This window comes from Pelobates fuscus, chromosome 1, assembly GCF_036172605.1.
Source record: "Pelobates fuscus isolate aPelFus1 chromosome 1, aPelFus1.pri, whole genome shotgun sequence".
NCBI lineage: Eukaryota > Metazoa > Chordata > Amphibia > Anura > Pelobatidae > Pelobates > Pelobates fuscus.
In genome coordinates, this window is record NC_086317.1 from 166,734,407 (window position 1) to 166,806,495 (window position 72,089).

At 41.9% G+C, this 72,089-nt stretch overlaps 1 protein-coding gene across 3 annotated transcripts; it reads left to right on the forward strand.

The window, feature by feature from the left end:
• The first annotated feature begins 27,354 nt into the window (after nt 1-27,354).
• On the forward strand, nt 27,355-47,283 carry LOC134608815 (uncharacterized). 3 transcript variants are annotated; one of them, XM_063451941.1, is made up of 10 exons: nt 27,355-27,791; nt 31,789-31,896; nt 39,388-39,450; nt 40,212-40,394; nt 41,511-41,679; nt 42,226-42,615; nt 43,429-43,556; nt 45,232-45,287; nt 45,697-45,739; nt 46,039-47,283. In XM_063451941.1, exons 1-9 carry the CDS (start codon nt 27,756-27,758, stop codon nt 45,734-45,736), a joined length of 1,173 nt encoding a protein of 390 aa, XP_063308011.1. In that variant the 5' UTR covers nt 27,355-27,755; the 3' UTR covers nt 45,737-45,739; nt 46,039-47,283. The 3 variants fall into 3 exon arrangements, with proteins under 3 accessions (XP_063308011.1, XP_063308002.1, XP_063308022.1); XM_063451932.1 differs by having other exon boundaries at nt 42,226-43,556; XM_063451952.1 differs by lacking the exon at nt 42,226-42,615.
• The last annotated feature ends 24,806 nt before the right edge of the window (nt 47,284-72,089 follow it).

Here is a 72,089-nt window from a genome sequence, read left to right on the forward strand (position 1 = left end):
AAGGAGAACGACCTGTACTGGGTGTCCACGCTACTAGACCCCCGGTATAAGCAGAAAGTGCCTGAAATGTTACCGAATTACCGCAAGTCGGAAAGGATGCAGCAGTTCCAAAATAAATTAAAAAGTATGCTTTACACAGCATATAAGGGTGATGTCACAGCACAACGGGAATCTAACAGGGGAAGAGGTGAAAGTAATCATCCTCCTCCCACGACCACGCCGGCAAGGACAGGACGCTTTACAGACGTGTTGTTGATGGAGGACATGCAGAGCTTTTTAAGTCCTACGCATCGCCACAGCCCTTCGGGGTTCACCCTCAGAGAAGGACTCGACCGACAGGTAGCAGACTACCTTGCCTTAACTGCAGATATTGACACTCTGAGGAGCGATGAACCCCTTGACTACTGGGTGTGAAGGCTTGACCTGTGGCCTGAGCTATCCCAATTTGCGATAGAACTTCTGGCCTGCCCCTTTTCAAGTGTCCTGTCAGAAAGGACCTTCAGTGCAGCAGGAGGTATTGTCACTGAGAAGAGAAGTCGCCTAGGTCAAAAAAGTCTAGATTACCTCACCTTTATTAAGATGAATGAGGGATGGATCCCGAAGGGACTGACAGTGGGCGATACATTCGACTAAAAAAGGCCTGATGAGGGGGACGTAACAGGGATTAAACTGATAAGAATAGTACTATCTGGTGGCACAATAGATTACACGCACAGTGCCCCAAATTTGAAGTAGGTAAGAATAGTACTACTTAACACACCACTCCTATCTGGTGGCACATTAGATTGCACGCCCAGTGCCCCAAATTTGAAGTAGGAGGACCGACCAAGCATCTTTTTCCATCTCCCGGTTCCTAAAATCGATGCCATATACACGTCCCCTGATAGGGGACGTAACAGGGATTAAACTGATAGGAATAGTACTACTTAACACACCTTATAATAACGCAGAGAGAGGCAACGCAGAGAGAGGAGTCTGAAGAAGAGGAGTCAGAGGAAGGTGGCTTTGAGGAGGTGGAAGACCAAACACAGCAGGCATCCCAGGGGGCTTGTTGTCACCTTTCGGGGACCCTTGGTGTTGTACGTGGCTGGGTGGAGGAAGAGACCTTCAATGACATCAGTGAGGACAAGGCTAGCTTGGTATCCAACCTTGTGCAAATGGGGAGTTTGCGGTTGTGCAAATGGACTGTTTGCGGTTGTTTGTGCTGCGTTAAACGGGGAGTTTGGTCTGTCACTGTGAAGCGGGCGTAACCCTTACACTACCTGATCGATACAACATCATACCTGATGTTTTAAAGCACGTTATTCCAAACAATTTAGGAATGTTAGGTGATTTATGCCCTTTATGGATTAAAAACAGACTCTGCATCAACTATGTAATTTTCCATGGGAGTTTTGCCATGGATCCCCCTCCGGCATGCCACAGTCCAGGTGTTAGTCCCCTTGAAACAACTTGTCCATCACTATTGTGGCCAGAAAGAGTCCCTGTGGGTTTTAAAATTCGCCTGCCTATTGAAGTCTATGGCAGTTCGCCCGGTTCGCCTGTTCGCGAACATTTGCGGAAATTAGCGTTCGCCATTCACGAACGGAAAATTTTATGTTCGCGACATCTCTAGTTCACAATCCTTGCCTGGAAATTATAGACCTGTGAGCTTAACTTCTGTGACTGGGAAAGTATTTGAAGGGCTATTAAGGGATAATATTCAGGAATTCATTGGGGAGAACTTTGTTATTAGCAATAACCAACATGTTTTTTTGAAACATAAGTCATGTCAAACTAACCTAATTGCATTCTACGAAAAAGTAAGTAGAAGTATAGAGTGTTGCAGTGGATGTGATCTATTTGGATTTTGCCAAGGCATTTGATACGGTTTCTCACAATAGGTTAGTCTTCAAACTAAAAGAAATTGGTCTAGATGAATATTGTTGTTCTTGGTAGAACATTGGCTTAAGGATAGAGTACAATGAGTTGTCATTAATGGAACATTTTCAAGCTAGACAAAAGTTGTAAGTGGTGTCCCTCAGGGTTCTGTTTTGGGACTGCTTCTATTTAACATATTTATAAATGATCTTGAAATAGGCATTGAAAGCCATGTTTTAGTTTTTGCAGATGACACAAAACTTTGTAAAGTGATAAAATGTTTGCAGGATATTGCTTTGCTGCAGAGGGATTTAGATAGATTGGGGGGACTGGGCACTAAAATGGCAGATAAAATTTAATGTAGAGAAATGCAAAGTTATGCACTTCGGGGTAAAGAATGCACAAGCAACTTACCCCCTAAATGGTAGTGAATTAGAAATAACAACACACGAGAAGGATTTCGGAATTGCTATAAACACCAAATTAGGCTGTAATATGCCATGTCAATCAGCAGTGGCTAAGGTTAGTAAGGTTTTGTCATGTATAAATAGGGGCATAAATTCTCGGGATGAAAATATTATTTTGCCACTTTATAAATCGCTGGTAAGACCACACCTTGAACATGCTGTGCAATTTGGGCAAATTGATCAGAGGAATGGAGCATTTTAGTTATGAAGACAGGTTAAACAATTTTAATCTCTTTAGTTTGGAAAAATGGCACTTCAGATGGGATATGATAACATTATACAAATATATTCGAGTCCAGTACAAACCATTATCTGGAAATCTATTCATAAACAGGACTATACGTAGGACACGAGTGTCAGGATCGGGACAGGGATCCAACACGCAGAGTACAAACAGTAGCCAGATACGTATACCGGACCTTAGAATGGCCGGACTAACGTAAGTAGTACAGTATAGAATGGTCAAAGACAAGCCGAGGTCGAGGGTAACAGAAGACAGGTAAGCGAGAGACAAGCCGAATCAAGGGTAACAGAGATAAGCAGAGTAAGGTAAACAAGCCGGGTCAAAACCAAAAGGGATAATAGAATACACAAGCACTGAGTGACTAGAACAAGCTAGAACCACGACAGGGCAATGAGCTAATGAAAGAAGCTCTGTTAAATACCCTGTTCAGAGCAGTAACCACGCCCCCAAGGCGTCCTGATTGGTCCTGCAGCCATTGACTGACAGGTTGTTCTGGGGGAGTGTCCTGATGACTACTTCCTGCCTAGATGCTGTAAAAGGCAGTCACTCCCTCGCGGCCGGCCTAGCATGACCGGATAGACCGCGGGGAAGTGAGCCATCAGACCGTCTGGATGGAGGAACAGCTAAGTCTCTACCTCTTTCGGAGGTAGAGACCACAGGTACCCTGACAGTACCCCCCCTCTCAGATACGCCCACCGGGCGGAATGAACCGGGACGAGATGGGAAGCGAGAGTGATACGCCCTGCGGAGACGGGGAGCATGAACATCCTCCTGAGGTACCCAACTCCTCTCCTCAGGACCATATCCCTTCCAATCAACCAGATATTGTACTCTCCCCCGGGAGATTCGAGAATCAATAATAGAGTTAACCTCATACTCCTCCTGACCCTCCACCTGAACGGGGCGAGGAGGGGCTATTGTGGAGGAAAATCTGTTACATATGAGTGGTTTCAGCAATGAAACGTGAAACGAGTTCGGGATGCGTAAGGTATTAGGAAGAGCTAAACGATACGCAACTGGATTGATACGGGTCAGCACCCTGTAGGGTCCAATATAACGAGGAGCGAACTTCATGGAGGGCACTTTTAAACGGATGTTCCTCGTGCTCAGCCATACCCTATCACCTGGAACAAAGACCGGAGCCGCCCTTCTACGTTTATCAGCGTGTTTCTTGACCAACATAGAGTTGTGCACAAGGATTTGTCGAGTTTGATCCCACAACTTCCTCAAATTGGCAACATGAACATCAACCGACGGCACCCCCTGGGAAGGGGAATCCGAAGGAAGAATAGACGGATGAAAACCATAATTCATGAAGAAGGGGCTTGAATGAGTAGAATCGCAAACGAGATTGTTGTGTGCAAACTCCGCCCAAGGAATCAAACCGACCCAATCATCCTGGTGTTCAGAAACAAAGCATCGTAAATATTGTTCAATTTTCTGGTTGGTACGTTCAGCAGCTCCGTTAGACTGAGGATGATAGGCAGAAGAAAAGTTTAATTTAATACCAAGTTGAGAGCAGAAGGACCTCCAAAAGCGGGAAACAAATTGGGAGCCTCTGTCCGATACAATTTGAGAGGGTATCCCATGTAGGCGAAAAATCTCCTTAGCGAATATCTCTGCCAATTCGGGAGAAGACGGGAGTTTAGGCAGGGGAATGAAGTGTGCCATCTTAGTAAACCTGTCAACCACGGTGAGGATAACAGTCTGTCTTTTAGAGATAGGTAGATCGACAATAAAGTCCATGGCCAAACAGGACCATGGTTTTTCTGGAACCTCCAAGGGTTGCAGGAATCCACATGGAAGCGTATGGGGTTGTTTGGTTTTAGTACAAACTTCACATGCAGCGATGAACTCCTCAATATCCCTCCGTAAAGCAGGCCACCAGAAGTCCTTAGAGATCAACGCGTAAGTTTTGCGAATACCAGGATGTCCCGCCATCTTGCTATTATGTAAACACTGTAAAAGTTCCAGTTGAAGAGCAGGAGGAACGAAATGACGGCCCGCAGGAGTCTGTTTAGGTGCTAGATGTTGCAACTTAATGATCTCGGCCAGTAATGGAGAATGAATCCTGAGATTCGTATTAGCAATGATATTGCATTTCGGAACTATAGAAGAAAGAACTGGTTCAGGTACAGTAGAAGGTTCATATTGGCGAGATAATGCATCGGCTTTAGAGTTTTTAGAACCAGGTCTGTAAGTCAGTACATAATTGAAGTGAGTCAGGAATAAGGACCAACGAGCTTGTCTAGAGGATAAGCGCTTAGCCTCCCCAATATAGGACAAGTTTTTGTGGTCCGTCAAAATCGTAATAGGGTGTAGGGTCCCCTCCAACAAATGTCTCCACTCCTTTAAGGCTTTAATGACTGCTAACAGTTCCCTTTCCCCGATGTCATATCTGCTCTCAGGCCCAGAAAATTTCTTAGAGAAGAAACCACAAGGGTGTAACGGTTTATCCACCCCTAACCTTTGAGACAGAACAGCCCCAACTGCTGTCTCAGAGGCATCGACCTCGAGCAAGAAAGGCAGAGTCGTATCAGGATGGACTAGAATGGGAGCCGAGGCAAAAAGTTCCTTGAGAGTCTTGAAAGCACCCAGAGCTTCCTTAGACCAGAACTTAGTATCAGCCCCTTGTTTGGTCATATTGGTAATAGGCGCAATGATAGAGGAGTATCCTTTAATGAAGCGCCTATAGTAGTTGGAAAAACCAATAAACCTTTGGATAGCCTTGAGTCCTTTGGGCAAGGGCCAGTCTTAAATAGATTGGAGTTTTACAGGATCCATTTTAAAACCCTCCCCAGAAATCACGTATCCAAGAAAGTCTACCTGAGACTGATCAAAACTGCACTTCTCCAATTTGCAATATAGACCATGTTGCAGCAGCTTGTGTAATACCTTTCTGACCTGTCTATGGTGAGTCTCAATCTCCTTAGAGTGTATTAGTATGTCGTCCAGGTAAACAATAACACAATCATGCTGAAACTCCCTAAGTACCTCATTAATCAAATCTTGAAATACTGCAGGAGCATTGCATAGTCCAAATGGCATAACAGTGTATTCGTAATGGCCATACCGGGTATTGAATGCCGTCATCCACTCGTGACCTTGCTGGATTCTCACCAAATTGTAAGCCCCTCTGAGATCTAACTTGGTGAAGATTTTGGAGCCCTTAAGACGATCAAATAACTCGGTAATCAGTGGGATAGGATAGGCATTTCTGACAGTTATTTTATTCAAGCCTCGGTAATCGATACAAGGTCTCAGCGTGCCATCCTTCTTCTTAATGAAAAAGAACCCAGCCCCGGCCGGAGAAGAAGACCTCCTGATGAATCCCTTTTCTAAATTCTCCCGAATATACTCCTCTAGAACCGAGTTTTCCTGAACAGACAAAGGATATACATGGCCCCTCGGAGGCATAGTGCCGGGTAGAAGCTTAATCTTACAGTCAAATGACCTGTGTGGAGGCAAAGAATCGGCATTCTTCTTGTCAAACACTGCCCTTAAGTCTAGGTAAAGGTCTGGTATTTGTCTTTCTGTGGACTGAGTAGGATTCTCCGGTATGTTAATATTAGCTAATGGAGAAACCTTGCACAAACACCGATCCTGGCAGCCCTGGCCCCACGAGAGTATCTCTCCTAACTCCCAATCGATAATAGGGTTATGTTTTTTCAACCATGGGTACCCCAGAACTATGGGAACGGAAGGAGACGAAATGAGCAGAAGAGATAAATTCTCCACGTGTAGGATACCCACATTTAAATTAATGGGTATGGTCTCACGAAAGATAACAGGGTCTAGCAGTGGTCTACCATCTATGGCCTCAACGGCCAAAGGTGTCTCCCTTAGCTGGGATGGGAAATTGTTCTTACTAGCAAAGGCTTGGTCGATAAAATTCTCAGCAGCACCGGAATCTATCAATGCCATAGCCCTTACTACTTCCTTCCCCCAAGTTAAGGAAACTGGTAGCAGAAGCCTGTGATCTTTATAATCAGGAGTAGAGGACAAAATAGAAACACCCAAGGCCTGTCCTCTAGAGAGACTTAGGTGCGAGCGTTTCCCGGGCGGTTAGAACAGTTCGAGAGTAAATGACCCTTGGCTCCACAATACATACACAAACCCTCTCTTCTCCTGTGCTGTCTTTCCTCCTCAGAGAGGCGGGTATACCCTTTCTGCATAGGTTCAGTAAGCAAAGATATCGTGGAGTCAGGACTTGGAACAGCGGGAGCTAACCTAAAAGAAGGTCTCTGGTTCCCCTCTCGAGTGTTCTGTCTCTCTCTTAGACGTTCATCTATACGAGAGATGAACGAAATTAAATCCTCTAAATTCTCAGGGAGTTCTCTGGTAGCAACCTCATCAAGGATTACATCAGATAGGCCATTCAAAAATACATCCATATACGCCTGCTCATTCCACTTGATTTCTGCCGCCAGAGACCTGAACTCTAGTGCATAATCCACCAGTGTTCGGTTCTCCTGTCTCAGGCGCAACAGTAATCTGGCTGCATTAACCTTTCTACCTGGAGGGTCAAATGTTCTTCTAAAAGCAGCTACAAATGCGTTATAGTTATAAACTAATGGATTATCGTTCTCCCATAGTGGGTTGGCCCATCTCAGAGCTTTCTCAATGAGTAGGGTGATAATAAATCCTACTTTTGCCCTATCTGTAGGATAAGAGCGAGGTTGCAATTCAAAGTGGATACTAATTTGGTTTAAAAAACCACAACACTTCTCAGGAGCCCCACCATAGCGTACTGGGGGGGTAATGTGAGAAGAAGCACCCACTGTGGCTACCTCTAGACCTGAACCGACAGGAGAAACAGGGGTATTACGTATCTCCTCTGGTGGTTTATTGGCACAAGCTAATAGAGCCTGTAGCGCAAGCGCCATCTGATCCATTCTGTGATCCATGGCTTCAAACCTAGGATCAGGAGCAGCCAGCTGACTGTTTGTACTTGCAGGATCCATTGGCCCTGTCGTAATGTCAGGATCGGGACAGGGATCCAACACGCAGAGTACAAACAGTAGCCAGATACGTATACCGGACCTTAGAATGGCCGGACTAACGTAAGTAGTACAGTATAGAATGGTCAAAGACAAGCCGAGGTCGAGGGTAACAGAAGACAGGTAAGCGAGAGACAAGCCGAATCAAGGGTAACAGAGATAAGCAGAGTAAGGTAAACAAGCCGGGTCAAAACCAAAAGGGATAATAGAATACACAAGCACTGAGTGACTAGAACAAGCTAGAACCACGACAGGGCAATGAGCTAATGAAAGAAGCTCTGTTAAATACCCTGTTCAGAGCAGTAACCACGCCCCCAAGGCGTCCTGATTGGTCCTGCAGCCATTGACTGACAGGTTGTTCTGGGGGAGTGTCCTGATGACTACTTCCTGCCTAGATGCTGTAAAAGGCAGTCACTCCCTCGCGGCCGGCCTAGCATGACCGGATAGACCGCGGGGAAGGGAGCCATCAGACCGTCTGGATGGAGGAACAGCTAAGTCTCTACCTCTTTCGGAGGTAGAGACCACAGGTACCCTGACAACGAGGTCACACATTTAGACTGGAAGAAAGAAGATTTAGTCTAAGGCAAAGAAAATTTTTGTTTTTTTACAGTAAGAACTAGAAGGATGTGGAATTCTCTGCCTAAAGATGTGGTTTTATCAGAGTCTGTACAGATGTTTAAACTGCAATCGGATACATATTTGCAAAAACATAACATACAGGGATACAATTTCTAATTAGTGGGGTATTAGCTGCTTGATCCAAGGAGATATCTGATTGCCATTTTGAGGTTAAGAAGGATTTTATTTCCTAGATTGTTGCAAAATTGGAAGCGCATCAGACTGGGTTTTTTGCCTCCTTTTGGATCAACAGCAAAAACATATGTGAGGAAGGCTGAACTTGATGGACGCAAGTCTCTTTTCAGCTATATAACTATGTAACTATGTGTCTGTGTATCTGAATGTGTGTCAGGGTATGTATCTGTGTGTCAGAGTGTGTATCTCTGTGTCAGTGTGTGCATCTGTGTATCAGGGTATGTAATTGTGTGTATCTGTGTGTCAGGGTATGTATCTGTGTAGCAGGATAAGTATCTGTCCGTGAGAATGTGAATCTGTGTGTCAGTGTCTGTATCTGTGTGTCAATGTGTGTATCTGTATGTGTGTCAGCGTATGTATATATGTCTTTGTCTTTGTATCTGCATGTTTGTCAGTATATGTATTGGTGTGTCAGTGTTTGTATCTCTTTGCCAGTGTGCGTGCCTCTGTGTATCTGCATGTGTGTCAGAGTGTGTATCTGTGTGTCAGTGTGTCTGTGTGTCTAGGTGTGTATCTGTATGTGTGTCAGGGTATGTGTCTGTATGTGTGTCAGTGTATATATCTATGTGTCTGTGTATCTGCATGTGTATCAGGGTATGTATATGTGTGTCAGTGTGTATCTGTGTATCAGGGTGTGTATTTGTGTGTCAGGGTATGTATGTCAGGGTATGTATCTGTATGTGTGTCAGTGTATGTTTTTCTGTGTCAGTGTGTGTGTCTCTGTGTATCTGCATGTGTCTCTGTGTATCTACATGTGTGTCTGTGTATCTACATGTGTGTCTGTGTATCTACATGTGTGTCAGAGTATCTGCATGTGTGTCAGAGTGTGTATCTGTGAGTCAGTGTGTCTACCTGTGTGTCAGTGTGTGTATCAGGGTATGTGTCTGTATGTGTGTCAGTGTGTGTAAGGGCATGTACCTGTGTGCCAAGATGTGTATCTGTGTGTCAGGGTATGTATCCTTACGTGTATCAGTGATTGTATCCATGTGTCTGTGTTTCTGCATGTGTGTCAGGGTAATGTGACAGAGTCTATGGGAGGGTAATAGAAGGAAGGTATCTAGGACCCAGAATCCTCCATAGTCTATACTCATTCACCTGCCCAATTAGCAACTGCTGAGGCTTTAATTAGCAGGTCTCAGAGCAGAGAGGAGAGAGATACAATCTGACCTGCAGAGAGAGAGCTGGTCTGTGCAGAGCAGCATCTAAACAATGTGCTAAAGGTTGGTGAAACCAATGCTTATTTTTGATTTGTGTAGTTTATTACCCTGGTGAGTAAGGGACATTTCTTTATGTTTAGTTAGTGCTCAAATTTGAGCTAGGATTTATTTTGTAGATTTTCCTTTCTGTTGTGCTGCAGTTTTGAACAAACTGATTGCTGTATGGATTTTGTGCACGTTAAAAATAAACCACAACATTTTTGCACCAGAGACTGTTGTTCTATGCCTGTTACCCTAGAGGACTGTGTTGCTTTGCCCATAAAGGTCACAGTAAGCATATGTGTGTCAGTATGTGTCTGTGTTTCAGTGTGTGTCTCTCTGTGTCAGTGTGTGTATCTCTGTGTATCTGCATGTGTGTGTCTGTCTACCTGTATGTATGTCTGTGTATCTGTGTATCAGGGTATGTATCTGTGTGTATTTTTGTGTGTCAGGGTATGTATCTGTGTGTCAGGATAAGTATATGTGTATCTGTGTATCTGTATGTGTGTCAAGGTATATATCCTTAAGTGTGTCATTGTATGTATATATGTGTCTCTGTATGTGCATGTTTGTGAGTATATGTATGTCTGTGTGTTTATCTCTGTGTCCGTTTGTGTGTCTCTGTGTATCTGCATGTGTGCCAGTGCTTGCATCTGCGTCTGCAGGTGTGTCTGTGTATCTGTATCTATATGTGTGTATGTATTTGTTTGAATGTGTAACAGATTGTGTGTCTGGGGCAGAGGAGTAGCAGGGGGAGCTTGGGGCAGAGGAGAAACAGGAAGAGCCTGGGTCAGAGGAGAGTCAGGGAGAGTCTTGGGCAGGGGGAGCATAGGGAGGGGAAAAATGGGAGATGGGACAGAGGAAAATGTATACATTTAAAATAAATGCAACTATAATTATTACTAACATTTTGCTAATGTGAGGGGTACAATTTATGGAAATGGTATGCCAAAGGGTACTCAAGTGAAAAAATGTTGGGAACCACTGGTCTAGGGTGATCTCTAATCCAGAGTCCATTGTTTGCCGTCAAAGGTCGCTACGACCGATGGGTCTAAGCTGGTGGGGGGGGATATGTGACAGAGTCTATGGGAGGGTAATAGAAGGAAGGTATCTAGGACCCAGAATCCTCCATAGTCTATACTCATTCACCTGCCCAATTAGCAACTGCTGAGGCTTTAATTAGCAGGTCTCAGAGCAGAGAGGAGAGAGATACAATCTGACCTGCAGAGAGAGAGCTGGTCTGTGCAGAGCAGCATCTAAACAATGTGCTAAAGGTTGGTGAAACCAATGCTTATTTTTGATTTGTGTAGTTTATTACCCTGGTGAGTAAGGGACATTTCTTTATGTTTAGTTAGTGCTCAAATTTGAGCTAGGATTTATTTTGTAGATTTTCCTTTCTGTTGTGCTGCAGTTTTGAACAAACTGATTGCTGTATGGATTTTGTGCACGTTATAAATAAACCACACCATTTTTGCACCAGAGACTGTTGTTCTATGCCTGTTACCCTAGAGGACTGTGTTGCTTTGCCCATAAAGGTCACAGTAAGCATATGTGTGTCAGTATGTGTCTGTGTTTCAGTGTGTGTCTCTCTGTGTCAGTGTGTGTATCTCTGTGTATCTGCATGTGTGTGTCTGTGTACCTGTATGTATGTCTGTGTATCTGTGTATCAGGGTATGTATCTGTGTGTATTTTTGTGTGTCAGGGTATGTATCTGTGTGTCAGGATAAGTATATGTGTATCTGTGTATCTGTATGTGTGTCAAGGTATATATCCTTAAGTGTGTCATTGTATGTATATATGTGTCTCTGTATGTGCATGTTTGTGAGTATATGTATGTCTGTGTGTTTATCTCTGTGTCCGTTTGTGTGTCTCTGTGTATCTGCATGTGTGCCAGTGCTTGCATCTGCGTCTGCAGGTGTGTCTGTGTATCTGTATCTATATGTGTGTATGTATTTGTTTGAATGTGTAACAGATTGTGTGTCTGGGGCAGAGGAGTAGCAGGGGGAGCTTGGGGCAGAGGAGAAACAGGAAGAGCCTGGGTCAGAGGAGAGTCAGGGAGAGTCTTGGGCAGGGGGAGCATAGGGAGGGGAAAAATGGGAGATGGGACAGAGGAAAATGTATACATTTAAAATAAATGCAATGCAATAATTATTACTAACATTTTGCTAAGGGTAGGGGTACAATTTATGGAAATGGCATGCCAAAGGGTACTCAAGTGAAAAAATGTTGGGAACCACTGGTCTAGGGTGATCTCTAATAAAAAATAATATATTTTATAATACAGTAATTGATGGAAACTAAACATGGGTTTATAGTTGTTTTTTGCTTAATCTTTTTTTTTAACTTAAATGTAGTGTTGCAACATTCATATTTAATTGCATCACACTGGCAAAGGTTTCTCCACCACATTCTCCAAAGTGGGCACCCCGACTCAACCCAGCCCCCAATTAGCCGTTTAACATAGAATGTGACGGCAGATAAGAACCGTTTGGCCCATCTAGTCTGCCCAATTTTTTTAATACTTTTATTAGTCCCTGGCCTTATCTTATGTCTAAGATAACCTTATGCCTATCCCACGCATGCTTAAACTCCCTCACTGTTCCATGCGTCCACTATCCTTTCTGTAAAGTAATACCTCGTGAAAAAATATTTTTTACTTTTGCTCTTCTAATGTAGTTAAAGCAGCACTGTTACCACCCCCTCAAAAATGAGTATTTCATAAAGATAAAATCTTTGTAAAATACTTATTTTGACTGTGTTGGAATGTTACAGAAATTCCAGCCCAGTCAGGAGATGTACAGAAGAAAATAAAGGGACTACTTTGTCTCTCTATATTTTCTACGCCTGACACTTCTACACACTGGGCTAAGCCACCACTCCCAGAAGTGTCAATACCTCAGTAGTCTATGGAGAATCCTATGATCTTGTGAGATCCTCCAGAGACCTTAATACTGTACTCTCACGCATGCTGAAGAGGACCAGCTAATAGAAAATGGCCGCTCCCATGAGGATCAGGTACAGGTAAGTAGATTTACCTTTACCTGCCCTACTGGCCATCAGACTGCAATGTCACAAATTCTGCAAGGTCCACAGACAGTGTTAGTGCCACTTTCATTGCTTAAATGGTGGTGCCACCTACCTATGTATATACTTTAACCAATGAGTAAGTATGAATATAACAACTGAGTATATGGTGACACACATTCAACTTTAGTTTTTTGCTTGTAATCCAAGTCAAATACACCCTATCCTTTCTACATCAGGGAAATGCAGGCAATCCATTTCATATACAGAGGTACCGTGACTAGTCTGACTTGTTATTGCTTTATTTCTGTGAGCATCGCCTGTAGGAGCAAACAAACATTTTTACTTTTCCACTTTCACTTTTTTTAATTAAAGGATAGATTCGATTCTATTCAATACTATTCAATACTTAAAAAAGTCAAAGGGAGAACTGCAATTCAGTTACTAGAGTTACGTTTATTGCTTGTAAGAAGCAAATGATTAAGGTCAGCTATTCTGGATGGGAAACAATGGGTTAAAAAGAGATAAATTAGGCAGAGTGGTGTTGACAAATGCCAGGAGACCCCCTGGTAGCTGGAAAAGTTTGATACAATGAAAGCTCATGTTAAAATACTGTTACATGGCTCAGTGATAATCCTGGACTTTCAGTAAAATAATGTACAATTTATAAGCTCAGAATGACCAAATTTAGCAAAGAATGCAGCCGAAATATTAATTTATTTCCAATATCAATTGATGAAGGGCTCTTTTTTTAGAGGGTTTAACATGCATGGTTGTATGATGTATATTAGAGGGTGTGGCAAGGGGTGGGGCTTTTCTGAGAAATTTTAGGTGACTTACTAATAAAAATTATTACCATTAAAATGTAATGTAGAACAAAAAATATGTATCTTATTTACACAAACTGATTTCTAAACATGTTTTGCAGTTTAAAGACACATTACAGTGAGTATTATTGCTGTGGAGCTCTGTTACACAATAAGACACAAAAACAACATGGAGCTCCACGAAAAAGGGAACATTAAGATGAAAAAGAGGGATTTGGGTTTAAAACAGAGACACATGGCAACATGCTTCCAATTCTGCACTTGGAATGGAATACAGCAGGCCACAGATTTGAATCAGAGATTTATTCATTATAGTGTGAATAGAGATGTCCCGAATAGTTCGCTGGCGAATAGTTCCTGGCGAACATAGCTTGTTCGCGTTCGCCACGGATGGCGAACATATGCGATGTTCGGTCCGCCCCCTATTCGTCATCATTGAGTAAACTTTGACCCCGTACCTCACAGTCAGCAGACACATTCCAGCCAATCAGCAGCAGACCCTCCCTCCCAGACCCTCCCACCTCCTGGACAGCATCCATTTTAGATTCATTCGGAAGCTGCATTCTTTTTTTTTTTTTTGTATTTTATTTTATTTTTTTAGACAGAAGTGTGTTATATTTGAGCATGCTAGCCTGAACGTGCGTATATCATGGCTAGTTGCACTGAGGGTATGAGTATATAGCAGTACATTGTTGTGAAAGATGGCTGTCATGTTTAGGGTGTAGCTTGCACGTTATCAACTGTGTATTTATATCAGCAGCTCCACCAGTAGTTATAAATCAAGTGTGAGTCGCCCCATGAGATGAGACTAGTGAATAACATAATACATGAATGGTTAAGGTAAAGGCATGTAAGGAACTACGACAATAAACTCTTTAGGAGGTGTAATAATGACATGTTTAAACGCTTGCTTCTTTATGATTAGTTAATGTGCAGAGAGCAGTTCATGTGATCAAAGGCATGGTGTGGAGGATCGGCTATAGTGGGACATGCTTGGCAGACTGCTGTTTACTGCTTGTGCTCATCCGATCCCTTCTGGGCGCCAGATGCAGACCCTGGGAGTCCCTGATACCTGGAACAACAAAGGCAAGTCTCTGGCTGAGTGCCGGATTCGCGGCTTGAGGTGGTGGAAGCTTGTTTTGTTGGGTGGTCAGATCTGTCCCGGTGGTGCTTCACGTCCAGTGTGGGATTGTGGTGGCTTAAGGTGGAGGCGAGTGCTTGACGTGGGGCAGGCTCTGCATTTCTGTTTGTGCCTCCGGTCCCGTCTTCGACGCCTTTTGCGTTGGTGGATTTTAATGGGGACTGCTTCGCTTAGCTTTGGTGGAGCTTGTTGAGGCTGTGGTGGAGCTTGTTGGGGCTTCCTGCTTGTTATTTGCTTCCAAAATTGATTAAAGGGTCTTGCCATGCTTTGCTGGTACCAGGAGGACACGCGGCTGCCGCCATATTGGGAGAGTCGCAGATGAGTATGTCAGCCTGGGCGGCTGTGCTCTGTGCGTCCATTAGCTCCAGACAGCCTCTCAGGGGTGGACCGGGATAACCCCCACCGGTCCGAGGGGGGGGGGGTAATGGAGCTCCTGCCAGGAAGTAGCTGCTCCTGGGCATCCCAGGATGGGGAGACCGGCCACCTCTCCAGCCCGGTGAGTACTAGGCCACACTTGCCACGCGGAGGTAAATAAGGCTCTGTCGAGTTGCTGACCGCTATTAAGCATGTCGGGTCGGTCAGGTAGGAGCAACATTGCTGGATCATCCCCTTCTGGGGTGAAATTCGCTTGTTGATAGCTGCTTAACCCCTTAAGGACACATGACATGTATGACATGTCATGATTCCCTTTTATTCCAGAAGTTTGGTCCTTAAGGGGTTAAAGTGAGATATTGAGGGAGCTCACACAAAGTGCGTCTTTCCTCCATGACAGCTAGGCCCCGTCCCCCGGAAGCTGCATTCTTAGTGAGAGGAGGGACAGTGTAGCTGCTGCTGATTTAATAGGGAAATCGATAGCTAGGCTAGTGTATTCAGTGTCCACTACAGTCCTGAAGGACTCATCTGATCTCTGCTGTAAGGACAGCACCCCAAAAAGCCCCTTTTAGGGCTAGAATATCAGTCTGCTTTTTTTGTGTGTAATCTAATTGCAGTTGCCTGCCTGACAGCGTGTGTGTCAGGCTCACAGCGTATACTGTGCCCACTTGCCCAGTGCCACCACTCATATCTGGTGTCACAATAGCTTGCATTAAAAAAGAAAAAAAACTTTTTTGACTGTAATATAATAGCAGTCAGTTTCCTTCACACGTGTGCGTTTCAGGGCCTGCCAGGGCACAGTGTCACACCAGTGCAACTCATATCTGGTGTAACAGTAGTGTACATTTAAAAAAAAAAAAAAAAATTGTCTGCAAGCGTGTGTGTCAGGCCTACAGCGTCTACTCTGCCAACTTCTGCCAGTGCACAGTGCCACTCATATCTGTTGTCACAGTAGCTTGCACGCATAGTACCACTAATCGAAAAAAAAATTACAGGCAGAGGCAGGTCACCCCGCAGGGGCCGTCGTGGTCATGGTGCTGTAATTCCCTTTGGCCCTAGAATAATGCCCCGTGTTCAGAGGCCACGTACCCTGAACTCGAAAAGTTCTGAGGACATAGTTGACTGGCTAACACAGGACACCCAATCTTCTACAGCTTCCGCTGGGAACCTTGACGCACCATCCTCCTAAAGCTAAGCTTCGGGCACCTCTCAAGTTACCACTCGCCCGCCTGCCGCCACCACCAACACTAGCACCACAGCCGCTTCACTTGATCTGTCAGAGGAGTTATTTACACATCAGTTGGAAGAAATGAGTGATGCGCAACTATTATTGCCAGAGGATGTAGATAACAGGGATGTGTCTCAGTCAGGCAGCATTACACACATGGACGTAAGGTGTGATGATGATGATGTTGTCATCAGTGAGGACAAGGAACGGGACATGGCTAGCTTGGTATCCAACCTTGTGCAAATGGGGAGTTTGCGGTTGTGCAAATGGATTGTTTGCGGTGCGTTAAATGGGGAGTTTGGTCTGTCACTGTGAAACGGGCGTAACCCTTACACTACCTGATCGATACAACGTCACACCTGATGTTTTAAAGCACGTTATTCCAAACAATTTAGGAATGTTAGGTGATTTATGCCCTTTATGGATTAAAAACAGACTCTGCATCAACTATGTAATTTTCCATGGGAGTTTTGCCATGGATCCCCCTCCGGCATGCCACAGTCCAGGTGTTAGTCCCCTTAAAACAACTTTTCCATCACTATTGTGGCCAGAAAGAGTCCCTGTGGGTTTTAAAATTCGCCTGCCTATCGAAGTCTATGGCGGTTCGCCCGGTTCGCCCGTTTGCGAACATTTGCGGAAGTTCGCGTTCACCGTTCGCGAACTGAAAATTTTATGTTCGCGACATCTCTAAGTGTGAATTTTTCAGCATTCAAAATAAACATTTTCTTTTTGACAACACAGCAAATTATAAACAATATGGCTATATTGACCTAGAATGTTATTTGCAATTTGAATTCTCAACAAGCCAAACTTTAGTGAATTAAGAGTCTTTACATAATAATGTAAAACAGGGACAATGATTATATATACTCTATAACTGTGTAAATGTAAAATAGGGTATTGAGCCATGATCGTACTTTGAACAGTCTAGCCTTATCGTAGTGTATACAATCTGCATGTTTCAGATAAGGATTGCTATGTATCACACTGCTGTAAATGCTGACTATTTACATGTCTATGAATTAATTGACTAGATAATCTCATTAGAATGATGCATGTACAGGAATATACACAGTATGTTGACTGATGTTAAAGGACCACTATAGTGCCAGGAAAACATACTCGTTTTCCTGGCACTATAGTGCCCTGAGGGTGCCCCCACTGTACAGAATTTACAGATTTGCCACTGTAAATCTGTTTTACAAAAAATATATACTTTATATAGCCAAAAAAGCATTCAGAGAATGGACGCAGGGATTTCGTGATTTTTGTCTATTATCGGTGGTATGTGACAAGAAACGCATGGGAAATGTGGAAACCTTATGGGGAGATATCTGCTTAGGTCAAAAGAGTGAAAATCATCTATTGGTTGGAACATGCAACAAACCACCTAGTATTGATAGAGCGTATGAAGAACATCTGGGTAACACGTTAATTATTGGAGAGTATAATTAACCAGACGTAGGAGGACTAGTAGTTCAGCTCAACCTCATATAACAATTGGTAGAAACACCAAATAGAAAAGATTATTGTCTGGATCTTGTTATCACAAACAATGTTGATCTAGTCTCAAACATTCAAGTAAGGGAGCGCTTGGGAAATGGTTATAAACTTAAAAAAGCAAATGTACATGGGATGTGCTGAAACAGGTAATTTTAACAAGGCCAATTTCAACAAGATAAGGGCAGCTCTGAAAAGTATTGACTGGCATAGACTATTTCATGAAAAAACATGGAGGATATACGGAGTATCTTCAAACAGTTATTAGAAAGTACACTTCTCACTATATGCCGCTTGGTCATAAAAATAAAAGAAACACTGAAACAATTGTGGCTTAGTAGAAAATAAATCAAGAAATAAAAAACAAGAATAGGGAATTTGAAGCACTTAAATTAGACAAATCAGAGGAATCCTACATTTTTTATTTTTTTTTATTGCTGGCATTAATAAGGTGCCAACATATTCAGCAGTATAGTACAATTAGGGGAGAACGTACAGTATAAACAGACAGATACAAAAGGAAAAGAGGGTCCTGCCCTGAGATCTAGGTGCAGGTATTTACTACTACTCATTTTTTGTATGGCTCTCACACAGATATTATGAGTTCGCATCCCAGCACCCAGAATGGCTGTGTGAAAGTCGCACAGCCATGGCTCCCACATCTGCAAAGGCCCTACACACAGCCAGATATACTTTTACTATGGACGCTGGTTAATCCAACCAGAAAGAGTGTTTTAATAAAAGTATTTTGATAGGGTAACCCTTGCTGACACTCCACATTAAAATAAAGAAATAAAGCAAATTTATTGACATGCTTACTCTGTTGTAATTTTTTTATATTTATTTTTTGCATATTCAAATATTCCAAACATACAACTCAAAAACTTTTCTAACTTGGACTTTGTTGCAGGCTTAGTCATAACATCTGCTACCATCTTGTCAGTTCTGAATTTTTCAATGCTAGATTCACCTCTTAGTTGTTCAACCTAGAATCCTGGTGGAAAGAATCTTTGTTTGGCATCAAAGTTCTTGAATCCTGTTTGCTTCATTCTATATCCTGTGTCACTCTTAACCCCTTAAGGACACATGACATGTGTGACATGTCACGATTCCATTTTATTCCAGAAGTTTGGTCCTTAAGGGGTTAAAGGTTGTACATTGGCTTTCACTCTTCCTTCTGTAGGATCTCTATTGCTGTATTCAGCTGTTTGATATCCTCTGTGTCAGGGGTGGCGGTTCGATGACTGGGACCCAGTTTGCCTGATCTTGATATTAGGAGTCACTTTGTGGAAATGGATATTCAGGGCCTGGTACAGGGTAACCATACGCCCCCTGGTGTTGAGCACCAGCGTTTGTGCAGCAAAATACCAGGGCCCTGATGCAGCTTCTGCGGATCCCAGGTGCCAGATGACAATATGCAGACCTCCCAGGATCTGAATAGGGAGGTTCTGCAGCAGATATGTATCCAGTACAGAAATAAGGCAAGACTAGGACAGGCACCTAACAAGAAAACAAGACAAAACTAGGAGAACCCAAAACCGGAGCAGGACAGAAAGCAGAACATGTACACAAGACATGAGGAAAACAAGAACAGGACAGGACAGTACATGAACTGGGAATAAAAGACAAAATAAAACAAGACAAGATATACAAGACAAAACAAGAGGAGACATAACTAAGGCATATATATGTAAAACATTTGAGATTTAGACATACATAAATGGCCAAGATGTATGCAGCCCACCACTGCGTCAAAGTCCTCCAATTACGGTTCCTAATCTATCTAGATATGCATGACTAAACAATAATAAAACACACACAGCACTTACCTGCAAGAAAGGGGCAGAGGACTTGTGGCAACTGCCTGCAGGAACCAACTGAAACAAAAGGATAAATGGAAAAGGAACGGGTGTGGCAACATAAAACAAACATATAAAGGAATCCAGGAGACTGGGAATTCCAGGAACGGAATAAAGAAATAAACCCAGAAAACCCAGCATAAAGAAAACCAGACATGGAATAGAAAACCAGAAAAACCAAGAAAAACTAAACAAGAATTGTAAAAATAGTTCTGGATACCAGAAGCCAAGGCAGACATATCCGTAGAACAGAGCAGGATGTGACACTCTGTTTGTTTATTGAGCAACTTTTTTTGACCCTCTAGTTGGAGCAACTCTGAGTCCTTAACTTGAATAATCATCTTAAATTCTTTTAACTGAGACTCCATGTTGTTTACCACACTCTGCATGGACTCCTGCATGGATGTGTACAGAGCTTGACTGTTTTCTTTCTTGGAGCATCCTCCAAGTTCTCCAAATTGGCTTTGATATCTGCAGAAACAAGACCATCATTGCTTTTCACTGCATGCACCCATCTACCCCCCAGTGAACATTTACCATCTGGTAAAGTAGTCAAAATGAATGTGTAATTTTCCTTCAGTGAATCTATTTCCTATGTCATAGCATTAAGCCAATTTTGTGACTGAGGTGAACTTATAGCATCTTTAAAGGTTTGTGGTACATCAAACACCTTGTAACAGTAATCAATGTTTGTTAGTAACTGATCATCACATTCAAAATCTGAAACACCTCCAAGTACTGAGGAGTTTCTCTGTCTCTTTTAGGGTAACGTGTACTATGGTCATTACCTGCCTGACCATTGTTCTCATTTCCTAAAGCTTCTATTTCAGAAATTTGGATCATATCTGGACACTCAATTCCAGTCTCAATGGTTTTTGTTATAGGGGGGGCATAACTCACTCTATAGCAATCCTCATCAGCATCTAACAAATCCGTTTGAGTCTGTCTTTCAAAAACTCTTTTGTGATAAACTTCACAAGCCTGTGATTAAGAACCTTTCCTGTGCCTGGGTAAAAAACTAGGTAAGAGGGGCTGTTTTTGTCATATCCAATAAAAATCCCTCTCTCACATTTTGAGTCTAGTTTCTCTCTGTCAAACTTGTATGCAAAACATTCTGACACAAAAACTCTCATCTTAGAAATATTAGGCTTTCTGCCTTTCAAAAGGTAATATGGAGTTTGTGCTAAACGGTTGTTAAAACACCTGTTTCTGATTTGAGCAGCAGTCATTACTGCATATGTCCATAATTATTTTGGTAATTTACTCTCGATTAACAGACATCTGGCCATTTCAAATAGTGTTCTCCAATTTCTCTCAGCAGTCCAATTCTGATGGGGTGAGTAAGGTGCCGAGGTTTCATGTCTTATGCTTAGCTTACTTAACAGTGACTTAAAACTATTTGCTGTGAACTCAGTACCATTGTCTGATCTTATACGTTTTAAGACTCTATATAGAACTGTATCAGTATTAAAGGACCACTCTAGGCACCCAGACCACTTCAGCTTAATGAAGTGGTCTGGGTGCCTGGTCACTCTAGGATTAACCCTTTTTTATATAAACATAGCAGTTTCAGAGAAACTGCTATGTTTATACTGAGGGTTAATCCAGCCTCTAGAGCCTCTAGTGGCTGTCTGATTGAAAGCCGCTAGAGGCGCTTGCGTGCTTCTCACTGTGAAAATCACAGTGAGAAGACGCCAGCGTCCATAGGAAAGCATTGTAAATGCTTTCCTATGCGACCGGCTGAATGCGCACGCGGCTCCTGACGCGCATGCGCATTCAGCCAATGACGTCGCGAGGAAGGAGGAGAGGAGGAGGAAAGCTTCCCACCCGGCGCTGGAGAAAGGTAAGATTTTAACCCCTTCCTTTCTCCAGAGCCCGGCGGGAGGGGGTCCCTGAGGGTGGCGGCACCCTCAGGGCACTATAGTGCCAGGAAAACGAGTATGTTTTTCTGGCACTATAGTGGTCCTTTAAGCCTTTCAGTGGCAACCACTGCATCACTCTTGTTTTTCAGAAAATATACAAATACAGCACCAGAGTAATCATCAGTGAATGCTATTGTATATCTGAAACCCTTTTTAGCTTTTGAGTCTATAGGACCTGCCAAATCAGTGTGTACTAGCTCTAATCTAGCTGTGGCTCTGGTATCAGGTTCTCTGTTCCTACTCTGAACACATTTTCCCTGAGTGCAAACTTCACAGTTTAGATTAGACTTAGCAATCTTACCCTTAATTTTCATTCCTTCTGCCACATTTTGTAGTTTTGCACGTTTCATGCCACATTTGAATATCATAACATCCATGACAACTGTCATTATTTTCAACGAAAGTATTCAGATAGTAAAGTCTATTGTACTTCTGAATTGTGAATTTGGTACAGTTCTTATGTATGAGTTAATTCCTGCCTTGCTGGAAGCTGACTGATGCTCCACTGTTTGTTGCTTTATCTACAGAGAAGATTTCTTGAGGGTATGAAGGTATGTACAACACATTCATCAGTGTCATAATCACTCGGTTACCCTCGCTGTCAAGCAGACAAACCTCTGCATTGCCTCTTCTCAGCGCCACACCAGTTGTCTTTTTCGTCTGCAATTTGCATATTTGTGTGTTGAGCTCTTGCGATAGCTAGACCACAGTGATTGACCTTTATTTTGAATGTTTGAACACGCTCTGGCCCTGTGTCCTTTTTGGCTGCAATTGTAACAAACAATGTTAGAGTTGTCTCTCACTTTAAACCTTAGAGTAGCGTTACTTACTTTTAATACATTATCATCATTTGTACCAGTGGAGTATTTTTCAGTATCCCAAAAACTTCTTAGCTTTGTTTTAAACTGTGAAAAAGTTACTTTTCCATCTCCCTGTGTAATGTGGATGGCAAACAGTTTAAATAATTCAGGCAAACCTATCAAAATCATTGCAATCAACAGTCCATCACCTAATGTTTCTCCAGCATCTCTCAGTGCTGTTATAGCTGTCTCTGCATGTATAATATAGTCTGTCATACTCTCATTTAGAGACTTCTAAAGAGATGTTAGTTCAGTGTATAAACTAATTATACTGGGCTTTCCTTTACCTGCATAATAGTCTCTTAATATTTTAAGCGCTTTTCTTCCATCATCAGCTGCTTCTCTCGTAATCAGAGACAAACTTTTATCATCTAAAAATCGAATTAATTCAGCATATGCTTCCTCATTCTTACTGTGATCCTTATCCTCACTTTCTGTAGGTACACTCAGGATGGTTTCTTTGAGTTTCAGCAACCTTAGATGTCCCAAGAATTTAGTCTCCCAAAGTTCATAATTATTTTCATCTCCATCAAAGCAAAGCCTGCTCAATCGGTTTCCTGCATCCCTCCTGGGCCCATAACCTGTTGCCATTTTGATTATTGGGTAGGATAACCGGTATATAAGAATAACCTTATATAAAATGGAGGGGGAAAATCACACAGGTACTTCTTGCTTCTGTGTCTTTATTGTAACTAACACTGTTTCTGCTTCCTGTTTCAGGAGGAAAAGGAGGCGTAACAACAAACTTTATATACACTCCTTTTAACCCTACAATGTATAACATAAGTTATAACACTATGAGAGCACTTTTAGTTTATATATCTCAACAGGGATGCTGCTTGTCATTTTGCGTTCCTGTGTGTCAGACGTCTTGTACATAGGTGAATATATATAGCATAATTGGTGCTATATAAGTGATTGTAATAATTACGTAGTCACTCATCCGGTCCCTGTCCCTTTCGAAAAAGGAACATGCTAACAGGTTGCTCCTTACCTTTAGAATGAGAAGCAGGGCAAGTACAGGAAGTAATGCTACTTCACCGCCCGCCTCTTCTCACAGAGCACCACAGAGGAGATCATGGAAACCTGGCACAGAGACAGCAGGATGGGTTTTTGATGAGATGAGATGGGAAGGGAAAGGGCCACTTACACTGTGATAGGTTGCAGAGACCCTGTAACATATCGCTGTAATATGTTTGTGGAATTTAGAGTTTCTTGCTAAGGAGGTCTCTGAAATTCCCAGCCAGAGAGATCATGGCTGTTCAGACAACCGGGCCCTTGACTGCCTTGGGCCCTCGATCCATGACCGATCTGCCGAGTGGTCAGTCTGCCCTTGGTGCTTAGTTAGACAGCCCGTAAGCTTACAATCTAAAGGATATAATGGGGATTTGAGAGAAGAGGTATCAGGGAGGAATTTGGAAGTGATGGCTAAAGGAAGTTAACGGAGAGTTGCAGCTACTGGTAAATTTGTAAAGGAAATGAAGAGGCAATTGAGTAAGACTCTCAAACAGTTGGAGGAGTATGCTATAAATTCAGTAGGAACCTGGGTGGGCAGGAAATGCTTAGATAAATGGAGAGATTCAGTATTGCTTTTTTCTGTGTGTGTGACATGAGGCCTAAGTAACAGGGATGGAGATGACACAGTTATGTGTAGGTATTTACAGCAAGGAGGGTAAAGGATTGAGAGCGAGTGGGTAGAGCTAACATTTGTTTTATTGAAAAGTTTACCAACCAAATGCAAATGTCTACATAAAATATTGGTGGAATACATTCAATAAAATAATAATAAAAAGCTGCATGCACAGAAAATTACAGTGGCAAACGGCAGATATAAATAGTAACAATGCTATAGTAACTAATGTTAATATGGTAACAAAGTTAGAATAAATAAGGTGGAGTATCATCCAAGTTTCAGCCACTACCTGAAAATTGCAGGCAGATGAAAAATAGAGAGATTCAGTATTGCTTGGATCTGGGTGTGTGAATTGAGGCCATATATAAACTGCAAGGAAGCCAAACAGGCAAGTAAAAAGGTGATTAAATGTGTTAAACTAAAAAATAAAAAGTGATAGCTAAAGATCAAGAACAGCCTCAAAATGTTTCAAATTACATAAATTCTAAGAAAAACAAACAGAAATGTGCACTGTAATCTGAGATTACAGTGTTAGTAAATGAAGATCAGAAAAAGGCAGACATTTTATTTTTATTATATTATAATTTACAGATTTATTTTTCTTCAGTAAATACTAAGGAACTAAGTGTGGAAGTAAGGGAACCACTGTTTTTCATCATTCAGGATTAATTTCTTTGGAGGAAACATAACAGAGGATTGGAAGAAAGCAGATGTGGTTCCTATATTTAAAAAGAGCTTAAAATCTCTGCCCAGAAATTATAGACCTGTGAGTTTAACTTCTGTGGCTGGGAAAGTTTTTGAAAGGTTATGAAAGAGACACCAAAATAACTAATCTAACTTAAATAAAGTTTAAGAACCTGGAGACACTCTTACCTCTTTCAGATTCAGTATCCATGGAGTGGCGCCGGGCAGGGGCGACGCTCATTGACTGAAAGTGGTCAGCTGACACTCTCAGCCTATCAGTGAATCAACATTCACAAAACTGGCTTGGAAAAGGTACATTTCTTTCCAAGCAAGTTTTGTGAATAGTGAGTCACTGATTGGCTGACAGCGTCAGCTGACCACTCTCAGCCAATCAGCAGGCCCCTGCATGCAGCACTCCACGCTTCCTGAATCTGCCAATTCAGTAGCCAGATGCCGGATGGGGGGGCAGTGAACATTGCCGATATAGGCAATTTTGTGGATAAAACTATTTGAGAATGGTTTAACCTCTTGAGGTAAGAGTGCCTCCAGGCACCAAAACAACTTCATTCAGATGAATTTGTTTTGGTCCCTGGAGTGTCCTTCTAACTCCTTAGCCCCTTAAGGACGGCGGGCGTGCTATGCCGTCCTTGGGGACCCGGCTCTAAACGCCGGCGGGCGGCATAGCATGTCCATGCCGTCCGGGGGACTTTCCTGCGCAATCACATTACCCAGAAGGGGATGTCAAGTAAGTCCCACCATCGCGATCTCCGGCATGGGATTGCCGGCGACCGTGATGGGGGGAATTACTTGGCATCCAAGGTAGTCTCCCTGTCGCTGATCTGGCCCTCCTGGACCCCTCCTGGGCCCCTCCTGGGCCCCTCCTGGGCCATGTGATCGCAGGGTCCTTGCTACTGGATCAGAACACAGTACAGGATATGAATATTGTGTTTAAGGTTTGAATGCTGTGTGCTGGGTGTGAATGCAAGGTACAAATGTTTTATGCATTGTGTGGATGTGTTTAGTTGTGAGTGCAGAGTGAAGAGTGTTTTGAATGATGTATGCAGATTTTGAATGCTGAGTGTGAGTGCAGAGTGCAGGATACAAATGTTGCATGCAAAGGGTGCATGATGTGTGCAGCGTGTTGATGTTGTGTTCTGGGAGTGAATGCAGAGTGCAAGGTCTGAACACACAAAAAAAAGAATAAACACGGGGGACAAGAGTATACTGAGAATGGACAACAACTTAAATAGTTTGCCCTTCGATGGGTCCCCACTCATTTCTCAAGCTGGTTTTAGCAATCTTGAATGCAGTTTTCAGGAATTGAAAGTTGGGAGCTTGGTATTAGTGCAGGGTACGCATATTGTTTGAAATGTGTGAATGAAGAGCACAGGATATAAATGCTATGTGCAGGGAGAGGATGATGTATTACAGCTTATTGTATTTGTTCTGGTGAGTGTAATCATTCCCTCCAGGCATTTTGCAGTAAATACTGTGTTTTCAAAGAATCCAATGCTCTCCTATGTGAAAGCATTGAGATTGGCTCACATACCATTGTTATAATTTACCCCTTCAGATAATGTCAGTCAAGCAAGCAGATCAGGAGCACAGCCAGCAGCAGCAGCCAGGAATACAAGTAAGATTTTGCTATATTTAGGAGATCAAGAGGGGGCTGGGTGGGGGAGTGGGGGGTTAGATTGTGGTTTTAACAGTATAGGTTCAGGAATTTACACTTTAGTTAACAACCCTTTGGATATTGAAAATATTGAATGTAGAGCGTGAATGCTTAGGGTTTAAATGCTGTGAGCCAGGTGTCAATGCAGATTTGAGGTGCACTGGGTGACAGCAGAATTGAGGGTGTTAATAGCCACTGAAACTGGTGCTACAGCTAAGATGTCCAAATGCAAAACTGTGAATATCTATCAAAACTGACACTCATGACAAGGAAAAAAAAACAAAAAACAAGGACACCATTTTTAAATTCAATTTTACAGTTCCAAATTAGGCACTAGGACAGAGAGGCAACTGTAGACAGCTGATAAAAACTGCATTTTGGCAAATCTGGCTCTGGATATAGTTTGCAGACTAGATGTTATTCCATCAGATATATTGTGTGTTTCTCTGTGTTTATTTAAACCTTTGTTGATGTACTACATAACTGGATATGGTGTTTAGGTTACTTTCATTTGCTTTGTGGGGTGTACTATCTCATTAATGGATTTGATTTATAAGTTTGTCTGTGAATTATCAACAGTGCTGTGCATCTTGCAGAGGCACGAGGTAAAATGTCAGATTTAGCACTGTGCCTATGTATAATGCAACATTTTGCAAGCTGTACACCCTTTCTTTTTGTCCTTTGCACTTTCTTGTATCACAGTACAGAAAAAGAATGAAAAATGACAAACTATGATACTTTTGCAAATCTCCACTCTAACCACTTTATTTTCGTTCTTCTCCCCACCCAATGACACTGCACGTTTAGAGAGAAGTAAAATGAAACACTACATAAAAAATGCTATCAGCCATTTTCGATAGATAAATGTCGGAAGATGTATTAATAAAAGCACAAGATGAGAATAGAAAAAAAAAAGAAGCTGGACAAGGTGATTTCCCCTAAACCACATGTCTTCGTATGGAGGGGGGGAAGGGGGCGGGAGTGGGGGGAAAGGGGCGGGGAGGTATTTAAGTAAGAGAGAACAAGAACTAGAGATCATTTCAGAGGGGGACTGGGAGCTGGGTAGAGAGGGCAGCATTGCACACATTATACAGCACATAGCAACCAGCACAACAGAATAAGAGCGCTCTCCATACAATACCAACAAAAGCCTAAAGAATACAAAAAGCAAACAACTTAGGGGTAAAACAAGAACAAAGCACGTTATTTATACACTCCAAGGCGCTGGAAGCAACAGAAATACAGGGAAGAGGGAACAGGAACAATAAATATCACACTGAAGAGAGGACAGCTTACAGTACTGGACTACAGGATTTTTTTTATAAATTTTTTTTTGCGCTGCACTTAGGAGGAGGCGCAGAGTTGACGCAGAACGTTCGGATTGCGCAGGAAGACACCCGTTAGGAAATCACCCAGGATTCTAAAACGTTCTATTCCATCACCCATTCTACTCATGGAAGACATGTCCAGGATATCAGCATCAGTGACGGTAAGATCCCAGTGATAACTTAATAAGCAGGACATGTTCACTCCATAATAACCTGATTATCAAAGCGTTTCACTGTCTGTTAACTTGACTTGGGGCGCCTGTCCATTCTAATAAGCTGGCTAGCAGAGTACTTTCACTTTTAACACGTTTCATGTTACACTGGAGGTGCCTGTAAATCTCGATAATCAGCTCACCTGACATTAACACGAACATGACCTATGCACAGCTCTCTTAATAAGCATACTATAGGCACAGGTTCAGGTAGCATGCGTTGTAGAACTGGCACATCTGATTATAATATAAGATATAGGCACATAGACAGACCTAGATATCACATGTGGGTCTTTGCACATCCCCATGCTGGGAGCCCGGGCACTGCACAGACTAACCCTGGAATACAACATCGGGAGGAATTCCCCCCATCATTAAAGTGGTTTACTAAAATGAGCATTCAGGGTGAATTTCAAATAGGTTTTTTTTTGACTGACACTATTTTGACATTTAAGATTGAAATTCACTTTAGTAATTAACCCTGTTAGCTGAGAGTAATACATTACCATACCAAGATGCACACAGATATACTAAATACACACAAACACTGACACACAGGTAGGCACGCACTGGCATTTACACTCATGTACCAACAGTCTCAACATCTCCGAGTCTTCTGCTATTACTGCACTGGCTCTGGCGCACGCTGTAAATGTGCAGCCAGGTCCCCAGTGACTCTGGGTCTAAATGAAGCACCCCGCCTCCCTCTATATGTTTAAAACTACTTGTAATGCCTGCAGGACCAGGAAGGGAGCCGCATTCTAATTTTCACTGCTGGCAGCAGGCACCCTAACCCCCTAGGGACCTGGCGCAGTTGCTGCATGGTACTGCCCCTTAGTGGTACTGTGTGTATGCCAGCATGTGTCTGGCAGTGTGTGTGTATACATCCCTACAGTCAGACACTATGCCACATACAAATACAAAACTGTAGTTAAACACTGAGACTAAACACAAATGTACCCCTCTATTCACACACATGTCAAACAAAAACACTCCTGCATTCAGACACAAAAGACAAATACGTCCCTGTTAGATAGGGAAAATGGCAGATCACCTGCTGGCATGGTGTTGTAGAAGTTGTGCAACAGTTGATGATTGATCTTTTAGAAACCTCTGCTCTATAGGGGGCCAGGGACAGCTTGCCATTACGTCTGACACCATTAACATGTATCTCAAACATCTGACACAAACGACATCTTGTCTCAAATGCCACAATTAAATAATAGAAGTTACCCTGGGGTCACACCAAACGTGTACATGTTTGCATATAAAGCACAGGAATGCAGCTTATTTTATGAAGGCTATTTAGTCATATAATGTATGACTTTTTTTTTAACGTATGGTTTTTATGTAGACTAGCTGCAGTAAAGACCTCACCTGCCACAGACGGTAAGCTTGTGGTTGCTTTAGTCATAGTCAGATAAGCAATACAGTTTATCTATACAGCATGTAGTTGACATGCAAGTCTTTGAAGTGATATTGCTAGGCATGACTAAGTGGCTGAACAGCTTTTGTTGGACTTGTAGTTCATAACTAAAGAGGTCTGACAGGGTGTGAAGTCTGTGATGATGTCATGTGTCATGTTGTTACTCAGCTATTGCAGTTTTTGCATAGTATTGGACTTTCTATTTGGAAACGTTCGGTAGTAAAATAAATGGCACAACACACCAATGGAATGTTTTTGATAACTAAACTTTTATAATTTTGGACTTTCATTGATCAGCATACATACCACCTTTCACACTTTTCTAATAAATAATGGGGTTTTACATTATATACTTAGATATAATGATTATTAGCGTTTTTTTTTTTGTTTTTTTTTCTTGGATTGTAGTCTAAAAAGAATTCCTTAAAAATGTGCTTTGTAAAGCTGGCTCATGCAGCTTTTGCATGTTGCGTGTTTTTAATAAAATGTATCACTCAACTCCGTGTTGGCTAATCTTGGCAGCCCACATTGCCAAGATTCTAAACTCTGTTTCCCTTGATGCACAGCCAGCCATAACTTCACGGGAAACTGAAATGCTCAAGTGAGCAATGACTGTTTTAACCACACGGGTTTTACAGTAAATCAATAACATTGGGATGACACACATTTTAAGTAGTTTAAACTACTCACGACAGTATAACGAATACTGTATTCCCAGTGGTATTTTTTTTTCTTCACTTTTGAAATTTGAAAATGTGTGTATTCTGCACATACTCTGTCCACCTATGTATGCATAACGCACATGTGCATTTGCGTGTGCACAAATCTGCATACCATTTGGTAATGGAAAAACACGGTTTTATTACAGAAAGTTTGTATAGCTTTTTTTTTTTTTTTTTATCCTGCGGCAACAATTACCTCCAACAAGGAGAGGAGTTACTTTCTTTTTCCATTGTCACGTTTTATTAATTTGAATGACAATTTGTAACTAATCTCTTAGTGCCGGTTAGGATACTTTACTGATACATCTCAGCAGCCACATAGGTTTCCATCTGTGGAAAAAACATGAGCTTTAACCCCTTAAGGACCAAACTTCTGGAATAAAAGGGAATCATGACATGTCACACATGTCATGTGTCCTGAAGGGGTTAAACTTTGACTGGTTCAGTAAAACAAAAGGGGTTATTCGCTAAACAGTACCCTGTAATGACTTGAGAACCAACATTAAAATAAGCAAGTTAAATACCAGTTCAAGCAAGTTGGATGTTTACTTCCAACTCTGCTTATTTGACCTATATTGTGCATGTTGGTTCTCAAAAATCCCCACAATTTGTTTTGGTGAGAACACACCTTAGTAAAGGATTGCGTAAAGAAACAGGCCGTGGCAGAGTTTAAAGCCAGATAAAATGATAAATGTGTCTCAAAGAGTTTTAACACACTGTGTGGGAGAGAAGGATATTGCAATGGGGTGTGTGCTGTACAATGCTTTGGTATTATTAAATGCGGAAAGGAAAAGATTTGAGGCTTTTGCTCAGATTGTTTACATTAGTAGATATTGTGTGCCTGCTCAACATAGTAAATACATTTGTTCTGCAAAAACTAATATATGTAAGCACTGCTGGGGTTTATTGAGTACACAGTGAAGGATTTTGAATGAAAAACAAAATGTAATTATTTAGGCCGAAAAAATGTAAGGTTTTCAATTTACCATAATCCATTGCTTCGTAAATAAACTTTTATACTTCTCATATATCCAACACTGCATATCCATTTGATGTGTTAGATGCATAGACATGCTTGCATGTGCACCTTGTACATTAAACATTAAGCATACATTGAACAAGAATCCCTAATTTGTCTCAGAATGGAAAATGCAGTGACAGGATAATTTAACCAGACAGAGGAAACAAAGGATTTGTATGAACATGTATGTCTTTCTGATTTATTTAACCCCTTCGTGAAAAGGGACTAATGAAATCCTATATTGGCATTGTTGTAACATGTAATCTGTCATGAAAGTGTTAAGAAATGGATGTACAATGTGTCCTTTGTTACATTTGCATCAGACACTAGTAAGTGCAAGTCTTAAATATGAATTGGGCTCATATGATAACTAACAGTGTCGCTTTTATTTTTTTATGGACTTTTACTAATCTTTTTTTGTTTAAACTCACTACTGTTTTTTATGTAAAAATATCAAGGGCTGTAGAATAGTAAAGTATACCTTTAAATGCTATTCAAATATTGTATGTATTTGATTAGTTTATTTGCACAAGTAATTTTTGTTCTAGAACATGTCGTATTGTATTTGTTTATAAAGCGTAGTCTCTAGTATATGTTTAGTGTGCGTGGATATGTACATTGTACTGTGTAAGGACATTATGCAACAGTATGTACAGTATTATGAATGTAGTGTTTGTGTACAATTGATATTGCTTATATTTATGGTACATAGAACATGTCTTTGACCATGTCTGCTCGAATAACTTCCAGTAATATAATATATAATTTGCTTCTCAGGTTTTCCTGTTATATGTCCTGCTGTGGCTCACCGATGTCCAGTGCATTAATTTCAGCGAATGCCCCAAATATGTTACAGACTCACATTTAGGATATCTGGATAATATGGTGAGTGTAAGAATGTGTGTGTGGGTATATATATATATATATATTATATCAAAAATACTCAATTCAGTGTACTCGCTTATTCACTTAACAGTGATTTCACAGATTGTAATAGTTTTATTTAAAAACGCCTCACCTAGGCAAAAAATAATGGTGGTTTAGTTACATTATATGATCATGTATTGCCTAAGCCTTCCACAACGCCAGCCTATAATTTATGCATGTTCAGAAGGTGAGTGCAGCCCTCTTGGTTTCATTTATATGTATATGTGTGTGTGTGTGTGTATATATATATATATATATGTATATTGATCAGTCATAACATTCAAACCACTAACAGGTGTTGTGAAATAACATTGATTATATTGTTGCAATATTTGTGTCAAGAGGTAGGATACATTAGGCAGCAAGTGAGCATTCAATTTTTGAATTGCATGTGTTGGAAGCAGGAAAAATGGATCTGAGTGACTTGGATAAGGGCCAAATAGTGATGGTTAGACAACTGGGTCAAAGCAACTCCAAAACACAACAGCAAGTCTTATGGGTTGTTCCCGTTATGCAGTGGTTAGTATCTACCAAATGTAATGCAAGGAAGGACAACCCACTAGCGTCATGGGCGTCCAAGATTCATTGATGCATGTGGGGAGCAGTATGATCACAGAAGAGCAACTGTAGCTCAAATTGCTGAAAAACTTAATGCTGGTCTTAATAGAAAGGTGTCAGAACACACAGTGCATTACAATTTGCTTTGTACGGGGCTGCGTAGCCACAGACTTGTCATAGTGCCCATAATGAACCACTATCCACCGCTAAAAGCAACTTCAATGGGAATGTGAGTGTCAAACCTGCACCATGGAGCAAAGAAGGTTGCCTGGTCTGATGAATCTCCACCTACCTAGAGATTGTTCCAGACCATGTACCCCCCTTCATGGCAGTGGTGTTCCTTGATAGCAGTGGCCTCTTCAGCAGGATAATGCATTTTTCCACACTGCAAAAACTGTTCAGGAATGGTTTAACCCCTTAAGGACACATGACGTGTCTGACATGTCATGATTCCCTTTTATTTCAGAAGTTTGGTCCTTAAGGGGTTAAGGGACATGACAAAAAGTTCCAGGTATTGCCAAATTCTCCAGATCTCAATCCGATTGAGCATCTGTGGGATATGCTGGAACAACAAATCCAATTTGTGTTGGCCCCATCTCTCAACTTGCAGGACTTAAGTGATTTATTGGTAATGTCTTGGTGCCAGATACCACAGGACATTTTCAGAGGTCTCATGGAGTCCGTACTTCAATGCATCAGAGCTGGTTTGGCAGGACAAGGGAGACCTAAACCGTATTAGGCAGGTAGTTTAACTGTTCTGGCTGATGACTGTACTTAATTGAAGAAGTGATTGTTCAAAACGTCTGAACAAATTAACCCATTTACCGCAATCAGCTTGTAGACATATTGTTGGTTTCAACTAGTTGTCAAAAGCACAGACTGCAAAATGTATGTATTAGAAAATCCCCATATAAAAGGGAAACTGGAACTTCACTGGAAGCGAGTTACTTCTTCCATCACCTCACTAAATGCTACTGCAGCATATTTGTTGGGGTGAACAAACCGGTGGATATAAGTAAAACATGCACTTACCTCCATATCACAACTTTGTTGCTTCCTGATGCTTCAGGTGTGACTGTGCTCTCTCAGATATCTATACAGAAATGCCATACCAGCACAAGCATTCCTTTAGTAGTGCAGCGCGCATAATCTGTGCATATTGGACTGCGGGGTTAAACCAATCTTCTTGCAGTGCCCACATTGCCCTACAGGACATGTAAAACGGAAAATTTCTTCATACTTACCGTAATTTTCTTTTCCTGGCTATTATTCATGGCAGCATATACACATGGGTAGCTCCTCCCCTTACAGCCAATAGGACAGGATTAAACAAATTCCTATAAAAGGAGCATCCAGAGATGAGTCCCTCAGTCAGTTCCCAAGCTCTTACAGAAGAACTATATCCCTAAGGGCGGGCCGTATATGCTGCCATGAATAATAGCCAGGAAAAGAAAATTACGGTAAGTATGAAGAAATTTTCCGTTTTCCAGGCTAATCATGGCAGCATATACACATGGGACTACCCAAGCTCACAGGGAGGGAAAACAAGAGACATAATGGATGCAAAAAAAAACATTTTAATGAAGCAAATAACAAATACAAATTACGAGTGTCGAGAGGAGTGAACTGAATTAAGGACTTGACGACCAAAATGAGAGTCCACTGTAGCTCTAACATCCAGCTTGTAATGTTGGATGAAAGTGTTCACTGAAGACCACGTGCCAGCTTTACAAATATCATCTGGAGAAGTGTTAGCCACAGAAGCCCAAGATGCAGCGATAGCCCGGGTAGAGTGAGCTCTGATACCAGTAGGAACCGGCAGCGATAAGTACTTATAAGAACTTGAGATGGCCGATACCACCCATTGTCTTAATGTAGATGTAGAGGCAGCTTCACCCCGTCTGTGTCCAAACGGTAATACAAAAAGTCTGGAGGACTTCCGGAAGGGGCTGGTCTTCTCCAGATAGAGAGACAATGCTCGAACCACATCCAAAGTGTGCCAAATTTCTTCCTCAGGAGAAGAGGGATTCGGATAGAAGGAGGGTAGCACAATCTCCTGGTTCAGGTGGAACATGGATACCACTTTAGGTAGAAATTCCGGGACTGGTCTGAGGACCAACCGATCCTGAAGTATCCTTGTATATGGGGTCTCGCAGGATAACGCCTGGAGTTCACACATTCTTCGTGCTGAAGTAACAGCCACCAACAGGAGTACTTTACGAGTAAGTACCATCAATGAAGCCTGGTCAAGTGGTTCAAAGGGCAACCTAGTCATGGCCTTCAAGACCAGAGGTAGGTCCCATGCCGGCAAAAATACTTTGAGAGGAGGCCGTATCTTTATCGCTGCTTTCAGGAAACGTATAACCAGAGGTTCTAGAGCCCATCGGGTACCTGACAAGGCGGATAGAGCAGATACATGGACCTTCAGAGTGTTATAGCTCAAGCCCTTATCAAGGCCAGCCTGAAGGAAACCGAGCAATGATGATAAGGCCAGGGGTTTAATTACCACCTGATGTTCTTGCGCCCAACACACAAAGGCATGCCAAATCCTATAATACGTGGAGGAAGTGGATACCTTACGTGATCTCAGGAGAGTTTTGATAACCTCGTCAGGCATGCCCGCATTCATTAGAGCTTCCCGCTCAATCTCCAGGCCCTCAACTTGAGGGTCCGAGGGTTTGGGTGTAGCAGTGGACCTTGGGATAGTAAATCTTCCAGGTCTGGTAGTTCCCTCGGGGCTTCCCGACTCATCCGACTCGCCATAGGGAACCAGGGCCGACGGGGCCAGAATGGGAGGATAGCGATGACCTCTATCTTCTCCTTCTGAATCTTCTTCAGAGTCGGGAATATGAGAGGTATAGGAGGGAACACATAGGCTAGAGTGAACCTCCAAGGTTGGGATAGCGCATCCTGACCCCTGGCTCTGTGATCGAACAGTCTTGAGAAGAATGATTCGACCTGTGCGTTCTGGGCAGTTGCCATAAGGTCTATCTGAGGTGTTCCCCAGATCAAAGTCAGCTCCTGAAATACTTGGGGGCTCAGAGGCCACTCGCTTTTGTCCATTGTCACACGACTCAGGTAATCCGCCATGGTATTCTGAATCCCTGGGAGGTGTACTGCCGAAATACCCTGAACATTCTTTTGACACCAAGACATGATGGGTTGTAGTTCCTTCATCAACAGATGGCTGTGAGTTCCGCCTTGATGAGAGATATAGGCTACTGCCGCCTGATTGTCGGACTGGACTCGTACCCACTTGTTCATCAAGCTCCCCTCGAAGTGTATGAGAGCCCTGTGGATGGCACGTAGTTCCAAGACATTTCCCGTAAGGACCGACTCCTGTCTGGTCCATCGACCTTGAGTCATCTGGCCCTGACAGTGGGCACCCCAGCCATGAGCGCTGGAATCTGTCGTCAATAGGACCCAATTGGGTTCTAATATAGGGAATCCTTTTTCCAAATTCTCCTTTCTTAACCACCAGGTCAGGTGTATTTTTACCAACGGAGAGATTTTCAATGGTTGATTCCAATCTACAACCCGCCGGTTGAACTGGTTCAGGAATGACCTCTGAGGAACTCTGAGATGCCACTGGGCCCATCTGACTAGTCCTATAGAAGAAGTCAGACTGCCCAGAAGTTTCGAGTATGTCCTTGCCGTCATCATACGAAGGCGTAAAATACTGTGGATTAAGCATAAAATCCTCCGTATCCTTTCTTGTGAAAGGGAGATGGAGTTCCGGAGAGTGTCGAAATTCGCCCCCAGAAAAGTAATCCTCTGGGATGGGACGAGGCTGCTCTTCTGTAGATTCACCAACCAGCCGAATCGATGCAGCTCTGATAGCACAAAATTTCTTTGTAGTGCTGCCAACTGGACGTTTGGTGCCACCAATAGTAGGTCGTCTAGGTAATGAAACAGAGAGATTCCCTGAATCCTTAACCTTTCTATGAGAACAACCAACACCTTTGAAAAGGTCCTGGGTGCTGTGCTCAGGCCAAATGGGAGTGCTCTGAATTGAAAGTGGTCCTCTCCTATTGCAAATCGGAGAAAACGATGATGTTCCTTGGCTATTGGGACGTGATAGTAGGCGTCCTTCAGATCTATAGATATGAGCCAATCTGCCTTTCGGATGGCTGGGGAGATGGATCTTATGGACTCCATCTTGAAGGATCTGACCAGTAATCTCCTGTTGATTCTCCGCAGGTCTAATATAGGTCTCCACTTGTCCTTGTCTTTTTGGACTAAGAACAGAGGTGAATAGTGACCCTGGAATCGTTCCTTTTCCGGAACTGAAACGATGACCCTTTGGGACCTGAGGTTCTGAACATAATCTCCCAGAGCCTTGCTTCTGCCCTCGTCCCTGGGCAGAACTGTGGGTATGAAGAAGTCGCCCCTGGGTCTTCTGAGGAATTCCAACCTGTAACCTCCTTGAATTATATCTTTGACCCAGGCATCTTGAATGTCTTGTGCCCAAACTCTCTTGAAGAGGGAAAGTCGTGCACCTACCTCCATCGGATAGTCAGAAGTTCTTGCCTCCAGAATGAAAAGAAGGATTCCTACCACGGGAAGAACGTGCAGCGTATGATTGGCCTCCACGCCAATTATTGTTTCGGCTGAATTCTCTACCTGGTCGGTAGCTACGCGTATCCCGAAAATACTGATCCCGAGGAGGTCGCTTCTCTGACCAAGAGGAGCCTGGTCTCCTTGTTCTTCTCTCTTGGGGTAAAAAGACCTTACGCCCCTCAGCTGCTTTTTTAATGGAATCTTCTAGGGTCTTTCCAAACAGCAGATCGCCTTCAAAAGGTATGGAACATAAATTGGCCTTGGAGGAGGCGTCTGCACCCCAATAACGCAACCATAAAGCTCTCCTGGCTGCTACCGAGAGAGCCATGGTGCGGGAGAAGATCCTGGTGATATCCAGGGCAGCTTGTGTGACAAATTCAGTAGCTATCCTAAGATCACCGATAGCATCCCTGAGGTCTGATCTCTTCATTCCTCTCTCCACATCCGTATCCAGGTCTCTCACCCAACTTTTCATGGCTCTGGATACTGCCGTAAGACAAACAGCTGGATGGCATCCTGTTCCGCCAGCAGAATATATCTTGGAAAGATCCGAGTCCAACTTCTTATCCATAGGTTCTCGTAAAGAAGCTGAACTGTCCAACGGTAGGCTTGTTCTCCTGGCTACCCTAGAGATGGTAGCATCAACCTTTGGAGGTGTCGTCCATTTCTTGGAAGTTTTCTCCTCCAAAGGGTAAAGCCTGGATAGTCTACCTTGAAACGGAACCTTCTTATCAGGTTTCTCCCATTCTGCTGTGACCAATTCTTTAATGGCTCTGTGAAGAGGGAAGGAAAGCTTCTGCTTCCTCAGATCCGCAAAGTGTTTATCAGAATTTTCAGATTTAGGCACTTCTTCCGGTAATTCAAGAGTCTTTCTTACCTTCAAGATAAGTTTATCAACCGTCTTGGCATCTAGATATTCTGAAAGGAACTCCTCCTCATCTTCACTAGAAAAAACCTGGTCCAGAACCTGAAATTCTTCAGCAGGCTCCTGGTAGTCCGAGGCTGATGATTCTGAGGAGACCTGTCTCTGTCTAGGTCTTTTCATGGACCGCTTACTTGCCTCCATGGCTTCTGAGATGCCCTGGGCCACCTCCTGTCTGATCCAAGCCCGGATATCTGGCGACTGAGAGGGCGTTAAGGTTGCTGGAGCGGCCATTTTCTGCAGACAGTCTAGGCACAGATGTTTGCCTTCCATCGCCTTTCCATCACATCCTGCACAGGGGTCTGACTTCTGTCTCCTCTTACGTGGGGGAGATGAAACAGATCGTCCTCCATCACTAAAAGTGACACAAGGAACCGTATTAGTAGATGGAGCATATACTACTACAGAAAATTCTTTCAAAAAATAAAAGGACCCCTACTCACCTGGCTTCATCCGAACAGGGTAAGGGGTTCCTACTAGGAGAGCTCATAATGGGCTACTACAAAATAAATATTAAATAAATCATTCAGATAAAATCCCAAACTTTCACATAAGGATGGGAAATATATATAAAATACACAAACCTGTGGCAAAAGGATAGAAAATCCTGCAGCAAATACCAGAGTCCTAACTTGTAACTTCCCCAAGGTAATACAACTTAAACTGCACAAGTCAAGTTTACCATACCAACCTCCTTCGAGTTCAGGTCTCTTTAAATAGTACCTGCTGAATACTAACCTTACTCCTGGCGTTTACCGCCATTTACCTGCAGTTTTCCGGTTTTGCCCATAGTAAAGATGGCCGCCGCGACCTCGCGACCTTACCCATACTGCAGTTTGGCGCCAAAAAACGATTCTGAGCGCATTGCGCATGCGCGAGCGTTCTCTCCGCGATCTGGGCAATCCAAGCTGGGAGGATGGAGGATGGAACGAAGGACACCCTGACCGAAGCCAGGATGTCTCCAACAGGTCTCAGGTACCCTAGGATCGATCCTGGGCTGATTGTAAAGTGCAATAGGAGACCTAAACTTAGTTTTAAACAAAATAAAACACATACAGTACTAATCACTAAAGGGAGCTAAGGAGCTCCCTTCCTAAAGGCTGTAAGGACAGGAAAAAGACTGAGGGACTCATCTCTGGATGCTCCTTTTATAGGAATTTGTTTAATCCTGTCCTATTGGCTGTAAGGGGAGGAGCTACCCATGTGTATATGCTGCCATGATTAGCCTGGAAATTAAAATAAAGTGAACTAGTAAGTAACAAAAAATATTTGCATGACAAATAGCTAATTTGTAGTTAGCTATATTTTGTGCAAAAAAATCTCACACGTGACAGTTCCTTCCAATCCAGTGAACATTATAATATTTGCAGCACATTTGTCTTGAAATTTTATTTTTTGTCTTATTTCAGATTGAGAGCCAAATGGAAAGTTCATGTGCTATAGATGTCAAGTTGTTAAAGAAAGGAACTTTGGTGAGTTCATTTTTTTTACATATATATGTAGAACATAATGATAAATAATCTGTTTATGTGAAAATGATACCCTAGATGGAATATAGACAAAATAAATTGTGTTCTATGGATTTTCCCAACCTCCTCTAACCTTCACAGAACAACTATCCGAAGATGCAATTTTTTTCCCCCTAATACTCAGTTTACCATTTTATATGATTTGTAGAAAAAACGGTTATCATGGCAATTACTGGGACTGAAAATTTGGTCTGTCTGTTAATATTACAGATCATGTAAATGACTTCCAGAGTGCGCATGCATGCATAATCATTTTGTGGTTGCTTCTGTAATAAAAGTATGTCAACAGTTTTGGGATGTTTCTTCCCCTTCCCCCCCGTTTCTGTAAAATAATCTGTTAATGTTAAGTTAATTTTTCAGTTGTGCAGTAACAGGAATGATTTAGTTGAAGCTGTAACTCAGAGGATTGTGGTTTCATATCTAATAGGCCTGCTGAAACTTTGTAGTTGTTATCAGAAGTGGAATACACATCAAACATGCTGCAGCTGATATGTGTCCAGACAATTGTTTATTTCTAGAGTTGAAATTGTGAACTCCTAATTATAAATGAGTCGATGCAGTTATTGTACTAACACAACTTTTTATTGACTCCAGGTCTGACAATAGCCTCTAGTTTATCTGTTGTTTATAAAGCGGGTACTAACTGTTATTGTTTCACGTTCTGATTTTTGTTTGTGAATGTGTTCCTCTTGTTTTTATCTCAGTCAGATTACTGCTACACCCGAGGCTTAATCTATCAGCTTGGCGATCTAATAAGGAAAAACTTAAAATTCAGAAATAATTCTGTTTACCAGAATAACACAGCTGCTCTGCTAAGTTTGTACAATGATCAAATCACCAAATGTGTGCTGAGTTATAATGATGGTAATAAAATCAAGCTAATCAAGGTAAGTGTTTCAATCATAAGTCCGACAAATACCAGTACATATTTTTTTATAAAACGTTGGCAGTAGTATATATTTACATACCTCCCAACAGTCCAGGAGTTTGCAGAACAGTCCTGATTTGGGTCTTCTGTCACACGGTTCCCTGGTATACCTGAGCAATGTACTAAATAAATTATTATTAGACATGCGATCTGAACATAAGGTACTGCGTGCTTTTAATGAGCTCTGTCTGGACATTCCTCAGTGGTTCTGGCTATATTATTTGCTTGAAATACCACTCCATTACAAGCAGAATCCCCTTTTTTGTCTGGATATTTCCACCCATCATTATATCATTGTTACACCTTCTCTTGGACTGCTCCAAGGTTGTCCCCCATTCAGACCTCCCAGTGCAGTTATGGGGCTTTAACTGACTAATAATCATATTTGTATGATTTTACTAGATATATGTTTCCATAATACATTCTTCATACTATTGCTATATTTGCAGTATTGTAGAAATGTCCATATATCCAAGTAGGTTATTGTTAAATGTATTGTCTATATTTTTTATTTATATGTTCTTATATGTTCCATTATGCACGTTATACCTGCATGCAGTAGGGTCAAAATATAATGATGAAATATACTCAGTGTCAAAATTTAAATTCACAGCTTGTTTGGGGAGCCAGAATTACAAGGGCTGACCCACTGTGCCTGGTAATTGTGAGGAGAGTTAAAGTATGTGTTTGTAGAACACTCTCTAGAGCAGTGGTTCCAAAACCAGTCCTCAAGGTACCCCTACCTACCAGTGCAGAATTTAGGGATTACCCAGTGGTGCCTAGGGGAAAAAAAAAAACACCCTAGACACAACTGGGAAATCCCTATATCATGGGGAGCATTGAGGACTGGTTTGGGAAAAACTGCTCTAGAACACTAATTTTGTCACTTTAACAAAGTTGGAATGTGGGGATTGGTTTTTATGAGTGGGACGATATCGGTTATATAACGGGTTGAAATGATGTGGCGAGCTTGAGGGGTTCCCTTGTTAATTTTTTTTGTAGGACTGTACCTCAATATAAAATCAAGTGTCCTATTATAGCAAAATGTTTAACAACTATTTCTATTGATTCGTAGAAACCCAATGTCTGCGACTCTGATATAGAAAGTCTTAGCCCCGTGCAGATCCTGGAGAAAGTAAAACAATTGTTTATTGATGCAAAGAATTTCCGAATAAAATATCATACGGATAATGATTGTGAAGAGCTTTATGAGAGAGAGTGTGAAAATGATGAACGGAAGGCTGGTAAGTTATTTTTCACTGTACTTTATTTCTTTAAAGACCAATGGTGCTTTCTGCTGTCACAATACATATTAAGGTCCTAAATGGAATTAATCACTAAATTAACAAATGAAGGATTATAAAGGCCTGTTAAATGTACAATAAGAAGAATATTAATTTCATGTTGACATCAGATCTTTAAGAACAAATTTGTTATGACAGCAAAGTGCAACATTTGGTCCTTTACAAGAACCACTATTTACAGCAATCCACTTGTGTCCGTTCAGATTCCCCTTCACACTTGACACTGGATTTTTGTACCTGCATATACATGTTTTAGTCTAAAAAATGTTCAATGTTGAAACTGTTGGTCGTTTCTGTACCTTTTACCTGTTCGTTTTCTGCCTACTACATACTTACAGCACTGTCTATGCAATGCACTCTGCTTGTTGTGTGTGAACAATGTGTCCACCAGCTAACATAACTAATCTTTTGGTGCTATGACACGTGTTTTGATGTCACAAGCATTAGCTACATAGAGCCCACTCCCTTTCTCTCTGAATCTTACAGGTCCCTCTCAATGTGACTGCCCTTCCCCAACCCCCTCAAACCTTCTCAGAACAACTATCCAGAAGCCCCCAAGAGAAATTTCAGTTTTTCGACGCAGCACACACTCAAGTGTTGTCCATCCTACCAAAGACTCTGCTGAGGAAATAAGTGAAAATAAATCTGGCACTACTACATACAAGTCAACAGGTCTTGCAGAGACCCTTGAGAGCAGAGATTTCTCATCTACCATCTTTACAGACATGTCAACTGAATCCGGATTTCCACATGGTACAATGGAGTATGACACCACAACACTTCCCTCAGTATCGAGTATCAAAGATCTTCCACAACATAGAATGTCAAGCTCCCAACCTTACACAGACTTTCAAGTTGGCATGAAGCCTACAAAAGGTAGCTCTGATACTCCTTTTTATAGCATGAAGCCTACTGGAACTGGAACAACTTATTTCAGGACAGCTCTTCAGCAACTGACACAGCCTACATATGCAAACACAGTAAAATCGCTTGCTTATCTAGTAATTTCCTACACTAACAAAAACAATCCATATTTTGGCAAGAGTTTATCACCAACCACTGACTCACCATATACTAACAAGCTATATTTAACCAGTGAGCCGTCAGTTGAGAAAATATCTCAAAACCCAGATGCTGAAAGGTCCTCTACCACAACAACCCAAAATCTCTTCTCTGCATCCAGCATGGAAGTTGACAAAGCATTCACTCACAGTACTGTCACCAAAATGCATCATGCTACTGGAATGTCAGAGAAGACATTCAAGACACCTGTGGAGACACATGCAAGTAATACCCCTGTTTCTGTTGGCAGTACTTCAGAATATTCCTCTCTAGGTTCTTCTCGATTTAGCCAGGTTACTGAGTGGGACGTTAATACCAAGTTTGACTCTGACAGATCCTTGTCTTTAGGCGATGAGACAAAGGAAAATAACCTTGGCTGGGCTGACACCTCTCTTACATTTGCTTCCAGCATGCAACCCGCTACTTTTAGCAGAACTGAACAACTTATTCTATCCCCTGATACAAAAGTTTCCATGCAAACCAAAACAACTGTACATGAGGGAGGGGGCATACACCAAATTCCCTTGCAGTCAGAGGGTAACATAGCTGCCCTTACATCTCAAGAAAGGGGCAGTGATGGTGCAGGCCCAAGACCTGGCTCTAACCCACTACTTGTTATTAAAACAGAATCGAAGGTTGATGAAACACACAGGCAGAAGAACCTTAACCTCATCATTGTAGCTGTCCTAGGAGTATTGGGAATAATGTTTCTTTGTGGATTACTGTACGGTCTTCACTACAAGCGGAAATATCGGGTAAGTCTTTTTGGAGAGGAACGTCAAATTATAATAATAAATCAGTGGGAGTATGGTAGAGACTTGTACCAATTACATTATTACACTGGGGACTTTTCTGTTGTGGTACATGAAAAACTGAGTAATCAATTAATACATTTGCCTGACTAAATCTCTATTTTAGATCAAAAGTGTAAACACATATCTGAAAGGTTGAACTTTATGAGTACTGCACATTAATTCCGTAAAGGACCACTAAAGTCATCCTGGCCACTTCATCTCAATGAAGTGGTCTGGGTGCAGTGGTCCTGCACCCTTTAACCCTGTAAAACATTACAGTTTTGTAGAAACTGCAATGTTTACATGGGAGGGTTATATCCACCTCTAGTGGCTGGCTAATTTTCTGACCGCCAATACAGATACTTGTCACATGACATGAAAGCCCCCCATAGAAAAAGCATTGATTTAATGCTTTCCTATGGGGTAGCATAGATGTGCTTGCTGCACATCAGGTCCCCAATGCTCCTCTGTGAGGAGAATTGGATTGGACCACGCTGTAGGATAACTTGTCTCTTCTATAATTAAGCAGGAGGTGAGCTAAGCAGCACCAAGGTTGCTTTGGTGTTGAAAGCAGGTAAATAAAACACTATATTTTATTATTTGTATTCTCACATGCAGGTGGAAGGGGTAGCTATATAACCAGGGATAGGAGCCCTAAAGCATTAGGAATACACGTATTCCTAAGGCTTTTTAGGACTTGAGTGCTTTTTCAGCCTAGATTACTATGTAACTATGCAACTGCTCAGTCATCCTTAAAGATTCTTAACCTGTCCATTGTTTAAAAACACTGCATAGGTTGAATTGTGTAGGTTCCTGTAGATCTAAGGGAGGATGCATTTTACAGCTCCTCTGCATAAAACCGACCAGAGCAAATGTTTCATAGAACTATAGTTAGAACATTTGTATCAGCTAACCTCTTATCTTGCCTGTAATGGACATAGATTATCGCTACGCTGTACACCTTATAAATATAAAACCTTTAAAGGAACACTATAGTCACCTAAATTACTTTAGCTAAATAAAGCAGTTTTAGTGTATAGATCATTCCCCTGCAATTTCACTGCTACACCTCCCCTGGCTATGATTGACAGAGCCTGCATGAAAAAAAAAAAAACTGGTTTCACTTTCAAACAGATGTAATTTACCTTAAATAATTGTATATCAATCTCTAAATTGAACTTTAATCACATACAGGTGGCTCTTGCAGGGTCTAGCAAGCTATTAACATAGCAGGGGATAAGAAAATCTTAATTAAACAGAACTTGCAATAAAGAAAGCCTAAATAGGGCTCTCTTTACAGGAAGTGTTTATGGAAGGCTGTGCAAGTCGCATGCAGGGAGGTGTGACTAGGGTTCATAAACAAAGGGATTTAACTCCTAAATGGCAGAGGATTGAGCAGTGAGGCTGCAGGGGCATGTTCTATACACCAACACCGCTTCATTAAGCTAAAGTTGTTCAGGTGACTATAGTGTCCCTTTAAAGATAGAAGGAAAAAAAAGCTTAGTATTAAAATAATTGCAATTAACTTTTTTTTAAAGCAAACAAGGTGTCTTTACAGAAAGTCTTTAGTGGGTGAGTTAACAAAAGTCTTTGTTCCTTCCTTTAGAATTTAAAAGTTATTTTTTTCTTTCTCCAGATGTTAAAGAGACAGCTAAACAGGCCGCAACAAGATCCAGAGTCACCAGAAGAAAGGTGAGATTTGTTGAAAACATAATGCGCATTCATCCTACCCACATTTAATCAATGGGTGTTTCTCTGTCTCACGTGTCTTGTGTAAAAATTAAATTGAGACCACCAATGCCAAGTTATTTTGGACTATGATAAGGGATACGTTTACTGGGACAAACATGCAGAAATGTGAAAGTAGGTGGTGTCTATTTGATAACAAAATCTATTAACTGACACAATTTAGTTGCACTATAAGATCATTGGGAAGGTAATTCATTTGCATGAATGTTTTGTCTGAACTTTTATGGGCAGTTATCCTGGCAGACTGTAGTTTTGCATAAAGTAGGTTCTTCTAACCACTAAGCTATTGTGGTCTTTTTATAGTAGTTATTCTTTTCACTATTACATTACATGTTTTCTGTTTGGATTTCAGACCTCTTAATAATCAAGAAATTGAACTTGAGGAGCTGTAGCTGGTAAGTAATACTGTGTGATTATTTTTAACTGAGTATTTTTTCTGATACATTTTGTAACTAGAGAGCTCAGATAGTATATTCATTACGGTAACCGATTGTGCACATAGACTTTGAAAATAACCTGGAAATAATTTACTCTCTGCACAGAAGACATGTCGCAACCTTTCTCTCTTGCAAAAATAAAATAAAAAGCACACGAGAAAGTATTAGTCTTTGTTAACTGAGTAAACAATATATCCAGGAAGGCTGTGTGTTAACTCTTTCCTCTTGATACTGAAAATGTTCTCTCTTATCTGTAGGTTACGAATCCAGATGATTGTAAAATTAAAAAACTTTCGGAGGTTCCGAAGCAACCGTCCAAGTCTAACTTCTGCTGACAGCAGAAAAACATATGTGTGTGACACCTGTGTCTAATGTCGCCGCACCTTTTCCGTCTCCATTTCCCATCAGTTACAAAGTCATTGCACTCAGATGGGGCACACCCTACAGATTCCAAGACTTGTTTCATTATCCATGCAAATTACTTGGAAAATATCCGCCTTCATTCACAAACAGTCTGTATTGCACATAGGTTGGAGCTATTTTAAGTGTGTTCAATCTTTTTTTTTTTTTTTTAACTGGCAAAAGGCGGCCTCTGAAGCAGTCTGTTATAGTGACTGGACTGGGAGAATGATGGACTGCTACATTAGTATACAAAAACACATTTGCACCTAGTCATAGGAAAATGCTGAGACTGCTCTCGATGGTGACAATTTCACGTCCAATCTTTAGTCCTAGTATGTTATTTCTCAACATGAAAATGGAAGAAGTAAAAAAGAAACATTTCATCTGAATGCCGGATATAATTGATGTTGCGCAGGTGTTTAAGTAGGAATACAATTCACGTTTTTAACATTCTTGAACATTTATAAACGATGCAAGCATGATAACGTTTATTGAACTGTGAGGTTTGTAGAAAAATGGTTGTAGATTTGCCTTGTGCTTTGAGGAGTTCTACAATAATATCACCCATCAGACAGCCTTATTATTTATAAAATAGGATTTGAAAGGTCATGGCATGTGACCTATAGGTCACACTAAACTCAGCAATTATCAAAAGTGATATTCAAGATTGCCAGACATGAGACAGTTGCCCCCCCCCCCCCCCCCCCCCGATGTCAATCCTGCCTGTGCTAGCTTGTCCGTCTGATAGTTATGCACATTCCAAAATTGAATCGAAATGTGTGCCTACATTGAAGCTCTGCTAAATAATTTTGCCCCTGCTTAAAACACGGTTTTACTGGGCCATAATTGTTTTTTTAAAATTGGATTACTAATTGAAATGTGAATGTTCATATACTTGGAATTGTCTCTTGTTTGGTATGTAAGTCAGAGCTTGGAAGCATCTCACTGAAGTTTTCTTTGGCTGAGTTTTTTGGATTAGTAGGCACTTTACTGCTGGGTGCCTTGCAAAAGGAGATCTCGTGATAAAGCTCTCTGTGCTGGCCGCAGAGTTTGGGGGAGATCCGTTTTATGGTTTTGTTTTTTTCCATTTGGTATAGAGTCTTTTTATGTATTTTTATATGTTAACATTATGAATGTGCCATGTACATTTTTTTTTAAAAGATAATTATTTAAGAATATTGTATATTTAATAGATGTTTTATTTGTATTTCCGTGTCTGTGTTGTTGTTTTTTTTTTGTTTGTTTTTTTAAATGTCGGTATTGTTTCTATTAACAGGAACTGAAAGTTTCATTATAATTCTGTGTAACCACAAATGTACCACAAGGATAAATGAAATGTGTTACATATATTAACCCTTGTATAAAACACTAGAAGGAAGATTTTTTTGCGCACACTTTAGGTAGACTTGAGCAAAAATTTCAATCAGCCAATGAAATTAATTTTAATACACACCAAAAGTAATCTATGCGCCCGGGTTTACTTGTGCAGTCTGATTTAATGAATAAGACTCCATAGGTAAATCCCAGGAGAATAGCTTTTTACAGATCTGAATTAAAAGGAATTTGATTGGAATTAACTGATCAAAACATATTGTTGCACAATTCTAGCATCATGTCGTTTTAACCTCGTTTTAACCTCTTTAACCCCTTCACGACGGGTGACGGACGAGGTCCGTCATCCAGGGGATACCCTTAATGACGGATGACGGACCTCGTCCGTCACGCGGTAAAATTAACCCCAGATCGCCGCAATCGCGGCGATCGTGGGGTTAATGGTGCTCCGGTCTGCCTCTGTATTAGAGGCAGACCGGGAGCACCGGATCGGGCTGTCCCAGTACATGTGCCCGCTCTGACAGCATGCCAGAGCGGGCACATGTGCTCTGTATACTTACCTTCCGCCTCCCTGCACTTCCGGGTTCAGTGTGAAGTGCAGGGAGACGGATCAGTGCTGATCCTGCCCCCTGGTGGAAAAAAAAATAAAGTTTATTTAAAATCCTACCCCCCCTTTACCATTTTAATAAAAAATTAACCCCTTCCCTGCCAATTGATCACTGACTACAGTGATCAATTGGCAGGGATTACATTTTAATATGATCTGATTTTTTTTTTAACCCCTGAGGGTTAATTCTTTTTTTTTAACCTTCAGGGGTTAAATTTATTTTATTAATTAATTTAAATATTTTAAAATTATAAATTTAGCTAGCTGGGGAGGGTGGAAGTTAGTGGGGAATTGGGGGATTTAGTGTTAGGCTAACTAGGGGTTAACGTTACATTTTTTTTAAAATAAGCTTTAAAAAGTTAAAAAATTAAGTTAAAAAAAAGTTTTAATAACGTTTAAGTAAAAAAAAAAAAAAATAAACCCTTTACCCAGTCCAAATAAAAATTAACCCCTTCCCTGCCAGTCTATCACTGCCTAAAGTGATCAAAATACAGATCACAGTATTATACTGTGATCTAATTTTTTTTTTAACCCCTGACGATTAACTTTTATTTATTTTTTAACCCTCAGGGGTTAAATTAATTTAATTAACTAATTTAAATATTGTATAATTAAATATTTTGCTAGCTGGGGTGGGTGGGAGTTATGGGAAAATGGGGAATTTACTGTTAGTGCTGCTTACTGCTAGTTAGGGGTTAACGGTAAAAGAAAAAGCTTAGAAAAATGTTAAATCTGTAAAAAAAAGTTTTACGAAAGTTTAGGAAACTTTAAAAAAATGAATAAGCGAAACAAAAGTTTAAAAAATAGTTTTAAAAAGTAAAAAAGTTTTAAAAAGTTAAAAAATTAATTTAATAACGCTCATTACCACTACACCTGGTACAAGCTAGCGGAAAAATGATCCCACGCTAAGGTTCAAAATATGCCTTTTGAAATACCCTGGGATGTCTTCTTTAAGAAATGGTATGGCTTTATGGGGTATTTGGATTATATAGCCTGGTAAAATACTCTAAAATGGGACATGGGCACAGCGTAAAAATTTAAAGTTTGAAAAAAAATGGAATGGCTGTGTCCCAAATGTGCCCCTCCGATGTCCACATATACCTGGCTAAGGTACATACGGGGGTATTTTTGTACTCAGCCGACATAGCTGAGCAACATATAAAGTATTATAGAGTGGTGGTACACATAAGGTTTGCAAAATATACTGTGCAAACTCACTTTGTGTGTCAAAAAGGCAGAAAAAACGCTTATTACCACTACACCTGGTACAAGCTAGCGGAAAAATGATCCCACACTAAGGTTCAAAATATGCCTTTTGAAATACCCTGGGGTGTTTTCTTTAAGAAATGGTATGCCTTTGTGGGGTAGTTTGAATTATATAGCCTGGTAAAATACTCTAAAATGGGACATGGGCACCGCGTAAAAATTTAAAGTTTGAAAAAAACTGGAATGACTATGTCCCAAATGTGCCCCTCTGATGTCCACATATACCTGGCAAAGGTACATACGGGGGTATTTTTATACTCAGCTGACATAGCTGAGCAACATATGAAGTATTATACAGTCGTAGCACACATAAGGTTTGCAAAATATACTGTGCAAACTCACTTTGTGTGTCAAAAAGGCAGAAAAAACGCTTATTACCACTACACCTGGTACAAGCTAGCGGAAAAATTATCCCACGCTAAGGTTCAAAATATGCCTTTTGAAATACCCTGGGGTGTCTACTTTAAGAAATGGTAGGCCTTTGTGGGGTAGTTTGAATTTAAAACTTACGAAGATGCTTGGAAATTGCACATAGGCCCAGCGTCAAAATTCAAAGTTCTGTAAAAACTGATATGGCTTGGTCTCCAATATGCCACTGTAGCTTCACAAAATAGTGCCAAAGACATTCATTGCGGATGTCTTTTTACTCAGAAGACTTAGCCGAGCATAATTTGGAGGTTTTGAACTTAGTGGCACATATGAAATATACAAAATGCCCAGCAAAAATGCAATCCGTATGTCAAAAAATGCACAAAATTATTTTTTACCACATACTTTGGCATATATTGGGGGAAAAATGGGGGCATGCTAAGGCACAATATGCACCTTATGATATACCCTGGAGTTTCTACTTTTACAAATGGTAGGCCTTTGTGGGTTTTTTTTGAACATTCAAACTGTTATAATACCCCAAATGGAAGCATAGGCTCATTAAATCCGTCTCTCAAAATTCTACTGTGAATACTGAAAAGGACAGGTCTCCTGTATGGCACTGTAGCTTCACGAAATAGTGCCATAGACATACAATGGGGGTGTCCTTTTACTCAGAAGACTTAGCTGAGCATAATTTGGGGGGTTTGAACTTAGTGGCACATATGAAATATACAAAATGCCCAGCAAAAATGCAATCCGTATGTAAAAAATGCACAAAATTATTTTTTACCACATACTTTGGCATGTAATGGTAAAAAAAATGGGGGCATGTTAAGGCACAATATGCACCTTATGAGATACCCTGGAGTGTCTACTTTTACAAATGGTAGGCCTTTGTGGGTTTTTTTGAACAGTCAAACTGTTATAATACCCCAAATGGAAGCATAGGCTCATTAAATCCGTCTCTCAAAATTCTACTGTGAATACTGAAAAGGACAGGTCTCCTATATGGCACTGTAGCTTCACGAAATAGTGCCAAAGACATACAATGGGGGTACCGTTGTACTCAGCAGAAGTAACTGAACACATAATAAAACTTTGTACAGGAATAGCACACACCAACTTTACAAAATACACATGAGAAGTTCTTTGTTATACGTTTGTGTGCGAAAACCCCCAAAAAACACAATTTTACTCCAATATTTAGCAGAGGTTGGCGGTAAAATGGCTACGTAGAAAGTGTCAAAACAACCTTAGGTAAATAGCCTGTGATGTCTACTTTATATAAATATATACTTTTGTGTGGCAATTTTGTTTTATTTTATGGCTATTAGGCTTACAAGACAAACATACCAAATTCTAAAATCGCTCCACATTAAAATTTTATTTTACTCCTTGTGCTTTGTGACCTGTAACTACCAAAAAAAACTTAAAATCCCAGACACATTATATATTCTGTAAATCAGAACAAATAAATTAATTTATTTTTAATTACTTTCCTTAACCTGCACTAATTATGCACACATTATGATTGCAAAAACTGTAAAAAAAACAATATTTTTCTTTTTTTTGCATTTTTCTGTATTTTTTTTATAATAAGTAAGCATTTATATACAGTGGCGTACACACACTCCATGGGGCCCCGGTGCGAAACTGATCCGTGGGCCCCCCCCCCCTACCCTGACTGTGGGCCCCCCCCGACACATACATACAGACACAAACACATACACACAACCCCGACAGACACATACATACAGAGACACAGACGCAGACACATACATACAGAGACACACACAGACACATACAGAGACACACACATACAGAGACACACACACATACAGAGACACAGACACACACATACAGAGACACAGACATACATACAGATACACACATACAGAGACAGGCACACACATACACACATACAGACACACAATCATACACACATACAGAGACACAGACATACATACAGATACACACATACAAAGACATACATACGGATACACACACACACACAGAGACACACACACACAGACATACATACGGATACACACACACAGAGACAGACACACATACATACACACATACAGAGACAGACACACACATACAGAGACACAGACACACATACAGAGACACAAACATACATGCACATACACACAGACACATACATACACACAGAGACACAGACATACACACATACAGAGACACAGACATACACACATACAGAGACACAGACATACACACAGACACAAAGACATACAGAGACACAAATACACAAAATGCTTCCTACCATGTGTGACTTTCCCTGGGGTCCAGTGGTGGCTCAGCCTGATGGGAGTCAGAGTTCCCACTCTGACTCCCTCCTCCTTTCGGTTTCCTCCCGCGCGGGCTCTCAATATGCTGGGAGGAGTGACGTGCGGTCACTTCCTCCCAGCCGTGATGATGTAATCACAGGGGGCCCGGTCGCGCTCTTAAAGCGCCCAGCGCAGACCGGGCCCCCTTACAATCCATGTCCATTGGGTGGCCCTGACAGCATGGGCCACCCGATGAACCCCTTAACATGCGGCCCCGGCGGTTTGCTGCATGGGCCGGGGCCGCAAAGCGTGGCAGCTGCTACCCGGTCGCGGGGGTCCGCAGGGCGGCCGGGCCCCCTTGAGTGCCGGGCCCGGTCGCAGCTGCGACCCCTGCGACCGCGGTACGTACGCCACTGTTTATATATATATATGTTATATCAAATTAAAGCCCTTTCTGTCCTTTAAAAAACAGTATATCATATGTGTCGGTGCAATAAATGAGAGAGATGCAAATTGCAGTTGAACGCAAACAGCAAGAAAATGCAAAAATTGCTTGTGTCATTAAGCGTAAGTCAAGCTTCTGAAGCTCTGTCCTTAAGGGGTTAATTAGAACTTTTTTGTATTTCTTCGAGGCATTTAGTAGTTGGCCTGCAGTCTGTCTTTAGGCACATCTGTTGTTTGTTATCTGGAGACAGATATAACAATTTAGATAAGAAAAAATGTGGATTTTGAGATTCTTGAAATTCTGTAATGATTCATTTTATGTGTGCGAGTCTTATAACTGTATTACAAATACAGAATACAGGAGGGATTCTGTCAAAGAGGAGAATGTTATACCATGACTCATGAATTTGGTATAAAATCTAATAGTTTATCTCCAAATATATGTTTGCTGTCAAAACAGGACTTTTATGACTGCCACTAATGTATATGTAATAGAAGAGGTACCAGGTTGCTCACTTCAAATCTGTAGCTTTTCCAGGGAACAAGAGGAGGCTTAGATTTCTTGCCAATTCCTAATGCTGTGCATATATCTTGAATTCCTGCTCTGCAGTGAGTTTTAGGTGGTATGTAGTACATCACTTACTTGTATAATATATTGATGAAAAAGACATGAATTGGCATGCAAGATGGGAACCAGAAAGAATAGAAGAAAGCAACTATTAGCCCCCACTCGATCAAATCACAAGGAACGTTATGTTCCTTGTGATTTGATTGAGTGGGGGCTAATAGTTGCCGACATTTCTGCTGTCAATTCTGGCCACTTTTTCTGAGTCAATTTTAGTGATTTTTAAAAGATGTTCTAATTTTAACTAAACTAAATTAATATACCCTAGAATCGTCAGATTCCTTAAAAGGACACTCCTGTGCTAAAGGAAACCGATGTACATTTGTAAGTACGGAAAGGGATGACAGCATTGCCAGATTCTGCATACATAATTTGGATGCATGAGAAATGTGAAACTTACTTATATTATCAGAGACTGAAGGGCCCAGGTTGCTTGATATCCTCTAATTTAAAAAAAAAAACTTCTTGAAAATTTATCAAAAATGAAATAACTGCATCATAACCTGGTTATGTGCTTAGTGACCTGTTTAAAAGCTTACAGGGTTTCTCCCTATTGGCATTATTCTATATACTTCCCGTCCCCTACAAAAACAATAAAGAACTTTTTAAAATAAAATGTACTCCCCTTAATCCAGCACCTGCTAATGCTCCCTGGCGCTGCTCGGCACACCCATGTCTGATGTCACAGGAGTTGCACTAAAGTCCAATCAAAGGCTTTTCATAGAGGAGGGGGAGAGCAGGGAATTAAAAAGTAACAGAGTGGATAGGGAGGAGGGAAGGCTTCTCTCAGGGTAGGAGAGAGGGGAGACAAGGGTCTGTCTGCAAGAGTGAGGCTGTTACGTCTGTTGGCAGCGTGCAGTGCACGCTGACGATAGACATAAAATATGAACATAATTTTATTCAGGCAGCCCAAAACAAAGTTCTGGGCTGCCTAAGTCACGTGTGCTGGGGGTGCGACTAGCACACAATTTAAAATATTTCTAGATGTTCAGAAGTGGTCATGGTGGTTGAAGTGACCCTTTCAAATTCAGAGCACATGAGTAATGTTTCAAACATTTGATACCAAATATCCCTTCTCTTTGTAAGGCAGGGCACCTGTGTGTGGCACCATTATTAGTGAGTATGCAGAGCTGCGCAAATGAGAAGAATAAACATACTGTAGATTGTGATTAAAGAATTAAGAGGATCCATATGCCTCTTATAAATTCTTGCACTGTTATTTTCTACTACCAATATTAATGTATTATTGGGTGTTGTCCTCCAAGAACATTCATAAAGACTGCTGCTAGTGACCATATTATTATCACTGGTATTTATATAGAGCTAACATATTCTTCAGCGCGATTTTAATGAGAGGGTAAACTAGAAACCGATGATAAATTATTGCAAGTGTCAATAGGAAGCAAGGTTTTTGAGGATTGCATGATAGAGATTACAATCCATAGGGAGGTATGATCCAAGTGCCTTAACACCAAAAAGATAGATTATAGTGTATGTAAGACTGTGTGTATCTGTAATTAAAGGGGCACTCTATGCACCCTATGGTACCTACTTTATTTATGAATGTCGGCTGACTGCTATGAGCCAATAAGCAGGCCGGTGGTAAGATCAGAATCAGAGAAAGCGGATGTGCACGGCTACAAGGAGGAACAGCACTGCAGAGCTAACTTGGGGGTTAAACCATGTGGGAACAGATTAATCCCTAAAAGTAAGGAAGTGCCAAAGGTGTCCTGAAACCATAACAACTTCATTTAAATTGAGTTGTTATTGTGCCCGAGTGTCCCTTTAATATCAACTTCATTCCACCACACCAATTTTTTAGAAAGAGGATACAATTACATTTACGTTAAATATAAAAAAAGCTGAAATGGTGGGATGTATGACGTAGTTCACGTTGACGTCGGAGGCGGGGCAATGAGGTGGCGAGGCTTATGATCATTGCGGCGGTACACGAGGAACGCCGTTAATCTTAGGTAATGGAAAAAAACTCCCAGAGAATAAAGCGACTAGCCCAGACACCAACTTGGAGAGGATCAAGCGGTCCTCAGACTGGTTTCTGGGTATCAGAAGCTGCTATGGAGAATTCCAATCCTGTGAACACTTACTAAAAATGTGAGGGGGATAAGTGGTGGATCAACGATAAGGAAAGGAAAAAGACTGGTAGGAAGGATCATTTCTGCAAACAACAGGAAAAGATTAGTAAATCTGTATATCTGTATGTAGTCTTTGGTACTGGCTATAACAAAGTAGAGGGTTTAAAAAAGGAGAGAAGAAAAAAGGGGGGAAAAATAGGAGAAAGAAAAGTAAATTAAGGAGTATCGGTAGACCTGCAATAATCAAACACTAACGATAAATAAAAGGAGGATAACTCCATAAGAACACAGATCAACTCATAATCTTTCTAATGTTATGCTAATGAGTAAGGAGTATTAACAGCTCCGCAGACAGCTGAACAGCCAGCATAGTTTACTCTCTTAAATACGCAGGACTCAGTATTAACTCCTAGCAGGGCGTCAAGGAATATAAGCTCTCTAAAGACTACAAGATTTATATAATATTTTCTAATTAAAGGGAGGCTATTTGTCAAGTAACAACGGAAAAAAAATACATACAGATTTGTAGTAACTATACAAAAATATATATAAAAAGAGAAGATGGCCTCAAAAAAAGTACAGGAGGACAAGAGAAAAAGAGACAAAAAAGAATTGCAACAAGAGAAAAGATTATCTGGCTTTTTTCTCCTTCCCAAAATAAATCTCAAATGTATTCAGAAAATAGTGATGCAGTTACTCCCCAAAAACACAACCTCCCTCAGGAAGACCAGGGATATAACCCTTTAACAGAAGAGATTCTGACTAACTACTTGAATTTTTTTTCTAGGAGTATAAAAGAAAATATCACGTTCAGTACTTTGGAATTAAAATAAGAAATAAAAACCAGGCAGGAAAAGTTGTCTTCAATAGAGACAAATGTGTTACATATGGATTCAAAATATAATCAACTACAAACGTCATCCTCAGATATGAAGAACAAAATTTATCAACTAGAAGGCAAGATTAATTACATGGAGGATCGTTCAAGAAGATGCAAATATTAGGATTCGCAACATTCCAGAAGCTATCTCTGATAATCTGTTGAAAGCTTTTCTTGTTGAATATATTAAAAGTCTGATAACTGAAGAAGGGTCAAACGACTTTCTGATGGATCGTTTTCACTGGCTACCAAGAGTTTAAAATATATCAGTCTTTTCCTCGAGATGTTATGGGTAAATTCCAATTCTACGATACTCCAAAATTATGGCATCACTCAGAAGCAAACAATAACTAGAGGAAACATTTAAAAATGTATTGATATTTCCTGATTTATCCTTTAATACGAGAAGATGGCACAGAGGCTTCAGTGAACACCTGAAAACTCGGAGACATTGGAATGTGAAATACATCTGGGGTTTTCCTACTTCACTTAGAGTGTATTGGAAGTATAGGATCTAAAAGTTTGATACTCCTGAGTTGCTGGCTAAATGGATGGAAAATAATCAAATATCTGGACAATACAATTAAAATAATAAGAGGACTAGATGAAGGAAGAAAAATGTGATAGTCAACTAGCAAACAGGGGAACAAAAATCAGTAATATGAAAAATATCACGTCATTAACATGAGCACAGGGCACTGGGGAACGATTACTAGGCACTCTGAAATACGAGGAAGCACTTAAATAAGAGCACTGGTTAATATACAATCATAATTTGTGTTAAGGATGAGTTTGAACAAAACAAAAAAATAATACTACACAGTATTATAATTTAACTATGGCACAAGAGGCACACAATTAAAGAGAATAGAGCACTAAAGGGATAGGAAGTGGAAAAAAGGATAGGGTTAAAAAGAGAATTCATCAAAATAAATTTTAGTTATAAAAGCAGAAATATAGAAATAGTACAAGACTGTATATTTAATATTTTTTTTGGAAAAAAGAACACAATTAAAAGTAAGGGGTAAGGGAAGAAAGAGATAGGAAGTAGAGAAAGGGGAAGAAAAAGCAAAGAGAAAATAATAATTAGAGGAAACATAATAAAAAGGGTCAAGTTTGAAACACAAAATATATATTTTTCCCCCCTCCCCCGTTTCTTTAGTAAGAAATTAGGAGGCATTGCTATAAACGAGAAATACCTAAAGATGACATTTTATAACACAGGGGAGTTAGAGCCTGGCATTATCTCTCGCCTCTCCGTGTGTCTATCTTAAGATACTTCACGTAGGACTGACTCACTCTTGGAAAGGGGGGGGGGGGAGTTGACAATTAAAACATTCGACACTGGGTCTTGCTCAATTTTGGTTTATAGCGACCCCCCCATCTGTTTGAGAGTGAGGTCAATCCAGGCTAATCTGGTTGATTCCACCAGGAGACCATGTTATATATGTGGTATATGTTATATATATGTCATGTCACTATTTATGTATACACATTTGGGGCAGTGGAGGGGTCTTTTCATATGTGATGGTTAAATGTGATGGTAATGGTTAAAATTATGTTGGTTAATGTTCAGGGCTTAAACTCTCCCAATAAGAAAGCCCTAATATATAATTATATGCTTAAAAACAAAGTGGAGGTGAGTTTCCTACAAGAAACACACTGGAGGGAAGTGGATAATGTTAGTTGGGGAGGTACTAGATTTCCCATTTTACTTCAAGCTTCAGTCAGAGACAAAAAAAAAACCGAGGAGTAGCAATCATTTTTTCTCAATCACTAAAGGTGGATATACTGCATCGAATTTAAGACCCGCACGGCAGATTTATAATCATTAATTGTAAAATAAATTAGATTGAATACACTTTAATTAACATATATCTTCCAAACGAGTCTCCAGTTTTAACTTTAAAACATTTTTTGGAACAGGTGGAACCATTAAAAACAGGAATCTGTTTAATAGCAGGAGATTTCAACTGTGTGTTGGATCCAAAAATTGATTAAAAAAATTCTCTAGGATAGAACTGGCAAATTGTAGATTGGCCAAGTTGGCCAAATCATTGAGTAGTAATATGAATAAGTTTGATTACTTTGATCTGTGGAGAACCTCATACCGTTGGAAGTCTGACTTTACGTTTTTTTCTAGAGTCCACTTGTCATATTCTCGTATCGACATGATTTGGGGCAATTTTGCCTCCCTGGAAAACTTGGTAGATATTAAGATCTTAGATATTTCCTGGTCAGACCATAATATCAATATGTAGACAATGAAAAGTCAACGGGACAAAATTATTAGAAATACCTGGCGGATAAATGATTATTTGTTATGCAACAAGAGTTATCTTAAAATATTTAAACAACAAATTAGAGATTTTTTTTTACAGAAAATGATCCCAAAGACACCTCATATACTAATAACTGGTGTGCTTTTAAATCTACGATAAGAGGGAATTTAATTAGCCTTCATGCAAAGTTTAAATCAGAAAATAGTAAAGCAATGGTAACTTTACGGTCTGAATTAATAAAAGCTTCTAACAAAAATAAACAAAGTATTTGGAGAGAAAATTTAGATAATCTGCAAAAGATACAGAATCAAATTAATGTAAAACTCTTAGAAAATAATTAAAATGTAAGTTTTATAGTAAAGGAAATCGAGCAGATAGGTTATTGACAAAAAGATTAAGAGACAAGATGGCCTCAAGGAGAATAGTTAGTCTGGCAGATGAGGAAGGGGATATCTAAACCTTAAAGAGACTGGAGAACGATTTAACACATATTATGGCAATTTATACAATCTTTCAACTACTAAAAGAACAACTGACGAGTATCTGAATAAGTTATTGAATAGTCAAAGTAATGGCTTAAACTGCCCTGTAACTCAGGGCCGGATTAACATAGGGGCTGATGGAGCTGCAGCTCCAGGCCCAGGCCCAGGCCCATGGAATAGGCCCATTTTAAAAAAAAAAAAAAATTTTTTTTTTTTTTTACACACTACTCTTAGCTTTGCCATCTGACTGGTATTTTACTGGTTTGCCACCTGACTGATATTTGAGGCTGCCTGGCCGTGCCTGTATTGCAGTACTACCGGCAATACAAATCCTGTTATTTTTCTCAGAATAAATGGAGATTACTCTGCAATACCAGCACCGGCCAGTAGGGGTCACTGTGTGTGGAGAGAGGCAGGGATAGGAAGTTACAGCATATCCCTGCCTCTCTCTACTACTTACTGATCCGTGGGGGAGCAGCAATACAGCACAGAGTCCATACAGCAGCTCTACAGCTCAGGTAAGAGAGGGATGGGGAGAAAGGCAGCAGGGACACATGGGGACACTGAGACACTAGGGGACACTGAGACACTAGGGGACATATGGGGACACAGACACTAGGGGACACTGAGACACTAGGACACATGGGGACACAGACGCTGGGAGACCTGGAAACACTGAGACACTTGTGGACACTGGAAAACATGTGGACACTGAGACACTAGGGGACACTGGGACACATGGGGATGCTGAGACACATGGGGATGCTGTGAAACATAGGGACATTGGGAGACACTGGGACACGGAGACACTATGTCCCCATTTCTCCCAGTGTCCCCATCCAGTGTCTCTAGTGTCTCAGTGTCCCCAAGTCTCCCAGTATCTGTGTCCCATGTCTCTCAGTGTGCCTAGTGTCCCCATGTGTCCCAGTGTCCCTATATGTCCCAGTGTCCCCATGTCTATGTCCACAACTGTCCCCATGTCTCCCAGTGTCCCCAAGTGTCTGTCTCCCAGCCAGTGTCCCATAGTCTCCCGGTGTCCCCATGTCTGTGTGTCCCTAGTGTCTTAGTGTCCCCAAATGTTTCAGTGTCCCCATGTCTCCCAGTGTTCCTAGTGTCTCAGTGTGCCTAGTGTCCCCATGTCTCCCAGTGTCCCTATATGTCCCAGTGTCCCCATGTCTATGTCCACAACTGTCCCCATGTCTCCCAGTGTCCCCAAGTGTCTGTATCCCAGCCAGTGTCCCCATGTCTCCCAGTTTCCCAGTGTCTGTGTTCCCATGTCTCTGTGTCCCTAGTGTCTTAGTGTCCACAAATGTTTCAGTGTCCCCATGTCTCCCTAGTGTCTCAGTGTCCCCATTTCTCCCAGTTTCCCTAAATGTCTGTGTCCCCATGTCTCCCAGTGTCCCCATGTCTCAGTGTCCCCGGGTCTCTCAGTGACCCCAGTATCCTAGTGACATGGGGACACACTGAGACATTGGTACACTGGGAGAAATGGGGACACTGAGACACTGAGAGACTAGGGGACTGGGCGACATGGGGACACTGACACTGTGATACATAGGGACACAGACACTGGGTGACTTGCGAGACTGAGACACTGGGAGCAATCCATCTATACAGCAGAATCAAACTGTGAGTAGTCTGTTGGTGATTTTACAGAATTTTCTCTGATGTCACTCCTTGTGATTATACAAATGATTAAGGCTGGTATTTTTTTCCAACAAAAGGTGGCAACCCTAACTACTCTTCACATGCTCTTGTTTAACCCCTTAAGGACACATGATGTGTGTGACATGTCATGATTCCCTTTTATTCCAGAAGTTTGGTCCTTAAAGGGTTAAAGGAGCACTATAGGGTCAGGAACACAATCATGTATTTCTGACCCTATTATGTTAAAACCACCACCCTGGCCCCTTCTTGCCTCCTTAAGTATAGTAAAATATAACTTGTATTCAAGTCTGCAGCTGCTGGCTCTGCCTCTGAACTGACTGTCTGCTGACATTATCAGAAGTGGTGGTCTGAGCAAATTACAATACTTTCCCATAGGATTGGCGGAGACTGTCAACTATGCAGATCAGGGACAGAGCCAGCACAAGTCCAACATAGCCCTGGCCAATCAGCATCTCCCCATAAAGATACATTGAATCAATGCATCTGTATGAGGAAAGTTCAGTGTCTGCATGCCGAGGGTGGAGACACTGAATGGCAGTGCTGCACACTAGGCAGTACTGCCCCAGGAAGCACCTCTAGAAGCCATCTAAGGACTGGCCAGTGGAGTTATTTTCTCTGAAAAGACAGTTTACTGCAAAAGGCCTGAATGGAATGATTCTACTTACCAGAACAAATACAATAAGCTGTAGTTGTTATGGTGACTATAGTGTCCCTTTAAGTTTGGAAGCTTAAGAGGGATGTATGGGAACAAAACTTGTGTGGACTGGCTGACAATAAAATTAGTTTAGGTAATGCAGACTTTGGTTTATCTAACACTGTGGCATGTCCCCTTTCTTTTACACTCACTACATACACCTTTTCTCTGTCTCAGACTATATACCAGGAACTTCTGCCTGCTAGTAAGAAGGTAAGGAGACAAGTGGACATGTGAGTGCTAGGGGACAGTCCTTAGAAAGCATGGAGTGAGCGCATCATTAGATGCATTTATGTCAAGCTCAGGGTGCTGCCTGCATAGTATGCCCTTAGTTGGACAGCCTGCAGGATTGTCTGGCAGCCTGACATGCATTCATGCCAGGCTGTCCTTCAAATTCTTTGGACAGACATGCCCCCTTTTTGGGAGGTATGACTGTTTTAGTGTTTTTGGTCAATAAGATTCTGTAATTAGGCCCATCATAATTGTCAGCACCAGGCCCAGTGTGCTCTTAATCCGGCCCTGCTGTAACTGTACAAGAGGTAGAGAAATAAATCTCCCAATACCAAAGCAAGATAAAGATCCATCAAAAGTGGAAAGCTACAGACCAATATCCTTGATAAATACTAATGTAAATATCTTCTCGGCAATATTAGCAAATATGCTTAAATATGTTTTGAACAATATTATAAATAAGGACCAAATAGGTTTTGTCCCAGGACGAGTAGTGGTTGATAATACGAGACGTATAATAAACATACTGGATGCTGCCAATAAGAACAAAATCCCGTTGCTTCTCTTAGTGGTGGATGTAGAGAAAGCATTTGACAGGGTTGGTTGGGAATTCTTGAGACAGACGCTGGAGAAATTTGGCATTCGGGGTTGCTTGTACCAGGCAATCCTGGCACTATATGATGATTCCACAGCAAGAACAGTGGGCCCAAACATCTGTGCGGACTGGTTCACATTACATAATGGGACCAGGCAGGGTTGCCCGTTATCTCCAATCCTGTATATAATGACAATGGAAATTTTGGCAAATAACATTAGAAACAACACATTAATAAAAGGATTCAGTTTTAAACAGAAAGAATATAAGCTAAATCTGTATGCAGATGATTTGATTCTGAACCTAACTGACCCTGTCAAATCAGTGGAAGCACTAATGAAAGAGGTGGACACATATAGTCTAATTTCAAATTATAAAATGAACGTGCATAAATCAACTGCCATGGCCATCAACATAGAAAGAAGTAGCAGACTTCATATGGAGGAGTGTTATACATTTAATTGGACTAGGAATACCCTATCATATCTTGGTATAACAATTACTAAAAGTCTAACAGATATAATGCAAACACATTTTTTAAATACTTTTAGATTTACTCATGACTCCTTGAAAAAAATGGTGACATGTTGAACTATCTTGGTGGGGGAGAATTGATTTGATCGATGCCTACCTGTTGCCTAAATTGTCTTACTTATTCCACATGATCCCCTTAAAAATGACCCAACCATGGCTGAATATGGTACAAAGAGACTTTGTGAACTTTATATGAAAAGGGAAAAGGCCCAGAATAAATAAAAAAAACAGCTGATGCAGAAAAATCGGGAAGGGGGAATAAACTTCCCTAATGTGAATCACACATACCTCTCTAATATAGTTTTCCATTTGTACAAAACACAACTAAACAGTTCCAAAGAAGAGAGTTGGTTTATATTAGAAACCAGAAATGTGCGGGGCAGAAGACCTGAGTCAGATGGTGTGACTGGGTAAAGGGGATGAGTGAGTCAAGAAGGCTAGTGCTTCAAATATGTGTCTGGAATCATTATGGAATGAATAGGATAAATTGAAACTTTGGCTTAGGTAACAAAGTTTTGAGTACTTTCAAACTGTCTGACATTACACTGCGGGTAATAGAACTAGACATTGAAGAGTGGTCATGCAAGGGTATAAAGTACATTAATCAAATATTGTTAAATTATAAAATTAAGCCATTCAAGCTAATAACCCAGGAATTGCAATTACCTTTAAAGGAATGGTTTAACTATTTGAGGATAAAAAACTTTATTAAACATAACGTCCTTCATAACCTTCCAGAGGGCATAGAAATGTTCAGTGTATTACTTAATAAGGAGATGGTAAGACAAGTTGCATCTAAAGCTAGGAGTGGTTTCTTAAAAATAGAGGCTCCCATTACAAATCTGGCAATTCAAAAATGGGAGAAAGATCTTAAAGTTAAAATTTCAAATGAAGAGTGGTACAAGGTATTATCCCAAACCAGTAAATTTATTCACTAAATATTTTAGAGGTGGTATTTACGATACTGAACAGGTGGTACTTGGTACCATCAAAAATAGCAAAAATGTATAATTATAGCTCTCCGATATGTTGGAGATGCAATAAAGTTGAAGGATCTTTTTGCATATATGGTGGGATTGTGAGAAAGTGAAAGAATTTTGGCTATCGGCTTTCTGCAGATTAGAGAGAATATTAGGGAAAATAATTCCCAGAGGTCCACAAAATGTACTATTATAACTAAATATTCAAATGTTACAATTTAAGGTGAGGTATATATATGTACAATTTATGGCTGCAGTTAAAGGGACTCTCCAGTGCCTGGAAAACAATCCGTTTTCCTGGCACTGCAGGTCCCCTCTCCCTCCCACCACCCATCCCCGGTTGCTGAAGGGGTGAAAACCCCTTCAGGTCACTTACCTGAGACCCCGCCGATGTCCCTCTATCCCAAACTGCAAACTTTATTGAAGTTTAGACATGTGCAATTCGTTTCGGTCCGAATATGAATTCGGACGAATTTCGGGCAATTCGGACATTGGGGTACTTCCGAATGTCCGAATTGCCGAGGTCGCGAAGTTCCGAAATTACCGAATTTCCGAAGTGTCGAAGTTCCGAAGTGCTGAAGTGCCGAAGTTCCGAAGTTGCCGAAGTTCCGAAGTGTCAAAGTGCTGAAGTGCCGAAGTTCCGAAGCACAGTATTGCCTAATATACTTACCCAGTGAAAGAAGAAGAATGTTACATTGTAAAAATTTTAAATAAAAAGTATACAAACATAGCCAGGATTCAGCTGTAAGCATTTGCAACACTTACAACAATCAAGTAACATACATTCATATAAAATGTAAGTTACTTGGCCAGTCAATGTAATGACAGGAATGAATAAGTAGATAATTCCCTAATTCCCACGGTAAAGATTACTTAGTAGTAGTAAATTATGCCCCTACTCGCTATACTCGCTATAGCCTGTGGCTGCTCACTGTAAAAAAAAAAAAAAAAAAGGTCCCCCCTCCAAGCCCCCACTCGCGCATCAAATTGAGTGGCGGGTAGGGGCCCTAATGTAAAATAATATTGTCCTCCCCACAGGCACCCGCCCCTGAGTGGCGGGTGGGGGCACTAAATCAGAATAAGGGGGGGACCTAATGTCCTCCCCCCTGAGTGGTGGGTGGGGGCCCTAATGTAAAATAATGGGGGGATCTATTGTCCTCCCCCCGGGGCCCCACCCCTAAGCGGTGGGTGGGGGCCCTAAATCAGAATAGGGGGTGTTACAAATCGCTATTTGTAACTGGCCCTTTAAATGAAAAATTGCCCTGCTTCCCTGGATTGTGGAGAAGCCTATTTGCCAGCCTCCTTCCTTATGACTATGGCCCTGTGTGAGCGGTGATACCCCCAGATGGCTATGCCATGGAGCCTATTCATATAATGAAAGACTATGGGAAAGACTTTAGCTCCGTGGCAATTGAACTGTGTGAATAGGATCTGCGCGCTATTCGGTAGTTTTGTGCGCTCAGATCCCAGCTATCTGGGGATATGTGAAATGTCTGTGTGTTATGTGTAAAATGTGACTTTATGTATTTTAAAGTGTTTTATGTTGTTTTGCAACCATGTGGTTAATGGAGTCTGCCTCTAGTCCTGGATAATTGAATTACTTCCCCCCCATTGTCTCCAGGATAGAGGGCCCTGTAAAACCATGCTTCCAGAAGGTCAAATGCACATTTGTACTAACTTCTGAACCCCTGGTCCAATTCGTATGATTTTTGAGTATGTTGTTCCCCTGAATGGATTGATTGTGAATATGTATTTTTATGCGAATGTGATGTATATTTTGGGAGTTATGAATGTTGTGTAAAAACTGTATTTTTACTGTCTGTGATAATTATGTTAATCCCTTGTGTAGCATAATTATATCACAGACATAGGGGAGGATTTTGTGTGTAATTACTGGGAGTGGTTTTAATGATGTACGTGTATGATTGGTTGTTTTGTCCCGCCCTGTGGGTGGTCCTGTATTTTCAAAATGGTAATAAAAACCAGGCTGGGTGTTCCAGCACCTCAGACCTCTTCTAACCCTCTAACTTGTAGCCTCGACTCATGTTTGTAGGGGACAGCTATAATCACTACAGGGATTGCTATGCTCTTCATACTCCCTTAGCTGTTGAGCTCTTGTAAGAGCTCTTGTTCCTGATCCTGCTTCGCTCTACAGAAGGAAGAGGTTCACCTATTGGAACCTGGAGCCTGGTCGTAGGTCCAGGGCGCAGAGCAGACGGCGAGATACCAGCCCAGCAGCGGTGGTTCGTGGAGTTCGCAGTGCTTATGGTGGCTACGGTGCTGATGGTCCTTGGGTGAGCGCTAGGAGCATCCTTTTCTACGGTCCAACTTCCAGCCAGCCTGGAGGCAACCGTAACATTTGGTGGCAAGCGGTGGGATGGCGTCCTAGCGCAAGGAGCAGCACCCCAACAGCACTGGTATCGTATGAGAGTTATTGAGGGCAACGCTAGCCACTGCGCAGCGTCCCTACCTTGAGCAGCATGGAGCCAGCCAGTCCGTGCACAGCAGCCGAAATGGAGGAGAGGTTCCTCAACAGATTGCATGGCTTCCTATCCTGGAGAGATGGGGAAGTCTCAGAAGAGGAGATGTGTGGGTACAGACATGAGGCCAGATTTGAGCTGTGGGAAGAAGTCCTACAGGAAGTTCAACGTTGGCGAGGAGATCGTAGTATCAGCCGAGAGCAGCAAATCCAGGCTCGAATGGCAGAGCGGATGCCCTTCCTGGGCAAACAACCCCTTCCAGTGTGGGTAGCTAAACTAGAGAAACTAGTATACAACGAACTGTGGCTCGACACCGCATACCAGGCGCTACAGTGGTACGCAACTCAGCTCGCTCCAGAGATGGCTGAGTATGAATTCCCAGAGTGTGGGGATTACGATGGCCCTGATCTATTCTGGGAGAATATGGACGATGATGACTTTGGTAGGGCTACAGATTCACGCTTCTGGGACCTGTATGATGACCGGGAAGACAAGCTGGGTCTCCCTAGAACTATTAACCTAGAGGCCGATCTGCGGTACCTAGTCACCAACGAATGGGACCTTGAGTGGAAGTACCAGCACCTCATCAATGGGTCCCGGGAAGAGACAACTGGTCCCCTTTCTCCACAGCATCCAGAGGTACCCCAGGAGAGCACAGCAGCAGAGCCAGGTCGAGAGCCCTTCAGCTGGCAGGATATCGTAGAGGTATACTGGGAGGAACCTCTGATGGCAGGTGGAGATGGGACCGCAGTCTCTCTACCGGCCCTACAGGGATGCTGGGCAGGCGGCCCAGATCCCCAACCCCAGGGTGAGTTACAGGGAGCGGAGAGCAACGACCTCCCTCCCCAGCGGCAGCCTGATTTACAGGGAGAGGAGAGCAGCGACCTCCCTCCCCAGCGGCAGTGCACCGTGCAATGGGAAGAGACAACCGGTCTCCTTCCCCAACCCCAACCAGAGATACCCGAGGCAGCAGGCCTCACAGACTGGTCCTGGGAGGACCCCCAGCAGGCAGGTGGAGATGGGACCGCAGTCTCTCTACCGGCCCTACAGGGATGCTGGGCAGGTGGCCCAGATCCCCAACCCCAGGGTGAGTTACAGGGAGCGGAGAGCAACGACCTCCCTCCCCAGCGGCAGCCTGATTTACAGGGAGAGGAGAGCAGCGACCTCCCTCCCCAGCGGCAGTGCACCGTGCAGAGGGAAGAGACAACCGGTCTCCTTCCCCAACCCCAAGCAGAGATACCCGCGGCAGCAGGCCTCACAGACTGGTCCTGGGAGGACCCCCAGCAGGCAGGTAGAGATGGGACCGCAGTCTCTCTACCGGCCCTACAGGGATGCTGGGCAGGCGGCCCAGATCCCCAACGACAGACCCAGCTACAGGGAGGGGAGAGCATCGACCTCCCTCCCCAGCCAGAGTGTGCCTTCCAGGGAGAGGAGACAACCGGTCTCTCTCCCCAGCCGCAGCATGTTCCACAAGAAGCGGAGAGCATCGACCTCCCTTCTCAACGGCCGCAGGAGTATCAGGAGGAGGAGGTAAGCCAATTCCCCCCTCCTCAGCTAACTTCTAACCTGGGCCCAGGGTTAACAGTTCCCTTTGCCCCCGGGCAGGACTATGCCCCAATTCCCCCAGCAGAAGCGCTGGCACCAGGGCAGAGTGCCGCTGGCCTCTGCCCCCCAAGTACTACCAGCTATTTGCCCAGCTGCACCAGGAAGGCAGCGAGTGCTGCATGTTTACCCTACAACCTGGGACCTACAGGCCAGTACTATTTATTGTGGGGGGGCTTCTCTGCCAATGTTTATTTGTGGGTGGGCTGCGAGACTAACTTAGGCACTGACCGACAGAAGGTCAGGTGCCTGGTTAGTCTCCCTCCAAAAGGGGAGATGTGTTACAAATCGCTATTTGTAACTGGCCCTTTAAATGAAAAATTGCCCTGCTTCCCTGGATTGTGGAGAAGCCTATTTGCCAGCCTCCTTCCTTATGACTATGGCCCTGTGTGAGCGGTGATACCCCCAGATGGCTATGCCATGGAGCCTATTCATATAATGAAAGACTATGGGAAAGACTTTAGCTCCGTGGCAATTGAACTGTGTGAATAGGATCTGCGCGCTATTCGGTAGTTTTGTGCGCTCAGATCCCAGCTATCTGGGGATATGTGAAATGTCTGTGTGTTATGTGTAAAATGTGACTTTATGTATTTTAAAGTGTTTTATGTTGTTTTGCAACCATGTGGTTAATGGAGTCTGCCTCTAGTCCTGGATAATTGAATTACTTCCCCCCCATTGTCTCCAGGATAGAGGGCCCTGTAAAACCATGCTTCCAGAAGGTCAAATGCACATTTGTACTAACTTCTGAACCCCTGGTCCAATTCGTATGATTTTTGAGTATGTTGTTCCCCTGAATGGATTGATTGTGAATATGTATTTTTATGCGAATGTGATGTATATTTTGGGAGTTATGAATGTTGTGTAAAAACTGTATTTTTACTGTCTGTGATAATTATGTTAATCCCTTGTGTAGCATAATTATATCACAGACATAGGGGAGGATTTTGTGTGTAATTACTGGGAGTGGTTTTAATGATGTACGTGTATGATTGGTTGTTTTGTCCCGCCCTGTGGGTGGTCCTGTATTTTCAAAATGGTAATAAAAACCAGGCTGGGTGTTCCAGCACCTCAGACCTCTTCTAACCCTCTAACTTGTAGCCTCGACTCATGTTTGTAGGGGACAGCTATAATCACTACAGGGATTGCTATGCTCTTCATACTCCCTTAGCTGTTGAGCTCTTGTAAGAGCTCTTGTTCCTGATCCTGCTTCGCTCTACAGAAGGAAGAGGTTCACCTATTGGAACCTGGAGCCTGGTCGTAGGTCCAGGGCGCAGAGCAGACGGCGAGATACCAGCCCAGCAGCGGTGGTTCGTGGAGTTCGCAGTGCTTATGGTGGCTACGGTGCTGATGGTCCTTTGGAAAGCGCTAGGAGCATCCTTTCTACGGTCCAACTTCCAGCCAGCCTGGAGGCAACCTTAACAGGGGGGGACCTAATGTCCTCCCCCTGGCCCCCACCCCTGAGCGGTGAGTGTGGGCCCTAAATACTAATAAGGGAAGGGACCTAATTTCCTCCCCCTGGCCCCCACCTCTGAGCGGCGGGTGGGGGCCCTAAATACCAATAGGGGTGGGGACCTATTGTCCTCCCCCTGGCCCCCACTTCTGAGTGGCGGGTGGGGGCCCTAAAAAAAATGTTAATCCCCCCTCCCAGGTGACTAGGGGTCCCCAAACCCCTAGTCACCCCCTACCCCCCAAAAATTAACCCCCTTTAACTAAGTACCTGTAAAAAAAAAACTTACCATTCAATGTTTTCTTTCTTCTAAAATCTTCTTTTTGCAGCCCCAAAAAAGGGCAAATAAAAAAACATAATAACCGACGCAATTCAAAAAAAAAAAAAAAGCAAGCGCCCCCAAAAAAATCCATCTTACCCGGCGAGGGCTCCATGCAGACTGAGCTCTGCAGGGCAGGGGAAGGCTTATAAAGCCTTGCCCCGTCCTGCAATTAGGCTCAGAGCACTCTGATTGGTGGGTTTAAGCCATCCAATCAGAGTGCCCTGACAGGTAAATGAAGAGACTGACAGGTAAGTCTCTACATTTACCTGTCACAGCACTCTGATTGGTTGGTTTGAAATCCACCAATCTGAGTGCTCTGTGTCATTTTACACAGCGTGGGAAAGTTCTTTGGAATTTTTCCACGCTGTGTAATTTGACTCATAGCTCTAGTATTCTAGTTTAGGGCCCCCACCCACCGCTCAGGGGTGGGGGCCAGGGAGGAGGACATTAGGTCCCCCCCTTATTCTTGTTTAGGGCCCCCACCCACCGCTCAGGGGTGGGGGCCAGGGGGGAGGACATTAGGTCCCCCCCTTATTAGCATTTAGGGCCCCCACCCGCAGCTCAGGGGTGGGGGCCAGGAGGGAGGACAATAGGTCCCCCCCATCATTTTACTTTAGGGCCTCCACCCGCCGCTCAGGGGTGGGGGCCGGGGGGGGCAATAGGTCCCCCCTTTCGTTTTAAAGTTTCCAATCACGCGTCGCGGGTGGGGGCTCGGGAGGGGGGCCCTATTTATTTAATTTTTTTTAAACAGTGAGCAGCCACAGGCTGCTCACTGTTTAATAGACATGCCCCTACTCACGATATAGCGAGTAGGGGAAAAATGTACTAATACTAAGTCATTTTTACTTAGTATTAGTAAATTTGGCTGAAAGACCAATTTAGGTCTTTCAGCCTTTTGGTAGATAACTCCCTAATACCATGGGAATTAGGGAGTTATCTACTAAGCGGCTGAAATAGAAGTCCTGAGGTGCCGAAATACCGAAATTCCCAAATGCCGAAGTTCCGAAGTGTCGAAGTGCCGAAGTTGCAGAATTTCCAAAGTGTCGAAGTGCCGAAGTTCCGAAGTGCTGAAGTGCCGAAGTTGCAGAATTGCAACATTTGCATTAATTACATTTATTGCAAATCAAGTGTTATGGGAAATACCTAACAAATATATGGATGTCGGTGACTCCTAGGTCCAAGAGGTATTTAGTAGTCGATGTGGGAGTAATTATTATTATTTTATTATTTATAAAGCGCCATCAGATTCCGTAGCGCTGTAATTAACCAGTCTTGTTTATCACCACGGCCGTTTCTCCATCCATCAAGGATCTCAGCCAATCCAATACTTCTCTATTTACCATTTCCTCATAATGTATATCCGTAGGTGCATGCTGAGCTTGAAGATGCTGAACTTCAGTCCTGAAAAGATTACATGAACATAATGGGAAGAATTTGAATCAATAACATGAGAGCAACACATAATGCCCATTTTACAGTGTGTAATGTTTGATCAGACATAACCACTCATCTGCTCACATGTTTGGTGGCAGCCATTTTGGAGGAGCCATTTAGTCTTTACATATGAAGCCAGTTTTGACACCACAAACTGTAGATGTAAATTTCTATATTCACCTAAAGAGCCTTGTAATTTGTTTACATGTTTTGTAAATGGCAGTGTTACTTTGAATCAGATGCCAAACATACCAATTAATACAAATCTCGACATTTACAAACCACATGAATACCTATACAAAACTAAAATGTTTATCTTAATAACTATGTGAAATATGACAACTAAATATATGCTTCCCCCACAACCGCTTTCTCCACGTGAAAGGAATGTAAAAGATGTATGTGGTATGCACATGTAACAGGCCTCCAAAAATACCCTGAGGTGAAAACGTGTTACTGCACAGTATGATTTATAATGACCTTCACACTGAACAGGACCCCCATATGAGGGGATACTACATGCTGGAGACCAAATATCAATGCAAACCTCCGCGATAGTGACCAATAGTACAGAGACTGCAGCATAGACAGAGGTAATCCAACTGGGACAGGAAGCGTAAGAAAAAAACGGATAGTACAAGAAGCTCCACAAATAAAATAGATAATGTATGATACACAGTACAGGAAAAAAACATATGTCAACTATGGTCTCTACATCACTCATGCAATTAACACCTTAGTGCAGGGCCGCCACCAGAAATTTTGGGGCCCCTAACTGAGCTCAGGGTCTGGGCCCCTGGGGGCCCACCTCCAAAACCGCCCACAGAGACCGCCTCCAAATCCCGCCCACAGGAATACACACACAGACACAAACACATTCACTGATACAAAAGGACACAGATACACACACACACACACACACACTGATACATACTAACAGACACACATAATGATACGCATATAGGCATACATACTGACACACACATACTGAGACATACACACATATGCAGACACACAGGCGTACATAGTGACAGACACATACTAACATACATACAGACACACATGCATAAGGACATACAGACACAGACACATTCATAATGACATACAGACAGACATTCATACTGACATACACACATTCATACTGACATGCAGGCATACATACACTGACATTCATACACACATAATGACATGCATACAGATAGACATACATGCATACAGACATACATTCATACACACAGACAGACA

Coding starts and splice junctions, on each gene's coding strand:
- LOC134608815 (XM_063451932.1), top strand. CDS start 27,756: ATGGAAGACATGTCCAGGATATCAGCATCAGTGACG. Junction 39,451..40,211: donor TGTTAAAGAAAGGAACTTTG/GTGAGTTCATTT, acceptor TTTTTATCTCAG/TCAGATTACTGCTACACCCG. Junction 45,288..45,696: donor CCAGAGTCACCAGAAGAAAG/GTGAGATTTGTT, acceptor TTTGGATTTCAG/ACCTCTTAATAATCAAGAAA.